Raw genomic sequence first — 60,948 nt, forward strand, 5'->3', positions numbered from 1 at the left:
AAAAGGGATAAAGAGAGGGAAGAAACAAAAAGAAAGACAAGGTCTTAGCACAGACATCTTAGGGGCTTTCCTACAATAAAGGTGTGTGAGACAGAAGGAAGAATCCATAATTAACCCACCTCCAAAAATATCTGAAGGAGTCTCAAAAGCCAGAAACTACCTTTCAGGGAGCTCCAGTTAGCAGCCTAGCACGATGTGGACACTGAGGTAAACAATGTGAACGATGGCTGAAACCCTTACTATATAAGTGAAAGAAAAGTCTAGGGATTTAAATGAGGGAACAACATGAGATGTGTGCTCTTTGACCCCAGGCAGCGTCAGGCGGCACCTCAGAGCCCACACACAGCAGACACTCCTGTACAGCCTGAAGAAGCATTGAGGAGAAAGTACTCCCTGACGCTTTCTGAAGCACAGGCTTGTCTGGAGAGGCAGGCTAAATGTTTTCAGCTGCAGCCGCCATTCTCGTGAAGGACCATTAGCCACCCATGACCGGTGTACATAGAACCTGCATGCGAGACATGATCTTAGCCTGCTCTGGTCTGCTCCAGGAAATAAGCACCGCAACAGCCTGGAACCCTGTGTCCCAGAGTTGTGAAGTTTGTTTCTTGGGCAGCAGACAATCCTGTGAGACGGTTTCTAAATGCAACTCGGTCCGCAGATAAACGTGTGCCTATGGATTCGCAGCAGCATCATGTATAATAGCCAGGAAGTGGAAACAAAGTCGAGAGTCCATACAAGGATGGACGAAGTCTTAAAATGGGGTCCATATCCTCAGCAGACAGGACATTACTCAGCTTTAAGGAGGAAATCACCACAGCAGTGTGGGTGAACCTGGAGGTGGCTACACTGAATGAAGTTATTCAGTGACAGGAAGCCAAAGCACGGGAGACTGGGTGGGCCACGTGTCTGCCACGCAAGCATGAGGACCTGGGCGCAGATCTCAAGCACCCAGATCAGAAGCAGGGCACCACGGTACACGCCCATAACCCCAGCACTGGGGGGGGGGGGGCAGAGACGGGTAGATCCCAAAAGATGCCAAAATGATGAAGACTCTATCTCAAGACTCGATCTCAAAACCAAGGATGGAAAATAATAAAGGAGGATTCCTGGGACATTCTGGCCCCAGCCTAGATCCTAACGAGCGGGAGCCCCTGCCTCAGTAAACAATGACGAGGCAGAAAGCACTTAGCAGGTGTGCATGTGCCTGAGTATACATGCTTGAGCATACATGGGCACATGTTACATACACGCACCATACTCTTGTATATATACTGCATACATACAATATACACATATACATATATAGTTGCATACACATACAAATATAAACATGTACATGCATATGTATACAATATACATATACACATATACATATATAAACATATACACATAGACATATATGCATGTATACATATATACACATATAAACATCATTCACTTGTATACATTATGGATATGCACATGTGTGTATATATGCAAACATATGTGTATTTGTATATATATTCATATAAGCATATATACATATATACATAGCACATATATTGTTGCTACTAATTCAATCTGGTTAATACTGCCAAGCCCAGGAGCACTCCTGAACACAATTTCTTCCTGAATTTCTTGCCCAAACCACCTAGGGCTTAAGGCTTTGCCTCAAAGACTGAGTCTCAGCTCTGGGGTTTCTGGTGGTCTCAAGCATTTAGGCAAAGACAAGGAGAAGACAGTTTCAGGCAGAGGGCCTTATGTGTATCCCAACTCGCTTTGGGTAGGCAGCTAGGCCTCTGCTCACCCACCATCCCAGGTACTTTGCTCCCTCCATTCCACCTTGCCTCCTGGTGATTAAACTTCATTACGTAGGAAATGGCCTAAAGTTCTGACATCACAGAATAATCATATGAACTCAGGCACTTGTAGTCATTGTGGGCACAGTGGTGTACATAATTTAACCCCAGCACTCAAGAAGCAGAGACAGGTGGATCTCGGAGAATTTGAAGCCAGCCTGATCTACATAGTGAGTTCTAGATCAGCTAGAGCTACACAGTGAGACCCTGATTCAATAAATAAATAAGGAAACATATACAGAGACAGACAGACAGACAGTGGATGGATGAGTGGATGGGTGGGTGGATGGATGGGTGGGTGGGTGGGTGGGTGGCCGGGTGGGTGGATGGATGGATGGATGGGTGGGCGGATGTTTGGATGGAGAGAATATGACAGAGGGACAGATCAGAGATCAGAGCCTTATGTCTGTAAAGCCAAGTGATAGCCTGCATTTTCAACAACCTCCAGCAGAGAAGAAGGGACCCAGACAAATTCTCCTGCAGAGCATTAATAGACTATGACCCTATCAGCATCATTATTTCAGATTCCCAGCCTCTGGGATGGAATACATTTCTACTCTTTCAAGACTCCTGTGCCTGGTTCTTCATTCTATCCCTGGAAACCAACAGGCTAACCTTTGCCTTCCACTTCAGGCTGAGCTCTTTCCTTCTCTAACTCCTCTCCCAGTGTCTCTCCCAGATGCCCACTCTTGTCTGTGTGTGGACACCCTCACTTCATGGAATATGTAAGGAAGTGTTGACATCCAGGTTTCATCAGAAGCCGTCCTGTTCCCCAGTAAGTATTGATGTCCGGGTTTTCATCAGAAGCCGTCCTGTTCCCTAGATTTGGTAGATTATTGCTTTTGTTTTCATCTGGTGATCATTATTTTCCCTACCGTGGTGGTCACGTGGTGGGAATGACAGACGACATTGAAGCTTTCTATTAATGTCTTTCAGGCTGAGGACCAATTCCTTGCCACTGGAATCAGAAGGCGGTCTTGTCCTGCAGGGTCATTGTGAGTCCTCAGTTGGGTCAATAATTGTGACCTCCTAATATTCTTTCTGTGGGACCACTGTCATTTCACTACCTGATTATTCAATTCCATATTCCTAAATCTCATTTCTTTCCAGCTCCTCTGAGTTAAACATTCTATTTTATTCCCGCTAAATCACCCTTGTAATAGGCCGGATCTTATTCTGTTCAAGATTTTGATGACTTCCCCGTTGAAGGCACATAAAACAGTGTCTAGCATATATACATTTTTACAGTTTAATTCCGAGTTCCCAAAAGATAAATTGAGAACCAAATGGGAAAAGAGACATGAATAAATAATACCAGCTGAACAGACTAAAATATGTAGGAAAAGTTAAGCCCCTCTCAGTAAATGTCAAGTATGAAATTGTTTTATATAATTTTATTCATTGGCCCTGTGCTGCTCCCACAAGAGTTCATTTGATTTTCAGAGATTGATACCATTAAGCTCCTGCATTTCGAATATGTGATCACAGCTTCCCCTGCACCACACTGTGTCTCTTGCACTGTGAGGCAGAACTCACACAGCAGTGGTGCATTCTCTGGAACAGAGGGATCCGTGTTGCTGTAATGCTCCCTGCAACCCTGGCCCCGTGGACTTGCACCTGTGGGTGGTCACTGAGCAGAGAGGGCAGAAGAGGATGTTCTCTGCTGTCATACTGATCAGAGCACGGGTGATTAGAGGACATGCTCAGGGCAAGGAGGCCAGGGTATGTAAGAAGTACCCACAGGCTCACGTGTTTCACCGCTTAGTCCACCACTGGCGATGCTGTTTGGGGAAGTTGTAGAACCTTTGGGAGGTAGTACCCAGCTAGAGGCAGTGGATTGCTAAGGAGCAGAACTGGGGGGTTGTCGTAGAATTGCTTCCTACCCAGTCTCTTTTCTTATCTGCCAAGATTTGGACAAGCAGCTTCACGTTCTTGCTGCCACAGCCATAAGCTGAACCTGTCTCCCTGCTCCCAACCCATGATGGACTCCAAAACTATGTGCCATTAAAAAGAACTCCTCCCTTAAGTTGCTTTCTGCCAGATATTTGGTCATGACTACAAGCTGAGGAACCAATACGGGTGTTATTGGGGGAGCCGAGGAAACTCATTGCCAGCATCTGATACCCCACTAGGGATGACTGGAGAGGGAACAGCAGCCAAACTCACATATAGGCTGATGCCACAGACATTGCTCCAAACAGGTTCTCTTTCCTTCCTCTACACAGCTACTGAGTGCCCCACCCTCCATGATGACGTGTAACCCTGCACTGAGTTCTAGTCACTGGAATGTGAGCTAAAGAAGTGGGGTCCTTGTTAAACAGCTTATCATGATAACTGTCAGAGACAATCTCTCTCCCTCTACTGCCATACTCCACCCTGCCTTTCAACAGCAGGTCCAGAACAAGCAAAAGCCAGCATCCTTTCTCCATCAAGGACTTGGTAGAAAGTGTTCGTCCTTGAGGGCTCTGCTGCCTCTGTTGTCAGCTCCGTCGCTGAGACAGGAAACAGGCCCAGAGGATGCATGCCGAGTAAGCATCAACACTGTTGCTGTTTATAAAACCAGCGTGGATTTGGCCCATGGATGGTGGGTTCTTGCCTTGGAGGAAATCACTCCTGGGAGGATCCTGGACTTCTGAACAACTCTGTCCCCTCCTCTGCGCTGACCTTTATGGGCAAGACATGATTCATAGATTGGCACAGTGTTTGCTCAGAAGAGTCACTCGGAGAGTCAGACTCCCCAAGTTGTCTGTGAGCATAAGTTTTCACAAATGACCTGCCTGTCATGTTTATACACAATGATGTGATCAATAGGTGGCAGTAAAAAATCACACCCCTGTATAAGGTATTTTTTGATTTATGGGTGTTTTTCCTGCATGTATGTGCATTCTGGTAGCTGAAGGCCAAAAGAGAGAGCTGGTTTCCTTGGCATAGACCATTGTGGGCTACCATGTAGGCCCTAGAAACCAAGCCTGGGTCCTCTGCAAGAGCCTCAAATGCTCTGAAGCACTCAGCTGTCTCCCCAGCACTCTTTTTAAAGCTCCTTTCTAAAAGTAGCATGAGCATTTCAATGTCAAGGCCTGAAGGCCTGGGTGCTGGTGCTGGCATGTAATCCCAGCTATTCCAGAGGCTGAGGCAGGAGGATGGCAAGTTCAAGTCCTGTTCTGCCTACCTAGTAAGACCTTGTCTTAAAACAAAAAGGAAAGGTGGGCGCTGGAGTCCTAGCCCTACACTGTGGAGGCAGCGGGCCCAGGAATGGTAGGGATTTCCTACAAAGTTAGGGTTCTCTGGGTAAACAGGACTGACTGGAGAGACAGCCAGCGAGGGAGGAATGGAAGCATCCCACAGCCATTTGTGTCGTCAGCATATCCCCCTTCCAGGATGTAAACTCTGCAGCCAATCTATGCTTTCTATGTGGTCCAGGGTCAACTGGTTCACACTTGGTATTTGGCCCACACTCCACTCAACATGCACATACACGTTAGTGCCTCAGTTCTCCAGCCACCATTACAATAAGCTAAGTTGGGTATGCAGTACTCACTCATGGTCCCAACACTGGAGCAGATGAGACAGGAGCATTACAAACCTGGATGTAAAGATGTGTGGACAAAAGGGAACACTGTGGGACCACACGCTATGAACAAGTATACACAGTTGTGCTGGGACACACTGCAGCTTCCACAGTGAGGCTGGGTTTTGTTGTGGATGGTGATGTCCTTCTTCTTTTATTATTAATGTTTTCTTTTGAGAAGGTCGCAAGGTCAGAGGGAAAATACAAAAGGACTGGGAGCTGAGTGGGATTACAGTCCATGATGTGAAATTGTCAAAGAATCAATAAAAGTTTTAAAGAATCCAGGCAATATTGGTGACAAACGCTGGTGTGGGATATGCTGAAGAGGCAGAGGCAGGAGGATCACAAGTTTGAGGTTAGCATGGGCTACCCCTTTTCCTTCATAGCTTAAGAGATAGTTCAGCAGTTAGGAACACTTGCTGCTCTCGCAGAGGACTCAGTGACCAGCACTTATGTGGCCCTCACAACCATCTGGTATTCCAGTTCCAGAGCCTATGGTGCCCCCTTCTGACCTCTGAGGCATGCAAGCTTGTGGTGCACATATATGTAGACAAAACATTCATACACATAAAATAAAATAAGTCAGATGTTATATTACTTAATCATTATTTTATTATTATCATTATTCAATCCTTAGGATTATTAGGATATTCAGTCCTAGGATTAAAAAATGTTTTGTCTAACAAAAACAAGCAGGGCTGGGCATGCATTTAGAAGGTGGAAGCCGAAGAATTGCCCTGAGTTCCAGGCCAAATGAGCTCTATAATGAGTAACGAGCCAACGAGGGTTATGTAGCAAGACCCTGTCTCCAAACAAAGAAGGGGGGGAAGCTAACGGAAAAATAACCTGCATTCTCCAGGATCCCCGCATGGGAAGTTGATTGAAATGTGGAGAGGGCAGGCTTTTCTTTGAGATTAATTCTGCTCCAGATCCCTCCCGCACTCCTTGGAGCTGGGTCACTGCTAACTTAAGAAAGCTTGAGAAGCCTGATGTCTATAATTCTTAATTACAATTGCTTTGCTGGTTTTATGTGAGTCTCTGCTCACTTAAGCTCAATGCTGACTGACAAATTGTGCTGTCCGCCTGTTCGTCAGTAATTTAGTCAGGCAACCTGCAGCTCGCGCCAGATTGATGAGCAGCTGTTAGGTCTGTTCTGGGGAATGTATTGTTGTTTTCTGGGGGTGGGCTCCTTTGTGCTGCCACACAGATGAATGCTTAGTATATCTTCCCCAGTGACATTGTGGACATTCTGAAGGGCCACGCCTGTAACTGCACAGGCACACTAAAAAAAAAATCATCACGCAGTCACAGACCCAGCATCTGACAGAAGGGCATGATGGGTTGGCTCACAAGATGAAGTTCATTGCAGTCTCTCAGACTCTCCATGATTCAGGTGAACTAAAAATGTGGCTGTCCTAAACCTTCCAGCCAAAGCCTGTTGAGTTGTCACATCTGAGGGCTTCTCTCCAAGCACTGAAGGCTAGTGAATGTGGCCTGTGAGTACAATTGCCTTGCACACAGCTCTGGGGACTTGGGAGATTCTGAGTCACTGTTCTTGGTCACACATTCTTCCAGGACGCATCCTGTGGCCCTCCGCTTCCCAACCCCAGAGCGTTTCTAAGGTAATTATCCAAATCTCTTCCCCGGGGGTTTAGCTCCCAACTCCTTCCTCCAACAGCTTGAATTTCATTATTATTGCAGCTCAAGGTTTTCTGTTCCCTCCGGCCTGGATACAGAGGCAAGGAAAATATGCCTAGGGTATAAGCAGCTACTTTATTGAGATTTAATGCCCGTACCAGGCAATTCACCCATTTACAGCACACAATCCAATGATTTGGGGCACATTATTAAAGTTGTGATAAAATGCATAAAATATAAAAATTGTCATTCTGACCGATTTTGTCTGTCTGTGTGAGGCAGCCCAACTCAGAACTGAGCCTATATCATCCTCCTGCCTCAGCCTCCTGAGCAGGGTTAGTCATGTGAGCCATCCCATATTAACCATTTTAAGTGTCTAATTAGTGACATTCCTTATAGTCACAACACTATATAGAATTTTCAAACCATTGTTTCCAAATAGGAATTCCATAGGCACTAAGCATAAATGTATCAATCTCCTGCCTCAGCCCCGAACACACCAATTCCCCTCTGCCAGCCCCAAACACATCAATCCCCTGCCTCAGCCCCAGAGAAGCTTCTTTTTTAATTTTTAATTTTTAGTAAACTAATAAAATTTATTTTAAAATATAAAACTCAGTATTGACGTTTTAAGTCATCAAAATAATTTATAATAGTTAAATCCCCTTAAATATACATGATATCTTCTGAAGCTAAAAGTAATATGCACTCAAGCATTTTTAAAATCTATTTGGAACATTAAACATGATAGAAGTAGAAAAAAATCTCTTATGAAATCCTCTATGAAAGGAAATTGTGACAAGTTCATTTTAGACAGACACCGGTCCATCTCCAAAGGAGAATACTCAGTGCTAACTGTGGCTTCATAGAACAAATTGGGTAGTGTTCCTTATGTTCCTATTTTGTGGAATAGTTTGAAGAGTATTGGTATTAGGTCTTCTTTGAAGGTCTGATAGAATTCTGCACTAAACCCATCTGGTCCTGTGCTTTTTTTTTTTTGGTTGGAGGATCTACTTCTTTAGGGGTTATGGGACTGTTTAGATGGTATATCTGATCCTGATTTAACTTTGGTATTTGATATCTGTCTAGAAAATTGCCCATTTCATCCAGATTTTTCCAGTTGTGTTGAGTATAGGCTTTTGTAGTAGGATCTGATATTTTGAATTTTCTCTGATTCCGTTATTATGTCTCCCTTTTCATTTCTGATTTTGTTAATTTAGATACTGTCTCTGTGCCCTCTGGTTAGTCTGGCTAAGGGTTTATCTATTTTGTTGATTTTCTCAAAGAACCAGCTCCTGGTTTTATTGATTCTTTTTATAGTTATTTTTGTTTCTACTTGGTTGATTTCAGCTCTGAATTTGATTTCCTGCCATCAACTCTTCTTGGGTGTATTTGCTTCTTTTTGTTCTAGAGCTTTCAGGTATGCTGTTAAACTGCTAGAGTATGATCTCTCCAGTGACGTTTTGGAGGCACTCAGAGCTATGAGTTTTCCTCTTAGCACTGCTTTCATTGTGTCCCATAGGTTTGGGTTTGTTGTGCCTTCATTTTCATTAAATTCTAAAAAGGTTTTAATTTCGTTATTTCTTCCTTGACCAAGTTATTGAGTAGAGAATTGTTCAGCTTCCATGTGTATGTGGGCTTTCTGTTGTTTTGTTGCTATTGAAGAACAGCCTTAGTCTCTGGTGATCTGATAGAATGCATGGGATTATTCAAATCTTGTATCTGTTGAGGACTGTTTTGTGACAAATTATATGGTCAATTTTGGGGAAGGTACCATGAGGTGCTGAGAAGAAGGTATATTCTTTTGTTTTAGGATGAAATTTTCTATAGATATATATTAAATGCATTTGGTCCATAACTTCTGTTAGTTTCAATGTGTCTTTGTTTAGTTTGTGTTTCCATGACCTGTCCATTGATGAGAGTGAGGTGTTGAAGTCTCCCACTCTTATTGTGTAAGGTGCAATGTGTGCTTTGAGCTTTAGTAAAGTTTCTTTTATGAATGTGGGTGCTCTTGTATTTGGAACATAGATGTTCAGAATTGAGAGTTCTTCTTGGTTGATTTTTCCTTTGATAAGTATTAAGTGTCCTTCCTTATCCTTTTTGATAACTTTTGGTTGAAAGTTGATACTAGAATGGCTACTCCAGCTTGTTTGTTGAGTTCATTTGCTTGGAAAATTGTTTTCCAGCCCTTTACTCTGAGGTAGTGTTTATCTTTGACACTGAGGTGTGTTTCCTGTATGCAGCAAAATGCTGAGTCTTGTTTACATATCCAATCCATTAGTCTATATTTTTTATTGGGGAATTGAGTCCATTAATGTTAAGAGATATTAAGGAATAGTGATTCTTGCTTCCTGTTATTTTTTATGTTATTTTTATGTTTGTGTGGTTATCTTCTTTTATGTTTTTGAAAGAAGAATACTTTCTTGCTGTTTCTAGGGTGTAGTTGCCATCCTTGTGTTGGAGTTTTTCCATCTTTTATCCATTGTAGGGCTGGTTTGTAGGAAAATATTGTGTAAATTTGGTTTTGTCATGGAATATCTTGGTATCTCCATATATTGTAATTGAGAGTTTTGCTGGGTATAGTAGTCTGGGCTGGCATGTGTGTTCTCTTAGGGTCTGTATGAGATCTGCCCAGGATCTTTTATCTTTCATCGTCTCTGGTGAGAAGTCTGGTGTAATTCTGATAGGTCTGGCCTGCCTTTATAAGTTACTTGGCCTTTTTCTCTTACTGCTTTTAATATTCTTTCTTTGTTTTGTGCATTTGGTGATTTGACCATTATGTGAGGGGAGGAATTTCTTTTCTGGTCCAAACTGTTTGGTGATCTATAGGCTCATTGTATGTTTATGTGCATCTCTTTTTTTAGGTTAAGAAAGTTTTCTTCTATAATTTTGTTGAAGACATTTACTGGCCCTTTAAGTTGGGAATCTTCACTCTCTTCTATATCTATTATCCTTAGGTTTGGTCTTCTCATTGTGTCCTGGATTTCCTGGATATTTTGGGTTAGGAACTTTTTGCATTTTGCATTTTCTGTGACTGTTGTGTCAATGTTTTCTATGGTATCTTCTGCACCTGAGATTCTCACTTCTATCTCTTGTATTCTGTTGGTGATGCTTGCATCTATGACTCCTGATCTCTTTCCTAGGTTTTCTATATCCAGGGTTGTTTCTCTTCATGATTTCTTTATTGTTTCTTTTTCCATTTTTAGATCCTGGATGGTTTTGTTAAATTCCTTCATCTGTTTGCTTGTGTTTCCCTGTAATTCTTTAAGAGATTTTTTTTTTTGTGTGTTTCCTCTTTAAGGGCTTCTAGCTGTTTATCTGTTTTCTCCTGTGTCTTAGTCAGAGTTTCTATTACTGCACAAACATCATGACCAAAAAACAAGTTGGGGAGAAAAGGATTTACTCAGCTCACACTTCCACATTGCTGTTCATCACCAAAGAAAGTCAGGACTGGAACTCAAGCAGATCAGAAAGCAAGAGCTGATGCAGAGGCAATGGAGGGATGTTACTTACTGGGTGCTTTCCCTGGCTTGCTCATCTTGCTTTCTTATAAAACCCAAGACTACCAGCCCAAAGGTGGCACCACCCACAAGGGACCCTCCATCTTTGGTCACTAATTGAGAAAATGCCTTATAGCTGGATCTCATGGAGGCATTTCTTCAAAGGAGGTTTCTTTCTCTGTGATAACTCCAGTTTGTGTCAAGTTGACACAAAACCAGTCAGTACAATTGACCCCTGGTTAACTTGACACACAAACATATCACTATTAAGGGTTGACCCTTACTTTCTTATTCATCTACAAGATCTAAATAACTTTACAAGTCCCACAGTCTTTGAAAAAATCTTTTTTTTAACATTTATTTATTGTTATATCTAAGTACAGTGTAACTGTCTTCAGACACACCAGGAGAGGGCATCAGATTTCATTACAGATGGTTGTGAGCCACCATGTGGTTGCTGGGATTTGAACTCAGGACCTTCGGAAAAGCAGTCAGTGCTCTTAACCGCTGAGCCATCTCTTTTCTTTTTTTTTTATTCGATATAATTTATTTACATTTCAAATGATTTCCCCTTTTCTAGCCCCCCCACTCCCCGAAAGTCCCGTAAGCCCCCTTCTCTTCCCCTGTCCTCCCTCCCACCCCTTCCCACTTCCCCGTTCTGGTTTTGCCGAATACTGCTTCACTGAGTCTTTCCAGAACCAGGGGCCACTCCTCCTTTCTTCTTGTATCTCATTTGATGTGTGGATTATGTTTTGGGTATTCCAGTTTTCTAGGTTAATAACCACTTATTAGTGAGTGCATACCATGATTCACCTTTTGAGTCTGGGTTACCTCACTTAGGATGATGTTCTCTAGCTCCATCCATTTGCCTAAGAATTTCATGAATTCATTGTTTCTAATGGCTGAATAGTACTCCATTGTGTAGATATACCACATTTTTTGCATCCACTCTTCTGTTGAGGGATACCTGGGTTCTTTCCAGCATCTGGCAATTATAAATAGGGCTGCTATGAACATAGTAGAGCATGTATCCTTATTACATGGTGGGGAAGCCTCTGGATATATGCCCAGGAGTGGTATAGCAGGATCTTCTGGAAGTGAGGTGCCCAGTTTTCGGAGGAACCGCCAGACTGATTTCCAGAGTGGTTGTACCAATTTGCAATCCCACCAGCAGTGGAGGAGTGTTCCTCTTTCTCCACATCCTCTCCAACACCTGCTGTCTCCTGAATTTTTAATCTTAGCCATTCTGACTGGTGTAAGATGAAATCATGGATCAAGGACCTCCACATAAAGCCAGACACTCTGAAGCTAATAGAAAAGAAACTGGGGAAGACCCTTGAGGACATCGGTACAGGGAGAAAGTTTCTGAACAGAACACCAATAGCATATGCTCTAAGAGCAAGAATTGACAAATGGGACCTCATAAGGTTACAGAGTTTCTGTAAGGCAAAGGACACCATCAAGAGGACAGATCGGCAACCAACAAATTGGGAAAAGATCTTCACCAATCCTACATCAGATAGAGGGCTAATATCCAATATATATAAAGAACTCAAGAAGTTAGACTCCAGAAAACTGAACAACCCTATTAAAAAATGGGGTACAGAGTTAAACAAAGAATTCTCACCTGAAGAACTTCGGATGGCAGAGAAGCATCTTAAAAAATGCTCAACTTCATTAGTCATTAGGGAAATGCAAATCAAAACAACCCTAAGATTTCATCTTACACGAGCCATCTCTTTTCAATACCTTTAAAATATCCAATCTCTTTTAAAATTCAAAGTCTTTTTACAATTAAAAGTCTCTTAACTGTGGGCTCCACTGAAATACTTTATTTCTTCAAGAGGGAAAAATATCAGGGCACACACAGTCACAATCAAAAGCAAAATCAAACTCCAACTGTCCAATGTCTGAGATGCACTCATGATCTTCTGGCTCCTCCAAGGGCTTGGGTCACTTCTCCAGCCCTGTCCTTTGTAGCACACACCTTGTCTTCTAGGCTCCTGCTGACTGTACTCCACTGATGCTGCTGTTCTTGGTGGTCATCTCATGGTACTGACATCTCCAAAATCACTGCTGTCTTCTGCCGTAACTAGGCTTCACCAACAGCCTCTCATAGGCTCTCTTCATAGTGCTAAGCCTCAGCTCCTTTGCGTGACCCCTTCAGTCCTAGGCCATTAATTGCAACTGCGGTTGCACCTTCACCAATGTCCTTCCTCTGCCTCTCACAGTGCCGAGCCTCAACTGCTCTTTATGACCCCCTCATGCCTTCAAAACCAGTACCACCTGGGTGACTCTTATACATTACCAAGTCCACCACAGCACAAGGTACAATCTTGGCTATCTCTGGAACACAGCCTCTGTGTGCTCTTAGAAAACACTTCCCAGAGGATTTCACCTCAGTGATGATAGTCTCTTCTTAATCACACTAATTTCTTAGCTCCAGCTAACCAGCATCAACAGTCCCAGTAATGCAAAGGTTTTGATTTAGTCATTCTGGTGTCTTGTTAATCACGACTGATTCTTCAGCACCAGCTAACCAAAACCACAGAATCTTCACAATCAAAACATGCCCCTTTAATCTTCCCTCTAAAATTTCACAAGCCAGGCCTCCATCTTCTGTGCTTTTCTCAACATTATCTTCCAAGCTCCTACCCAACAACCCGCAGAGCTCTTAACATTGAATGGATCTTCTAACCCAAAGTTCCAAAGTCCTTCCACAGTCCTCCCCAAAACATGGTCAGGTTGTCACAGGAATACCCCACTATGCTGGTACCAATTGTCTTAGTCAGGGTTTCTATTCCTCCACTAACATCATGACCAAGAAGCAAGTTGGAGAGGAAAGTGTTTATTCAGCTTACACTTCCACACTAAATTGTGTGGAAATTCCTTTTTCATCACTAAAGGAAGTCAGTGAGTTCCAAGACTGGAACTCAAGCAAGTCAGTAAGAAACATCCCTCCATGGGCTCTGCGTCAGCTAGCTCCCGCTTGCTGGCCTGCATTCCTGTGAGACAGACCAGCTCTCTCCCAGCGGTATTTGGGTAAGGAGTGCTGTGACACAGGATCACCTCTGGGCGCAGACCCCAGAAAAGCTTTTTACCAACTATCTCTCTTTGTGACTTTACCTATTCTAGGTGTCTGTGTAAGTAGAATTCTGCAACGTTTGTTCTACAGTGACTTATTTTATTCACTATGTTTTCAAAATTCATCCATCGTTGTAGAACATTCTAGCTGTCCATTCATCGTTGGTGGACACTTGGGTTTTACCACCCAGGTCGTTGTGAATTGCACTGCAATGAACTCTGGAATACAAGTATTTGCGGTTTTGCTTATACAGGTTCCAGGTACCTACAGTAGAATAGCTGGCCCTGTGTTAACTCCAGGCTGTTTATTGTTGGCGGGAAGGTACAAGCAGCTTCCCCGGATTCTGCACAATTTGCCTTCCTGCTGGAGTGCGCAAGGCTCCCAATTTCTCAACCAAGAAGAAATCTTCTGCTTTCATGTTGTTTTGTTTGGGTTTTTAAGATTTTGTTTATTATTTTATGTGTACACATGTGGACCTGGGTATTGGATTAGTTCCATGTTGGTGCAGGAACCCTCAGACACCAGAAGAGGCCCTCCCATCCACTATAACTGGAGTCATGAGCCCCCCTTTATGGATATTGGGTACTGACACCTGGCCCCAGCAAGAGCAGCAAGTGCTCTTAACCACTGAGTCATTTATAGCCATTCTAGTACGTGTATTCAGAACCATGTTGTCCTCCAAGTCCAGAGCATTATTCTCACAGGCAACAACAGTGGAAATAAAGCAGGCAATTGGCCATTTGAAACTTGAAAACATACTCACCTTAAAGATCTTAACTTTAAGGCCAGGGATGTTGGTACACACCTTTAATCCCAGCATTCAGAAGGCAGAGGCAGGTAGATCTCTGTGAGTTCAAGGCCAGCCTGGTCTACAGAGATGGTTCCAGGACAGCCAAGGCTACACAGAGAAACACTGTCTTAAAAAACCAAAACAAACAAACAAGAATACCCTAACTTCAGATGTTTCCCACGCTCTCACTCCGTGTCCTGCAGCTTTCAGAGACAGTGCTGAGGACACCAGAGTCAGGGAAGGCCTTCTTGCTTGAACATGTGCTATTGGGTCCTGTTAAAGGACATCAGGTGTATGATATATAATACAGACACGTGAGGTTGGGGGAGTTGCGACCTCTAAACATGGAGCTAGTGAAAATCAACTGTGATTTTTTTTTTCAAAATTTCAACCCCATAGCAACCTGACATCAACTCCGCTGCCTGAGAACAAGCACCAGGTGTGTCTGTAGTCCCAGTAGCAGAGAGGCAGAGTCAGGAAGGTTCCTGCAGCAGCTCACTGCAGCGAGCCTTCCCTAAGGGTAGGGTGAGCATGAGTGCCAGGTCCCAGGTATAAACCCTGTCTCGAAAGACAAGGTGGATAACACCTAAGAAGTGATACTGAAGACATTGACCTCAGATCTGCACAGAGACAGAGACAGAGACAGAGAGCGCACACTATGGTGGAGGTGTAAGTGGAAGCTCTTCAGGAAAGACATTTAAGCAGACACTCAGGCAGCAGCAGAGCCCTGCCCCTGCTAACAGCAGCCAGAACCTTTCTGTGAGGTCTCTGTCATCTTGCTCCCATGTTCAGAGGGGAGAGAATGGTTCCAGCTGGCTGAGACACTTCTGGCAATTCATGAGTGACATCCTTCAATTCAAGTCACACTGAAGGTTGTCAGGTGTGTCGAAGACAACGACTGCATGCCGCTTACATTTGAACTTAAGATACGTGCCATTTTTATTGGTTGTTTCCCGTTTATTTGCAAATTATATTTATTCACATATCCCTGATGTCCTCAACAGAAGTATGTCTTTTGAATTTTGAGAAAAGGTACGGCCTCAAACTTACTGTATAGCAAAGGATAACTTTGAACTCCTGACCTCCTAAGTGCTGGGACTGTAGGCACTGTGACCACACCTTGTTTATGTTGTGCTGGAGATCAAACTCAGCACTTGCTTTGTGCTAGGCAATCACTCTACCTACTGAGATGAACCTCTAACTCTATGAATACATCTTAAATACTGTATAATTATTACACAAAAGATTTTTAAAGGATTTTATTCCATTTTAATTATGCATGTTTATTTTTGTGTATAGTTATAAGCATATAATACAGACACGATGGTGCGGGTGCCCTCGGAGATCAGACACATAGGATACCACAGAGCTGCAGTTGCAACAATTGTGATCTTCCCAACACGGACGATGGGAACACTAGAGCCCTCTACAAGAGCAGACACTTCTATGTGGCTCTCCTGAGTCTCTTGGCCCCTAAACATGGGGTGGGACCACAGTTCAAGCTTAGCCCTGCTCGGTGTACTTTACCCAGTTACAGTGCGCAGCCTCAACAGAGTATGGCAGACTCTTGCTTGGTGTTGACTTTGAGAGCACGCTTCTCTCTGTTTCCATGGCCTCTTTTCTTCAGGGTAGCCCGTGAATGTGAGGAATCCACCCTAGGTCCTGCCTCCTGGCCCTACCCCAGTCCATCTGTCCCTGTGCCTTGTTCAGACGACACTTACAGTGGAGAAGTCCTGTGTGCATCTCTAGCCCTCAGTGCTCAAGGCTGCTGAGCAGAACCGCTCCTTCTCTCTTTAGTGGACAGTCACTCGATCGCTTGAGCTTCAGGCTTCCAACCCTTACTTTGCCACACTAGGTATACAACCAGACTATTCAGCCATCAAAATATGTTCTGAATTTCACTTCTAAGCCCCAACCCAATTATCTGCTCAAGAGGTGCCGCCCCATGACTTGATCGGAGCCTCCCCATTGCTCACTTCCAGTCTCCAAACCCCTCCTGCTCACTTCCGGTCTCCAAACCCCTCCTGCATCACCTTTCAACATTCATCTCCTCGGCCACCAGGCCTCCGCCTTTATCATTTCTTGCCTGAACAATTATATCTGGATTTTCAAACTTCCATCCCGGAAGATCTCCAGTTCTTTCTTTTCTTTCTTTCTCGGCAGCTTTCCCTGTCGTGTGGTGTCCAGAGAAGCGTCAATTCCATACCTAACTCCCTTCCTCTAAGATCTTCATTGTTTCCACTAGATAAGAATTGTTTTATTTCAGGAATAAATTTACTTCCATCACTGAAGGAACCAAGGCCTATAGACATTATGAAAGTAAGCCGTCTATCTTCATTTAACTATAAGGTAAAATGACGATTGATGTCATTGGTTTGACAGAATCCAGAGAAGACAGACCTCTGAGCATGCCCTTGAGGAAGCTTCTAGACTGAGTTAGCTGAGGAGAACAAACCACCCTACATGTGAGTGGCGCCACGGGGCCTGCACTGAGTAAAAAGGCGGAAGTGAGCTGAGCACAGTCATCCACTGCTCTCTGCTTCCTGACTGCGCACTTCGTGTGAGGAGCTGCCTCAAGCTCCTGCGGCCATGCCTTCCCTCCATGTTAAACCCAACCTTCGTACTAGCCATCAAAATGAACCCTTCCTTTCTGAGACTGCTTCAGGTAGGTATTCACTCACAACAGAGAAAAAAGTAGTTGATTTTATATATGTGTGTGTGTGTACTATATATATATATATATATATATACACACACATATATATATACATACATATATATACACACACACATATATATACACATACATACATATATGTATATACATACAATATATACAACATATACAATATATATAGTATAATCTTTATATACAACCCACCCTTGCTTCCTTTGATAATGGTTAAAGGCCTAACCTCTCTGACCACTGGGAGACATTTTCAATCATTTTCCGCACCCAAAGGACCTTGCTCCCAAAGACAAGGTTAGAGTTCACTGAACTCCTCCTGTGACTGTTTGACCTCCGAATCCCCTTCCCTTTCCACAAGGACTCCCTGCCTAAATCACAGACGCCTGAGCACTAACTCATGATTTGACCTTATGTCAAATTTGTGTTCGCTCTAGGGCCATTCTCTTCATTTCTGACCTGGGGACAAAGTTACTTCCCGAAGTCGTGAGTCGGGACCTGTGCAAGCACCTAGCTCTACAGGGAATGAGCAGGGAACTCTTTAGTTCTCCAGGTACCCTGACCTTCAGGGAGCCCACAGTGCCTGGGCCTACAGCGGCCTTGGGATGGAACTTACTGCCAGTGCTTGCCTAGCATGCCACTGTAGCAGGAGGAGCACCGAGGCAGGAGGATCATCCCCAGCTGTGCAGCCAGTTTGCTGAAGTCAGTCTAGACACAGAAGACCCTGTCTCAAAAATAATTTTAAAAAGACTGGACTAAATATTCTGACAGAGGCCAGTGAGGTATCCTACCTGCAACTGAACAGTAAAATTGCCAGTCAAACCTCCGTGAACTCTAATGATTATTGATGGACTTCTACTGCTGTCGGTGAACGTATTCTTCTTACTTTGTTCACCAGTCATCTCCAGCTCTTCCTGTGTGACCCCCCCCCCCCAAGAAACGAGGACTCCTAGACACACAGCACCTGCCACTAAGTTCTGACAATGCACCACTGCAGTCAGTCTCCTTATGAGGGAAACACTTGCAAAGTTTCACTTGCAGCTTTGTAGCAAGAAGACAATGGTGGGTGTCAGATAAGACACAGGCAACTGCAGAGGAGCTGGGGTGACGTGGTGGGGTTCAGAGGAGGAGGTAAGGTACACTCCCTCGTGTGTATCAAGGCAGACTAACTACCTAACATCTCTGCATAGGGATCCGCCCACTCACTCTTTGCTACTTTGTATTCTGATTCCCAAGCACTGGTTCTGCTTACTCAGAATGAAAAGTCTCATCTGCTGATAAATCTCACACTCAAGTCCATAAAAGGTCCTATAGATCATCCAAGAGTGCTTCGTTTCTTCTCGTGATTCCCAACCCCAAAGCACACAGTGCAGTCCAGGAAAAAGACATCATCTGCTGTGAATGAAAACACAGACGACTTTCCACTTCTGGGCTCTAAACCCCGAGTCATCTGCATTACAGAACTCTTAGGAAAACACACAGCTTTAATTGTATGGTGTAACAGATTGCTCCGATTTTTTTACATCATTTTTTTTTCAGTGTTTGCTATGAGCTCAAGGAAGCTAATTATGTCCAGGTGGGGGCCAGGTGCAGCTATGTGCACTAACTCCAGAGGGCCTACTTAGATGGAGAATGGTTTTGCTGCAGAGTTCTAGCTTGGAAAACTCGCTCTCTTGGCCCTTTTTAATAACCGTTCATCTCTCTCTAAGCACTCCCTGTGTTCACGCTGACTAATGAGTAGCTAAGTTCTAAAGGAACAGAACCAGAGCTGATAAGGAAGAGAGCAAACCGTGCTCTGTCATTCTTTATAGCTCCTCAGGAAATGGATCCATGACGTGTGGGTTCCTACTTTAAACCCTGATCACTCTCTAATATGTGCAGATGACTTCCAGTCAGTTCAGGCTTTAAAAAGAACACTGTACTTGTTAAGGAAAAGTGTTTCCTGTTAGCAAAAGTAACTTAGGTGCTAAACCAGACACGGTGGTGCACACCTGTGATCCAGCACTCTCAAATGGTGTAGGACAAGAAGTTCAAGGTTATTCTCCACTACTTACTGACTTCTATTCATTGCTTGCCTGAGCCATATGACTGTCTCAGAAAAGAAAGAAAGAGAAAGAAAGAAAGAAAGAAAGAAAGAAAAAAGAAAGAAAGAAAGAAAGAAAGAAGAGAAGAAAGAAAGAAGGAAGGAAGGAAGGAAGGAAGGAAGGAAGGAAGGAAGGAAGGAAGGAAGGAAGGAAGGAAGGAAGGAAGGAAAGGAAGGACAGAAGAGAGAAAGGAAGGAAGGAAGGAAGAAAAGAAGAAAGAAAGAAAAAGGAAACGGGAAAAGGAAGGAAGGAAGAAAGGAAGGAGGGAAGAATTAGTTGTAAAATACAGTGGAAGAGTTTTGCTGCTGACTGGGTGATAGAAATTATTAGGGAGTATTTATTCATTCATTCATTCATTCATTCATCTTGAGACCTCACTATATAGTCCTGACTCTCAGTCTACCCTCCATGGGAATATTTATTCATTCATTCATTCATTCATCTTGAGACCTCACTATATAGTCCTGACTCTCAGTCTAGCCTCCATGGGCAGCTTCATTTCTTTTCATAGGTGCAATTAATTGCAATGTGTTTGTATAGGAGAATATCCTCATAGGAAAGCAAATAGTTCAGCAAGAAAGAGAGTGTGTGTGTTCATTCAGAGGTCAAGGCAAGACAAAGAAGGAAAATGCTAGTTATCATTGGTTCTGGGTGATAGATAAAAATGTATTAATCATATAGTTTTTCTAAAGCTTTTTAAATTTCTATTTTTTTATTCAATATATTTTTTATTTACATTTCAAATGATTTCCCCTTTTCTAGCCCCCCACTCCCCAAAAGTCCCATAAGCCCCCTTCTCTCCCCCTGTCCTCCCGCCTACCCCTTCCCACTTCCCTGTTCTGGTTTTGCCAAATACTGCTTCACTGAGTCTTTCCAGAACAAGGGGCCACTCCTCCTTTCTTCTTGTACCTCATTTGATGTGTGGATTATGTTTCGGGTATTCCAATTTTCTAGGTTAATATCCACTTATTAGTGAGTGCATACCATGATTCACCTTTTGAGTCTGGGTTACCTCACTTAGGATGATGTTCTCTAGTTCCATCCATTTGCCTAAGAATTTCATGAATTCATTGTTTCTAATGGCTGAATAGTACTCCATTGTGTAGATATACCACATTTTTTGCATCCACTTTTCTGTTGAGGGATACCTGGGTTCTTTCCAGCATCTGGAAATTATAAATAGGGCTGCTATGAACATAGAAGAGCATGTATCCTTATTTCATGGTGGGGAATCCTCTGGGTATATGCCCAGGAGTGGTATAGCAGGATCTTCTGGAAGTGAGGTGCCCAGTTTTCAGAGGAACCGCCAGACTGATTTCCAGAGTGGTTGTACCAATTTGCAACCCCACCAGCAGTGGAGGAGTGTTCCTCTTTCTCCACATCCTCGCCAACACCTACTGTCTCCTGAATTTTTAATCTTAGCCATTCTGACTGGTGTAAGGTGAAATCTCAGGGTTGTTTTGATTTGCATTTCCCTAATGACTAATGAAGTTGAGCATTTTTTAAGATGTTTCTCCACCATCCGAAGTTCTTCTGGTGAGAATTCTTTAACTCTGTACCCCATTTTTAATAGGGTAGTTTGGTTTTCTGGAGTCTAACTTCTTGAGTTCTTTATATATATTGGATATTAGCCCTCTATCTGATGTAGGATTGGTGAAGATCTTTTCCCAATTTGTTGGTTGCCAAATTGTCCTTTTGATGGTGTCCTTTGCCGTACAGAAACTTTGCAATTTTATGAGGTCCCATTTGTCAATTTTTGATCTTAGAGCATATGCTTTTGGTTTCTGTTCAGAAACTACACCCTGGAAAAAGCAGGATATTAAACTTCTTTCATCAAACCCAAAAGAAAATAACCACACAAGTATAAAATTAACATCAAAAATGATAGGCAGCAATAACCACTACTCCTTAATATCTCTTAACATCAATGGTCTCAATTCCCCAATAAAAAGACATAGACTAACAGACTGGTTACGTAAACAGGACCCTACATTTTGCTGCATACGGGAAACACACCTCATTGTCAAAGACAAACACTACCTTAGAGTAAAAGGCTGGAAGACAATTCCACAAGCAAATGGTCTCAGGGAACAAGCCGGAGTAGCCATTCTAATATCAGATAAAATTGACTTTCAACCTAATGTCATCAAAAGAGACATGGAAGGACACTTCTTGCTGGTCAAAGGAAAAATCCAACAAGAAGAAATCTCAATCCTGAACATCTATGCTCCAAATACAAGGGCACCCTCATTCATAAAAGAAACTTTACTAAAGCTCAAAGCATACATTGCACCTAACACAATAATTGTGGGTGACTTCAACACTCCACTCTCATCAATGAACTGATCAGGAAAACAGAAACTAAAAAGGGAGACAGTGAAGCATTGGACCAATTGGATTTAACAGATATATATAGAACTTTTCATCCCATAGCAAAAGAATATACCTTTTTCTCAGCACCTCATGGTACCTTCTCCAAAATCAATCATATAGTTGGTCACAAAACAGACCTCAATAAATATAAGAAGATTGAAATAATCCCATGCCTCCTATCAGATCACTATGGAGTAAAAGTGGTCTTTAATAACAATAAAAACAACAAAAAGCCCACGTATACATGGAAATTGAACAATACTCTACTCAGTGATACCTTGGTCAAGAAAGAAATAAAGAAAGAAATCAAAGATTTTTTAGAATTTAACGAAAATGAAGGCACATCATACCCAAATCTATGGGACACATGAAAGCAGTGCTAAGAGGAAAACTCATAGCTTTGAGTGCCTCCAAAAAGAAATTCGAGAGAGCATACACTAAAAGATTAATGAAACAACTGAAAGCCCTGGAACAAAAAGAAGCTAATTCACCCAGGAGGAGAAGAAGGCAGAAAATCATCAAACTCAGAGCTGAAATCAATCAAGTAGAAACTAAGAGAACAATACAAAGAATCAACAAAACCAGGAGCTGGTTCGTTGAAAAAAATCAACAAGATAGATAAACCCTTAGCCAGACTAAACAAAGGGCACAGAGACAGTATCCAAATTAACAAAATTAGAAATGAAAAGGGAGATATTACAACAGAAACTGATGAAATTCAAAAAATCATCAGATCCTACTACAAAAGCCTGTACTCAACACAACTGGAGAATGTGGAGGAAATGGACAATTTCTTAGACAGATACCAAATACCAAGATTAAATCAGGATCAAATGGATCATCAAAACAGACCCATAACCCCTAAAGAAATAGAAGAGGTCATAGATAGCCTTCTGACCAAAAAAAGCACAGGACCAGATGGTTTCAGTGCAGAATTCTATCAGACCTTCAAAGAAGACTTAACACCAGTACTCTTCACACTATTCCACCAAATAGAAACAGAAGGAACACTACTCAACTCCTTCTACAAAGCCACAATTACGCTGATACCAAAACCACACAAAGATCCAACTAAGAAAGAGAATTTCAGGCCAATTCCCCTTATGAATATCGATGCAAAAATACTCAATAAAATTCTTGCCCACCGAATCCAAGAACACATCATAACGATCATTCACCATGATCAAGTAGGCTTCATCCCAGGGATGCAGGGATGGTTCAATATATGGAAATCCATCAATGTTATCCACTACATAAACAAGCTCAAAGAAAAAACCATATGATCATTTCATTAGATGCTGAAAAAGCATTTGACAAAATTCAACATCCTTTCATGCTAAAAGTCTTGGAAAGGGCAGGAATTCAAGGCCCATATCTAAACATAGTAAAAGCAATATACTGCAAAGTGGTAGCCAACATCAAACTAAATAGAGAGAAACTTGAAGCAATCCCACTAAAATCAGGGACTAGACAAGGCTGCCCCCTCTCTCCATATCTTTTCAATATAGTTCTTGAAGTCCCAGCTAGAGTAATTAGACAACATAAGGAGGTCAAAGGGATACAAATCGGAAAGGAAGAAGTCAAATTATCACTATTTGCAGATGATATGATAGTATACTTAAGTGACACAAAAATCTCTACTAGAGAACTCCTACAGCTGATAAACAACTTCAGCAAAGTGGCTGGCTACAAAATCAACTCAAGCAAATCAGTAGCCTTTATATACTCAAAGGATAAGCAGACTAAGAAAGAAATTAGGGAAATGATACCCTTCACAATAGCCACAAACAGCATAAAGTATCTTGGTGTGACTCTAACCAAATAAGTGAAAGACCTATATGACAAAAACTTCAGATCTCTGAAGAAGGAAATCGAAGATCTCAGAAAATGGAAAAATCTTCCATGCTCATGGATTGGCAAAATTAATATAGTTAAAATGGCCATCTTGCCAAAGGCAATCTACAGATTCAATGCAATCCCCATCAAAATCCCAACTCAGTTCTTCATAGAGCTAGAAAGAGCAATTCTCAAATTCATCTGGAATAACAAAACACCCAGGATAGCTAAATCTATTCTCAGTATTGCTCTTTGCTACAGAGCAATAGTGATAAAAACTGCATGGTATTGGTACAATGTCAGGCAAGTGGACCAATGGAATAGGATTGAAGACCCAGAAATGAACCCACACACCTATGGTCACTTGATCTTCAACAAAGGAGCTGAAAGCATCCAGTGGAAAAAAGATAGCATTTTCAACAATGGTGCTGGTTCAATTGGAGGTCAGCGTGCAGAAGAATGCGAATTAATCCATTCTTATCTCCTTGTACTAAGCTCAACTTCAAATGGATCAAGGACCTCCACATAAAACCTGACACACTAAAACTAATAGAAAAGAAACTGGGGAAGACCCTTGAGGACATGGGCACAGGGGAAATTTTCCTGAATAGAACACCAATAGCTTATGCTCTAAGATCAAGAATAGACAAATGGGACCTCAAAAAACTACAAAGTTTCTGTAAGGCAAAGGACACTGTCAAAGAGACAAAACGTCAACCAACAGATTGGGAAAGGATCTTCACCAGACCTAAATTTGACAGAAGGCTAATATCTAATATATACAAAGAACTCAAGAAGGTAGAACCAAGAGAACCAAATAACCCCATTAAAAAATGAGGTACAGAGCTAAACAAAGAATTTTCACATGAAGAACTTCGGAGGGCTGAGAAGCACCTTAAGAAATGTTCAACATCATTAATCATTAGGGAAATGCAAATCAAAACAACCCTGAGATTTCACCTCACACCAGTCAGAATGACTAAGGTCAAAAACTCAGGAGACAGCAGGTATTGGCGAGGATGTGGAGAAAGAGGAACACTCCTCCACTGCTGGTGGGATTGCAAGATAGTGCAACCACTTTGGAAATCAGTCTGGCAGTTCCTCAGAAAACTGGGCATGACACTTCTGGAGGACCCTGCTATACCACTCCTGGGCATATACCCAGAGGATTCCCTGGCATGCAATAAGGACACATGCTCCACTATGTTCATAGCAGCCCTATTTGTAGTAGCCAGAACCTGGAAAGAACCCAGATGTCCCTCAGTGGAGAAATGGATACAAAAAATGTGGTATATTTACACAATGGAGTACTATTCAGCCATCAGAAACGATGAATTCATGAAATTCTTAGACAAATGGAGTTGGAGAACATCATACTAAGTGAGGTAACCCAGTCTCAAAAGATCAATCATGGTATGCACTCACTGATAAGTGGATATTAGCCTGGAAACTTTGAATACCCAAGACATAATCCACATATTAAATGATGTCCAAGAAGAACGGAGGAGTAACCCCTGGTTCCGGAAAGACTCAGTGCAGCAGTGTAGGGCAATTCCAGAACAGGGAAGTGGGAAGGGGTGGATGAGGGAACAGAGGGAGGAAAGGGGGCTTATGGGACTTTAGGGGAGTGGGGAGCCAGAAAAGGGGAAATCATTTGAAATATAAATAAAGAATACACCGAATTAAAAAATGTGTTTGAGGAAGAAACATCAACCAGAAGGATTAGCTTCAAACAAAGAACACGACTGTTCCTTATATGATAGAGGAGAAAGTTTATTGTAGATAAAAGGGAGAATGTAGCCAGAGTCAGAGACTGTGTGCCAAGAGAGGAGAGTGGGAAGGGGAAGGGAGGAGGGGACCAGGAGCGGAAGCCAGGAGTCCCAAATGAGAGTCGGGAAGAACCAGGTAACCAAAATGGTTGCCCTATAGATTATATAGGGAAGGACAGCTGGGAGAACCCAGGCTGGAGAGGTTCAGGGTAGGGCTAGGGTATGCCGGCCAGGAGGTCCCTGCAGAAGATGGAGGCTGGAGGATGCTGGGAGAACCTGGAGACCAGTGACAGCTTTGATATGTCAACACCACAGCTGGTCCCAGTCCCATGGTTTGAGACCTAATGGTCACCTAAAGAGAGGAGCCTGCAGAAAACCTGGTCTTGGCTTCTGGCTCTGGCATCCAGGGCGCTACAGCTCCCTGTTATTCAAGACTAAAATGTGGGTGTGATATTTTTGTTTAATGTATTTCCTTCTAAAACGTATCCCAGTATTGCAATCAGGCATTTCAAAGGCGTCCTGAGATTTACATTATAAACTCCATTCTATCTGGAATCTCCGTGTGTGTGTGTGTGTGTGTGTGTGTGTGTGTGTGTGTGTGTGTGTGTGTGTGTGTGGAGAGAGAGAGAGAGACAGAGACAGAGACAGAGAGAGAGAAACAGACAGAAAAACTGAGAGAGAGACAGAAAGACAAAGACCGAAAGACAAAGAGAGACAGAGCGCTCTCTTCTCCAAACCACCACACTCTTTCCCCAAATCCTCATTCCCTTCTCATGCAAAAGCTAAATTGAAAGCCTAGTAGCCCAGGAGCCCGGAGCCCACGGAGCCCAGCGGCTTCTGCCCTAAACAGGACAAAGTGGGGCTCCGGCTTCTGTTTGAGGTTCCCCCGCCCAGCTGCAGCCTCCTCACACACTTCTCCGGCGGCTCACCCTCTTTGAAGGTTTACTTTCAATTAAAAGAAAGGAAGAAAGGAGAGAAAGAAAGAAAAGAGCCAAACCAGCAGCTGTCAGGACACCGGTGAAATGTATTCAGGGTCAGAGGGGAGCGTGGCCGGCAGAGAGGGCCTGAAGGGAGCTGGGAAGGAAGCCACAGAGAGGAATTCCTCCTGGCAAGGTCAGCGGAGCTGGGCGCGTCCTTCTGGGGAGGCTGGATGTGCTCAAAGGGAAAAGGAGGATGCTCCAGGCACAGACCTGCAGGGTGGGGCCGAGGAGGCTGCGGCCAGGCCTGGGAAGCAGAGCTTATTAATCAGAGAAAGCTGGGCCTGAGGGATCAACCATGACTGATTTTTAAATTGCTTCCCCCATTCAAAAGCTGCTGTCGCCCACCTCCAAATGTGAAGAGGGGTGAGAGGCCAGCTCCCTGGCGATGGTGCCTGCCCCGAGCCCCGCCTTGAAGTGGGGCAGTGTGCAGGAGCTTGGCTATGCTGAGAAAAGTGGGTTCGGTGTGAACTCCAGCACAGTTCATTTCCTGCCTCAGTTCCTATGCGGCTTCAGAGACGCACCAGTGTGGAAACTGACGGCCAAGGACCTTCCAGGAGTTTCTGAACGTGAGCTTCAGGAGCGAGTGTTTTGGTCTTTTGCTTTAACTGCCCTTCTCTGGAGCGTGTTCCCTTTCTACCCGGTCTCAAAGCAGGGAAATTATAGAAGCTAGTCTGGGCGCTATGCCCAGTCTACATCCTCCAGCGGGCCATTTGCAATGGCTGACCCCTTCCTGTAGTCACCACAAAGGCCTGACTGAGTGTGCAGGACCCCACCTTCTTTGTTCCCATATTTTCTTCCCTCTGACACAAATATTTCTCTTTCCCAAGTTGCAAATCAAAACCTCGCAGAATGCCGATAAATGAAGCAGATATTGACGGAGACCAAACGAAGGTGATGTTGCTAACAGACTCTGGGGCGCTCCCTCTGAGTGTCTACACATGTAAAAAGTCTAGGAATAGGTGTTCACCTTGTGAATCAGGAAAAACACCCACGTCGTGCAGCAAATGTAGTAGGGCAAGTGTTGACATGGGTCAGTTTGCATCACAATGTCCAGGGTTTCCTCGCTACTGCCCATTACAATAAATACCTCATAGGCCCACAAGTTCTGGGACGGAGTGCCTACATTTAAATGCTATGGGAACTTTTTAATAGGAAAGACATTTGACGGGGTGCAAAGTATTTTATCTTCACTTATGGTAGAAGTAGAAGAACCACCGAGGTGCTTGGATATGATTCACAGTGAAAGAAAAGGCGCCTCAAGCCTCAAGCGCAGGCGCCACCGAGGGACCCACGTCCCACCCCTGCCCCCACCCCACGCCATACCCTCAACATCATGGTGTAAGATAGAGTTTAAATAAGTCTAAACTCGTGGCATGTGATGCAATGAGGCTAGAAAATTGTCGCGCTAAGAGCTGTTTCACTTCTTGTAAGTAGAGCTTAAACTATCGCTGACTGCGATACCGAGTTTAACCAGAAGGTGGCGCTTTAAAATCGTGGCAAATCTTTGAAAATCTTTGAAAATTCTGAGTCTAGGAAGGTGCTTGAAGTCTGAAGGTCCCGAGTTTACTGCGGTTCTGACTGTAAAGCTTTGAATGATGTGGCATGTGTGTTTTACCGTGACAGGCAGAGAGCTACTTTGAGAGATCACTGGAATGTAGGTGAAAGGGAGAAGACAAATGCTACTGCAAAGAATATTAAAAGACAAAGGATGAAAAAAATAAAAATTAAATTTAAAAAACCTAGCTGGGTGGTGGTGGCGCACAGTCCCAGCACTTGGGAGGCAGAGGCAGGCGGATTTCTGAGTTCGAGGCCAGCCTGGTCTACAGAGTGAGTTCCAGGACAGTCAGGGCTACACAGAGAAACCCTGTCTCGGAAGAAAAAAAAAAAAAGACGCCAGAGTCTGTAAAATAGAGAAATAGTCTTTGTCTTTGCAATTTTTCAAAAGAAAAACTTTTTAAAGGTCTTGGAGGCCCTGGAGTACGGTGAATTTTAGACCATTTCTCTCTAATACTGTTTTAAGGAAGTATAGCAAATGACACTAGTAAAACAGATATACAGACTTAGAATGCAAAGAGATGTTAAGGATTTCTTAGACGAGTATGCGCTTATGTCTGCAGGAATAGATGTGGGTGGTGTAGCAGATAAGTGTGGGCATGTAGTCCGTGTGTGTGTGTGTGTGTGTGTGTGTGTGCGCGCGCGCGCGCGCACGGTAAGTTTGTGTATGTAGGTGTGTGACATGTGATATGTATGTGTAGAGTATGTTTGTGTGTGGGGTGTGTGTGCAGTGAGTGTGGTGTGTGTGGTGTGGGAGGGTAGAGGTGGACAGCGTTGGTGGATATATGTGGACATGAGTGGTAGTGGGTTTGGAGAAAGCTAGCATGTGTGTGTGAAATGGATGTGTATAGGTGGGCATATAGAGGCACGAAGACTGTGTGTGCTAGGTGGGTGTGTGCGGGTGAGTGGGATAGCACTTGGTGGACACCCAGTGAATGGATTCTGGGTGTGAGGGAATGTGATTTGTGCTAGATTTGTGTGGATTGCATGTGGATGCTGACAGGACATAGGGGTATATGGAACAGGTAGGGTGAGAGTGATATGGGGTATTTGCGTGTGGATGTGTGCAATAGGTTTGTGTGTGTGGGCAGGCAGTGGACCTGTGTGTGAGGGAAGAGGTAGGTGCAGGGATCCTCTGTGTGCAACAGAATGTGTGCTTTTTATCTTAACCCTAGGGCAGCCCGATCTTCTTGACGTCTATGTCACCTTCTAGACTGAATGAAAACATGGAGATATGAGAAGCTGTTATTAGATGTCTTTAAATGTTAACAAAACTCTTACCGGTGTTGTCAGTGATTACACTGGCAGAAAAGAGAACAAGCATGTGTGCCTACTGCCATCTGGTGGACAACCTGGGGACTGCATATGAGGTGAGCCTTCAGATTAGGGATTTGTTGGCAAGGATAGGTTTTGTTTTATTTAGCCCACTTCTTGGTCACTACTTTCATAGTTGCCGCACATAGTCTTTTGACCCGTCCAGCAGGTCCAGTTATTCCTGGGTCCCGAAGAGGCACTACCTGAGGGTCAAAAATGGGGGGGAGAGAAAAGGGAAGCCAAGCATGCTAAGAAAGACAAGTCAGTCTGGGTTATGTCAAGGCTTCATTTAATGTCGGGGAGGTAAGTGGGTTTTAAGGCTTACAGAGAAGGAAATAACCTTCACACCAGACAAAGGAGGGAAGGGCAGAGACACCCCTAGGGGTTGAAGCAGGAAGCAAGCGAGGAGGTCATCTGGTCATCTGGAGAGGACACCCGGAGTTAATGCCGGCAGGTACATTCCATGGTTAGGGCAGGGACATCTTGTGGTATTCTCGGGATCTTTTCACACTGGGCAGGAACATCTTGTGGTATTCTCGGAATCTTCTCACACTGGGCAGGAACATCTCGTGGTATTCTCGGAATCTCCTCACACCGATAGCTCAAGGAGAGGCTCTAGTTAATTGCTCTTATATTTTAGCTGCCACCACCTTAGGGCCATGAGTAAGCATTAGTCCGAATAGCTCAGGATGGCTTCCCACATGTCCTCCTTTTTTCTTTCTTAAGTTGAGGGGTGGCTATGGAAAGAGGGTCGGTGGAGAGCCTGTTTTAGGCTATGTGGTTTTGCCCCCACGTCCAGCACCGCAGTAACTAGGCCTTTTTAGATCCTAGTAGGGCAGGGCCTCTGCCTTAGGCTATGTAAGTTGCACCCACTCCTGGCATCACATCCCACTCCAATGGCTTAATCAGGCCCTTGGTGGGTGTGATGGGCATCTAGGTAGAGGACTCACAATAATCCCGTCATGGAGTCACCCTGCAGCCAAGAGGCGGTGTGCATCTGGCTCGTGGCACCACAATATTTCCCGTCATTGGCTACTCCACAGCTTATGGCCCTCAGCCACTATTAGGAGCCGGAGGTCACCCTCCCTGGCATTTCTACTGCTTAGGGAACCAAGAAAGTTCTGTGCCTGCAGTAAGGGTGGAAAACTGAAGGCCGAAGGTTGCTACCTCCATGTCTGTCAAGGCAGAATCAATCTGTGATTTAACAAAACTGGTCAATCTGTTAAAAGCCCAGGGGCCAAATGACAAAAACAACAAAAGACCCAGGAGGGGCCCCAAAAGGCTGGAGAGCAAGGTGGAAAGCCAGGGTGAAATCTCAGCATCAGCATACTCTGGCAGCTAGCATGTTCCTTCAGCATCCTGTAGAAAGAACACAAGCATGCCTCTTCTCTACACTTAGAGTTCCCTGGCATTAAAATTTTTAAATTTTTGTGGTATATAGAGATGTAATTCTCCCTTCTTTTATTATAAATATATTGTTGTAAAGTTCTATGGGCTTGTTCCATAATATCTTGCCTCTACGAATTATGAGGAATCTCAGTAATATGACTAATATTAAATTATTAATATAACATTTCAAATGACTGACTATAATAATCAGTTATAATATTTGTCTTAATTTGATTTGGAACATTCAGTATAAAAAATAACATGTAAAAACAGTTATAACTAGAAAGCTTGAAAAGCTGTCAATGGTCATATGCATATTTTGATTAATTTTTTTGAATTGCATTTGTATTGTAAAAGTTAAGAATTAGTAGCATTAAAAAAGAAACAATTTCAAGCAATAGTAAGCCATGAGTTATATATATTATTAATAAATAAATCAAAAGTTTGATTTTTAACATTTTAAGAAGAACAGCTACAGCACCCAATTCAATTATCTGTGCTGAAGCAAGGGGACACTCAAAAGAATAAACATGTGATCTAATTATATGAGCTTTACTCCCATAGTAGATGCATTTTTATAGGATGCATGTATAAATCTATAACAATAAAAATATGTATAGAGGTATATTTTTTAACAATTTATCTTTTAGATAACAATTATTAATTTTGCCTAAAAATGGCTTGCCATGTAATAAATCAATCATCAATGTTTTGTAATAACCAATTTGATTGCTGTTTGTAACAAGGAACAAATGTTTTTTACCTTGAAAGCAGAGGTTTAGGTCTTCCACGGGCAAGCTTAAGATGAGGTTAATATAAGATAAAGCCAATTAATATATCCTAAATTCTTTAAAAATCATTTATGTAAAAATTCTAAAAGTTAGGAGAAAAGGCCTGTAATGAACATTCCATGAACATTATACACTGAAGAATTTAAGATCCTAGCTTCTTGTATTGAGATAGAGACAAAATATCTTTTCTCACTGAAGGTAAGGCTACTCGCCATTCCTTAAAGAAAAAACCTTCTAATGAAAGTGTTTTATTGCTTCTTTAAAGTTAGAAGCAAATGCTTTTATAATTGTCAGAATGTAAAGCAAAAAACACTCTATACATTTTGTATGGAGTAGACAGGCCAAATGTTAATGCCTTATTGAACTTTTATAGATTTTAACTGTATTTTAAACCACACCTGGATAAGGATGTAAGGAATGTCCTTTTAGCCAAACTTTCCCTAGTTGAGGCCTGTAAGGCAAAAATAGTTTTTCACAAGTTTCCACTGAGGCAGCCCCAAGCCTTGCATTAACTCAAATGTAAATTCCTCTTTTTTTTTTTTTTCCAAGGACCCCCCTTGGGTCCTAGGCTAGGACATTACATGCGCTTCCTCAAACTTAACCACCTTCTAATCTGAGCTTTTTATCTAAGACCAGACCCAAACCCGCCTGTCCAGTCCAGCAAGGACACCTTGAGGATTGAATAACCAAAGGAACCTGCAATTCCAGGATTCCGGGAAAGATCCTAGTTTCATAGTAGTCAAAGGAGCCTGTTTGATATCAAATAAATTTCCACTGAGATCTCCCTTTTAATTTTGGAGGGTTAAATTTTGCTTCTACCATTGTAGCCTATAAACTTGTGGAAAAGTAGCAATGGGCCTAAAAATGGCCACAGCAGTATCATTCTTAAAATTATCTTAATTACAAAATATGTTAAGAATCATGAGCCTTTAGCCAGGCGCAAACTGCAGCCAATGGCACAGTGGCAATTTTTATTGTAACTCAATTTTTCCTTGCAATATTAGAGCACAACTGCAACTTTGGAAGCAAGTCCCAATTTTAAACAATCTATTTCCTTTAAAATCAATGGCAAACGTATTATCTTTACAGCACAAGGTTTGTCTGCCTGTTCTTATGTTCAAGTGTATGACGGTGTAACTTATTAAAGAGGCATTATTTTAAATCATATTTCTTATAAGTCCAATCTCCAGGCCAAGATTCACACGAAACACCATGCCAATTTAGAAGCATCTTAGAGGCCTGTATTTCCTGGTTACGTCATGCCGCGTGTAGCTAGTTAAGATGGCTCTGACACTGAATCGCCAGTTTTAAACAAACCTTTTCTTAATAACACTATACCTTTTAAATCATAGCCAATTAATTTGTTACTCTATAGTAAAGATATGTAAAACCGTATACCATTAAGACCTAATTAAAAACAAGAATAAAGTGATTACACAAATTTTATGAGTTAAACCAGAGTTTTCCCAAACTGGAGGTTATTGGTTCTCTAAGAGAAAAGTTGAGCACGTTGCTGCTGCCGGGTCTACCGGCTTGTGGCCCGCAGAATTCCGGGGTCCCTCCAAGCTGGAGCAAGGCCAAGTAACTTTGAGGCGCTAGCACTCTGCCTCTGGCCGCTTGCCAGGGCCAATTGTACATGGCCTGCAGAGTTCAGGGCTTTCTCTGGCCGCTGTTATTGCCTGTGCCCTGCGCGCCGTGCGCGCTGCCCTGTGCTCTGCCTCCCAAGTGCTGGGATTAAAGGCGTGCGCCACCATTGTCTGCTGCTGCATATATATATATATTTTTTCTTTAGCTGTGTTTTACGCCTACTTATGAATGTGAGGCACCTCAAATTAGCCTCCTCTGTGTAAACTAGGCTGATAGGACTGCCAGCAAGATAAAGCTTTTTTACCATTTTTTTCTTTTTAACACAAAACATAAAAACGACCAATCATTCAGCCAAACAAAACAATAGACAACACAAATTGACACACATATAGACAAGTTTTGGTGCACCAAAAGACAAACAACAGACAACGAGGGGACTTGATGTCCCAAAAAGGTCCAAATATCTTAACCTGAACTAAAGAGATCTCCAGTAGGTTTCAGAGAGAAAACAGTACGTTTCCCGTTTTCCTGTCCTCAACAGGAGAGTTTTGAAATAGCTTCCAACCATTTTTTTTTATACCGAGTCCTACACATGGAAGAACTGCTTTTCTGAAACCTGCTTTTTCTCTTGTTTAAGATTTAACAAGGGGGAAGGAGGATGCCTAGTCGAACACACACACCTGTGGAGAGGGAAGAAGAGCCCAGGAATTTCTCTGCAGTCCCGTTCTTTGCTGCCCGTGAGAGGTTTTTCTCCATCCACCTCAGCAGCAGTCTCTGACTACTACCTGCATGGGTCTTCCCTGTCCATTTTTGCCTAGTCCCTGTCCAGGGAGACAGCCCTGGGAGAGCATTTGTTGAGCAATAACTTCATTGGGACCACACATAAGGACTTTCATTTAAGAGAGAATGTATCTTCCCCAGAGGTTAACAGGCAGACCAGGGACCACGAAGGGCTGAGTAGAGCCAGTATTTCCCTCACTATCCTCCCAAGTCAGCAACTGTGAGCTCTGGAGAGTATTTTTAGATTGTCCAATCCCCTGCAGATGGGTCAGAGAGGCTTGCAATGGCCAAGCAGGGAGCCAAGCACATTGCGAGATCACAGTAGAATCTAGGCATTTGACTTTGAAATAAATCTTGAAGTTAGAGTGACCATTTGTCCCTCGTAGCTCCTTTAAGAGGGCTACTTGCTCTCTGCAGCTTTTCTCCTCCAAGTTGGCTTTCTCCCCGAGGGGGTGGGGTGGGGGGGTGTCTCTTAACTTAATGGCATATCAGCAAGGGATGGGTCCCTCGGGAGCGGAGGATAAAGAGAAGTTACAGGAGCAGATGGCGGGCACTCAGACCTGTCTATAACGACTGAGGAAGGTTTTGGAGAGTTCTTTTTAGAGGAAAGCAAGGTCACAGAAGCTGCCCGCGACAAAGGGCAGAGGCAATATTCAGCAGGGTCCTCGTTCACACTCTGAATGAGCCCCCAGTAACTAAAGAATGTATCAGACATTGGTTCACCTGTACCTGTTTTCAAAATCTTATTAATTTCTTTACCAACCCTATTCCACGCTGGTGGGTAAATATCAGGTCCACTTAAAACCAACCAAGGACATTTATCATGACAAAACAAAAAGAACTTAATTAAATCTTTTTTCTTAACTCTTACTCCTCTCTCCCTGAATGATTGCTTGATTTCTCCTATAAATCAAGCCTCTTTAGCCTCTTTTCATAATTGTTTCCCCATGACAATCGGACGACAATTGTTCGGCCACTTATCTGCCCCTCCAGCGACGCACGAGCGATACGGTCTGTGGGGTCCTTCATTCCTTTTCCCGGGATTTCTCCTCCGTCGTCCAGTAGTTGACCGTACTTCGGGTCCCTGTTCAGGCGCCACTATGACCCGTCCAGCAGGTCCAGTTATTCCTGGGTCCCGAAGAGGCACTACCTGAGGGTCAAAAATGGGGGGGAGAGAAAAGGGAAGCCAAGCATGCTAAGAAAGACAAGTCAGTCTGGGTTATGTCAAGGCTTCATTTAATGTCGGGGAGGTAAGTGGGTTTTAAGGCTTACAGAGAAGGAAATAACCTTCACACCAGACAAAGGAGGGAAGGGCAGAGACACCCCTAGGGGTTGAAGCAGGAAGCAAGCGAGGAGGTCATCTGGTCATCTGGAGAGGACACCCGGAGTTAATGCCGGCAGGTACATTCCATGGTTAGGGCAGGGACATCTTGTGGTATTCTCGGGATCTTTTCACACTGGGCAGGAACATCTTGTGGTATTCTCGGAATCTTCTCACACTGGGCAGGAACATCTCGTGGTATTCTCGGAATCTCCTCACACCGATAGCTCAAGGAGAGGCTCTAGTTAATTGCTCTTATATTTTAGCAGCCACCACCTTAGGGCCATGAGTAAGCATTAGTCCGAATAGCTCAGGATGGCTTCCCACAGTCTTTGGCCGTGTAAACTGTATCCTCAGCGTGCTCATCATAGCCTTGTCTATGAGACTTCCAGGAAACTACTGGAAAGTCTTGTCACGAAATAGCACCTCTAATTGGCTGCCAGAAAAGATACAGGGCCACGCTGGGCCACACTGGAGCAGGATGGTCACAGAGGCGCTACGCCCTTGCAGCCCTCCAAGATCATTATTAAAGAAACGATGACCCACCTGGGCGCACACTCCTATTTACGCGCCTGTCGGCTCTGTGACAGACCATATATAAAGCTCTTTAAAGGCAAGGCCTCTGCGTACCATGCTGTCCAGGGATGACCCTCTCACGGCCTTTATCTCAATCCAGCACATTTCCCTCCATCCAGGAAGCAGTGTGAAAGTGTAGCTCACAAAATTCCAGACTATAAATGCCAGGGGAACAAAGCCCAGAAGTCACCAGCAAACTCAAACCAATTAAGGTCTGGAAATGAGAGGACAGGAAAGACAGAACATTCGATCAATCATGTAACCACCCCGTGGGCCACGACCTGGACGCCCTGAACCCAGGAAATGAAAGGATGCAACAATAACTTAAAAACTGTGTGTCATCTGAGTTGCAAGGAACAGCTTTCTGTAGAGGAAAATGTACATTTTTTTTCCATCTTTCTCTTGACTATTAGAAACTTTAGGTCAGGCTGTCCATCAGAAAAAAAAAAATGTTTCAACAACTGCCCTGAATTTTTTCTGCAGGAAGTCTTCGTTTATGTTCAAATGTTTTTGGTCTCTACACAGAACAGGGAACAGGCAATGACAAAATATAAAGTGAGAGATAAAGTAGGCTCTTCCCGAAAACGTGGTACCTCTTATTCCCAAGTAAACAGCCAAACGTATAAAGAAATGGCTACATGGACCGAAGAGATGTCTCTGTGGGTAGAAGCACTTGTCATACAAGGCTGGGAACCTGTGTTTGATCCCCAGAACCCACGAAAACAAGCTAGCTTCAGGAGTACACCTCCGGAACCCCAGCACTCCTAACGCTGAGATAGAAGGTCGGAGACTAGAAAATCAGCAGCTCTGGGCTATGCAGAGCAGCAGAAGCCCCGCTTCAGGAAAGCAGCTGGGAGTGGGTGTGAATGTCCTCTGAAATGCACCCTGACCACTGAGCCACGTGCACCAATCCGTAGGTAGAGCTGAGTAGAGGCGTTGGTGCGTGAGGTAACTGAGGGAGAGGGCTGTGTAGCTCCATGCTCCCCCTGATCCACCACAAAATGCATCTCCACTCCCACGAGCTTCCCAGCCCTCCTTACATTGTGCAGTTTATGGAATTCTGAAATCAATGGCCCTTGCTCCTGAATCATCGTGCAGTGGATACACTCCTGTAGAGAAATAGCCATGACCTTTCTGTGAAGCTTACAGTTGCATAATAATGTTTGTGTCCTCTCCTCTAGCACTCAACACGGAACTAAGTCCTGGCAGTCCTACCTATTGCTTCTACTGTCCAAAGCGCGGTTTTATGCGTAGTGGAATGGATGTTCTCCTGTCAGATAGCTATAGCTGAGTAGCCATCACTCCAAGAACGAGCCCTGGCAGTGTTAGGGAGCCTCTGGCCATCCCAGGCCAGCCTCCTGTTGCCTCAGATGTCCTTCCAGGGAGCTGCTGAGCCCACCAGAGACCGCTTGCTTCAAGGCACCCTTGATTAGCACAGCTTGATTCTGGTCCATGTGACCTCTCATCCTCCAGCAGCACAGCCTGCTGGGAAACTCAGGAGAGAACCGGTTTGTGCCAGCCTCTTGAGGACTAGGCTCAGAACTAGGTGTCCCGTTCACTGCCCAGTGGCAGCAGCGGACAGGACAGAGCAAATCACTGTCAGTGGGAAAGGCTACAACTTGTAAAAGGCAGAAGCTGCAAAGAGAGGCAGAAAGCCTGAGACATGAGAGCCCAGAGTGAAGCTGATGCGGAATTCAAGTCATGGCGATGCGTTTATTTGCACTTAGTGGGTGATGCATTATGGAGTCGCAATGAGCACGTTTAAGGAATACATCCATGCACCACTGGAAGGTGTTTCTTTTTCCAAATTCTGACAGCACTGCTGTTCTACTCCTGCTCATGTCCCAGCTCCTCAAGAATGGAAGAATGGTTGTGATTGTCAAAGTATCACATCACAGATAATTTGCAGTGTTTTCTGGTTTTTTGGGAGGTGTCAGCATCTTACAGCTCCTTAGGTAGAGTGGAATCCAGCATCCTTTATACATCCGTTATGTACACTTTAGAAAATGCATGCATGTGACTCTGCTTTCCCCAAGGCCCAGCTGAGAGAAGTGTTCACAGACCACTGCATTCCATAGACGGCTGAGCCCTCAGAAACCACATAAAATCTAAAATTACTAACTTAGTGTTAGAAAGGCAGCTGACATATAGAAACCTCAGGAGAGAGCTGTGCGCTTATGCTAGCTCACTGCTCAGGTATTTTAGAATGTATATTAACTATAACTAATATTAACTATAACTAATATTAACTAACCCTGACTTTCATAGGTGTGAACTTGTACAAAATTAGGTCTGGAACACTCATGTACTTTAAAAGTCTTCATGCTTTAGTGTTTGAATTGATCTGAGTTTTAAGTGGACCTAGTAGAGACAGCATGTAAGAGGCCATGTGTATAAAGACACCAGAAGGAAGCCTGGTATCTCAGACGCTAACCTAAAAAGTCAAATTAAAAGGCAAAAAGTTTAAAAGACCTAAGAAATATGAAAATTATTAAAATTGTACAAGAATTCTCAGAAGTCACAGAACAAATCCTGATATGGCTTTCTGGAGGGATAGAGTTAACAATGGTGAAATGAAATTTCATGACAACTTCAGCATAGAATTCTGAGAGAGGAAAAAAATGTTTATCTAAGTCCATCAGGGGTAATAGTTGTATCTATAATCCTAACACTTGAGAGCCAAGGCAGGTGGATTACAAGTTTGAGGCGATCATGGATTACTGTAATAATCAAAACAAGAAGGGATAATACATACCATAGAAATAATAACATAGGATCCTCAGGAAAGCTAAAGTACACTCAGCATACAGTAAAGGACACTCGCAGAGCCCTGACAACACAAAGCACTGGGCAGACAAGTCCATGACACACTAAATAAGCACAAGAATATTTTATTGTAAGCCCAGCATTTGGGCCTGGAGGTGTCTCGGCAGCTAGAAGCAGCCGCTGTGCCGGAGGATCCAAGGTCGTTTCCAGCACCCACGTGGTGACGCATGATCATCTGGGACTCCAGTTCCCAGGGCTCTGATCCCAGTCCTGGCCTCTACTGGCACTAGGTGCATGCATGTCACGCAATGCATGCACAGACACACAAGTAGACAAAATATCCATACACATATTTTTTTAAATTTGTAAGTGACTACCAACGTCCACTGGCTCAGAGATGTCAGGGTGTAGTTTGGCCACATGGTGCCATCCACGCCGGCTTCCTCTCACCCATATTCTCACCAAGATAAGTTGTAGGTGAGATAAAGAAGCCCGGAACGGGGGGGGGGGGGGGGGGGGGGAGGGACAAGAGAAGCTTTCAAATACGGGTGACTTCCCTGTCCCTCAAGCCATGCCTCCTTCCTACTGGGATCATGGGAGGAAGAGCTAGAAAAACCCATGAGCTAACCTGGGCTCACTTCTTGCCTAATATTTCTTTAAGGAATGATGTTTCAAACTAAACAAATTAACGTGACCAGAATGTGGAAAACAGAAAGTTGGAGCTAGAAAGGTTGCTCAGCAAGGAAGAGCACTGACTGCTCTTACAGAGGACCCAGGTTGTTACCAACACCCACGTTTTGTGGCTCAGAGCTACCTGTAACTCCAGCTCCACATGGTCTGTCACCCCCTTCTGGCCTCTGAAGCCATCTGTGTTGCGATCAAAAAAAGAGAAAGAGGTGAAAATATGTTCTAGGCGGTGTGGGGGAAGGGGTGCCTCAGCGGGCCCAGGCGGAGGCATCCATTCCCTCCCCCCCCCCCAAACCCGAGGGACCAGCCACACGATGGTATAGTACAGAATAGAGTTTATTCAGGGCACAGGGAGGGGAGTTAAGGGGGGAGTAGAGGCAGAGAAAGGCAGCGAGAAGGAGAGAGTAGAGAAGCAGAGGCCGCCATGACCACGTGGAGAAAGGGGGGAGGGGAGGAGGAGAGAGAGGAGCCCAGGAGGGGCAGAGAAGCTGAGAGTGAGAGAATACGCGATGTACGAGAAGGAGGAGGGGCAAACAGCCCCTTTTATAGCTGGACAGACCTACCTGGCTGTTGCCAGGTAACAGTGGGGCGGGGCATACTTGGCTGTTGCCAGGTAACTGGGGGGTGGAGCTTAGAATCCTAGCAATCTTCATGCACCTGCCTGTACACACACACACACACACACACACACACACACAGAAAAAGAAACTAACACTACTGGGGAAAACACTGAGTGCAGAAAGAATAGAGGGTAACACAGCTAGAGTTGTATCAAGAAAGAGAGAGCACGGAGGGAAGCAGTATTTTTGCAGCTCTCGGACTCTCACGGTCCCTACGCTGCTGTCGGCTCGTGCTCCACTGACTTGCACGTGGTGAGTCTTTATTACAGTTTTCAAACATTACATTTTGTGCATCGTTTGCTTGAGCGGACAGAACAAGATGGAAGCTCAGGTCCGGTTCAGAGGACAGAGACCGAAGCTGGTGCTCGTGAAGCCATTCTCCTCAAGAAGATACTGACTGGTTCTGTGACGGTGCTGGCTGCTTTGTCGCACAAAGTATCTTCCAGAAAGCCTTCTGGAAACGTCTGTGACACAAAGGGTACAGAAAGGGATTAACAAATGAATTGAACCACTGCAGCCAAAAGGCAATGCTGTACCAAACCGACTTGGGGCGCTCCCCTCTGTGGTAAGTCGAAAGGACGATTGTGAACAGACAGTATGGAGCCCAGCAAACGGCAAAGGCACTCAGGAGGATGGCCAGCGACCTGGCTAGCTTCCTGCCTCTGAGAAGCTCTACGTGCTCCCTTTGGTGAAGTGCCGAGCTCTCTGATCGTGAGACGGAACCTACTTTGAAGGCAATGATACTGCCCTTCATGGGAGTCCTGAAGGACGCCAGGAAACTGCTCTTTCTCCGTGGACTTTCTGAATGAAGGGACACAGCTGATTCCTTCGGCCCAGGAATACTCGTCCTGCAAGCCAAGCCAGCTCTGTGGAGGTGTCCAGAGTCACTGGAAGGGGTGGTGATGAATCCGGCCTGGCTAGGGCGCCTATTGAGACGCCTGCGCTTCCACAGGCTCCAGTAGATCTGTACATTGAAATAAGCCACCGAGATGACAGGGAGCAGGAATTCCAAGAGCGTCGTGATGGCGAGGATGTACCACTCAGTAACGAAGCCAGGCTCACATTCCTTTGTGTTCGTGCTGTTCCTCCAAGAATCCGATGCCAGAATCATCGGGCCATTTACCAAGAAAGCCAGTATCCAAACAGCCACCATTTGAGCAACAATCCTCACGACACTAGCGTATTGAGCCCTGTAAGACACCTACAAGAAACCAGACAACGTATTTGGTCTCATGAAAACACACAGCGTGCGTGGGGCACCCCACAGTCACTCAGAAGCTCCAGGGAGAGGGCTTATGGGACTTGCGGGGAGTGGGGACCCAGAAAAGGGGAAATCATTTGCAATGTAAATAAAAAATATAAATAAATAAAAATAAAAAATGGAAAAAAAAAAGCTTTTAAGCCTAAAAAGAACTTTTGACTTTAGCAATTCCACACTAAATTAAAACTGAGTGGAAAGGGTAGGGTGTTTTCTGAGTTTTAAACAAATATTTTATGGCATATGTATTGGATTCAAATTACTTTTACATGCTTAATGTTCAGAGGGTAAAAACTAAAGTAATGAGGTGTGGAATACTTGTAATATATTTTTAAAAAAGCTATGGGTAGGACCAAAGTGTGGATACTTTGATTCTTATTGGAAAGTGGATCAAAATACCCATGGCTCACAGCCAACCAACAGAGAGAACATAGGGTCCCTAATGGAGCAGCTAAAGAAAGGAACCAGGGAGCTGAAGAGATTTACAGCCCTGCAGGAGGAACAATAATATATACCCAAAGAGTACCCCCAGAGCTCCCAGGGACTAAACCACCAACCAAAGAGTACACATGGAGAGACCCATGGCTCCAGCTATATATGTAGCAGAGGATGACCATTTTAGAGATCAGTAAGAGGAGAGACCATTGGTGCTGTGAAGGTTCAATCCCCAGAATAGGGAAATACAAGTCAGGAAATAGGGGGAGGGGGGATGAGCAGGGGTAGGGGGTATGGGATAGGGGATTTTTGAAGGTGCAACTAGGAAAGGGGATACCATTTGAAATGTAAATAAAGATAATATCTAATAAAAAAAAAAGCTATGGCTAACTTAAAAAATAAAATAAAAAAGAAGCTCCAGGGATATGCAAGAGCTACATCAACTCACGCGATGTCGGCGCACACTTTCTCAGTAATTTTCAAGAGAAATCAGCAAACCATAAGGTGAAGATTTGAACACCATAGCAAGGCCACAGATACTATCTAAGATAAGAAAGCAGTTTTCTCAAAGCCTGGTGTGGCGGCATGAATTTGTAGCCTGGACAGGTGGATCCTTGAGGCCTTCTGTCTAGTCTAATTGGTGAGCTCCAGGCCAAAGAAAGACCCTGCCTCAAAGGTGTAGATGACACTAACATTGCCTTCTAGCCTCTACACACACTTGCATGTACACATGCACACACATGGCACCTGTTCACACATGAGTGAATGCATACACACGCATGAAAAAGGTAGATAGTACCTCAGGGATGGTACTTGTGACTAGCACATACATGCATGCACACATGTGTATTCTCATGCAGAAGGAAACAAGTAAACAATGAGGAAGGAAGGTATTTTTCCTGCCTCTAATCTGAACAGTTATTGGAACTGAAAGTGCTCTCCACAGTTCTCAACCTGCAGCCTAGAACATGGTAGTGTTCTGCAATGAAACACAAGTCAGTGTGAGAATTAATATAGATTAATGTGTAGAGAAAAGCATGTACCACATTACAGGGCAAAACCCATTCTGCACCATGGGCACAGTATTTAATGCATGCACAGTTTTAATGCATGCATAAAGCATGCATTATACCTGTAAAGCAAAGGTCACGGCTTATCTGATCCTGACACCCAGGAAGAATATACTCAGCTGTTTACACAGGAACCCCACGGTGAGGCCGACAACAGAGATAACTCTTGCACCACTCCCAAGAGACTGCACATAGGAAGGCATTCAGCCACGCTGGAGTGATGTTGTGTTTCTGAACACTCCCAGGACACTTCTAAGTGTTTCCATCACGGCCAAAACCGTGAAGAGAAGCCATGTTGAGAGACATGACTGCAGCAAGTGCCAGTGTACGTGTGTGTCTGTCTGTCTGTCTACCTGTGTGTCTGCCTGTGTGTCTCTGTGTCTCTATGTATCTGTTTGTGTGACTCTGTGTCTATGTGTATGTCTTTGTGTGTGTCTTAGTTTCTGTGTCTCTATATGTATGTCTGTGTGTGCCTATGTGTGTATATATGTTTATATGTATGTGTCTGCCTGTGTGTATATCTGTGTGTGTGTGTGTGTGTGTGTGTGTGTGTGTGTGTGCTGTCTGAGGGTGACAAAGTCAAACTTCCACAAGGACAAATGAAGTTAGGGTCTATGAGTGAGTGTTATCCTCTGTGATCTTTGTGTCAATTTTAAAACCATCTTTTAAAATCGAAAGGCACATAAAGACCAATTGCTCTGTATCTGGAATAAATATCTAATAAAATATCAAATCCAGGGCCCTGCCCATGCCAGGAAAATGATATACTCCTGAGCTACATCCTGGCCCTTCCTTTTCAAGGCAAGAACTCATTCTGTAACTCAGTGTGAGCTCAAATTCCTCAGACAGCCCCAACTGCCATTAAACTTGAGGTCCTCCTGGTTCTGACTCCTGGGAGTGCAAGCCTGTCACAGAACCAAGATGGGGTTTTTGGTTTGATGCTTATTTATGTTTATGTGTATGGGTGTTCTGCCTGCGTGTGTGTGTGTGTGGGGGGGGTGCTCCTAAAGGTCAGAGAGGACATCTGATCCCCAGGGACTGAAGGTATGTGACAGATAATTGTGGGCCACAGTATGGATGCCTGGAACCAAACCAGAGTCCTCTGCAAGAGCAGCAAGTACAAAAAGAGGCTGCCATTTTGCTTCCATCCTGTGGGCCGTCAATCTCTCTGACTTCTGTGCAATCCGCATGCTTCCTTCCATCTCAAATATTTCAGGTTTCTCCCATGGCCCCATCCACAAGAAAAGAGGTGCCAGCAACCTCCTCTCATTGGATCTTATTTTCTCTGTGAGTTTAAAATCCTCACTGGAGCATGTTTTCACATTTTTAACAAGAAGCAGGGAGGCCCTTTGGCTTACTGCACACGCATGCCAATGGTTGTCGGTAAGAGGGAAGTGGTTAATATTTTTTTTTAATTTTTTAACTATAAAGAAATATGGGCCCCCATCCCCCACACACACACATACACCAGACTGCTGGTGTTCCTGAGAATAAGTTCAGAAGTAAGACGGCCCACGATACTGATCACAGCTTCCACACACAGCCCTCTCTTCCACCTCCCACTTCTCATGACACTAATTAATCTGTCACTTGCACTAAGTCTAATGGTTGTAGAGACGGGGACAATACCCTGATGGTCATAAGCCTGCACTGAGTTTAATTGCTCTGTGGATCCTTTGTAATGATATGAAGCAGTATGCTGGAGATGCTTCTCTCTTTTATTTTGCATGAGGTCAGTGGAGCTCACGGACACCCCAGGGCCCTGGGCAGGGGGAGGCAGTCTCATTATGTCTTCATCTTTGGGGAGCATTCTCGACAGATGACTGTTCAAGTGCCGCTGGAATCCAGGCCCAGGTGACTGCAGCGGCCTCTCTGAAATCAGTCTCGCCTTCTACAAACCACGTACATTGCTCGTGGTTACTGCTTCCTGTCCCACTTCACTCCCTACCTCAGTAAACGACCAAAAGCTCAGTCAGTCCTGTTCCATCTGGGAGACAGGAAGGCCCTCTGGAACCTCCTGGTATTAATAATGAGGTAAGCTCTTACGGTCAACTGAATTGAGTCCCCAAAGGAGTTCTACCGCATCTTATCCAGAAGTACCTGTGAATGTGTCCTTACTTGGAAACATGGTGTTGACAGATGTAATTAAGATAGGATGGCATTGAGTTGGACTTGGGATCACCTTGACCCAGTAATGACTGGGGTCCTTATAAGAAGAGGGAAAAGAAAGAAAACCCACCAGTTCCCTCTGATTTCCGCCTGTGAGCCCCCAGCTGCAGCAGCGCGGCGGCCCCTGGGCAGCCGCCACCGTCCACTCATCCTCACGGGAGATTCTTGTCACGCAGCCCACACTGCACTAGGTGCCCAGCCTGGGCCAAGTTGTCAGCCTTCACCCTTGGCCACGTGTTAGCAAAGAAAGAGTTGTAGTGAAGCTTCTCCAAGCCGAAGATGGCCCACGAGAAAGCCAAGGACGCCCTCCCAGAGACCTCAGAGAGGGCAGGCCCCCAGTGTTGAACTTGTAGCCTTTTTTAGCCACACATACCATGGTGCTGCACTAGGGATTCCCAGCTGGTCCCCCAACACTCCATCATGGCTTAGATTTCATTGCAAAGTTTCTTCATCCGAAGGCAAAGGAAGAGTCTTTCTTCAGACTTTTACCCTGAGCACACTTTAACTCCTACTCTCTCTATGCCATCGCCGGCTTGGCAGCAGCCTGTTGTCCAGGTCTGTTCCCAGTCAGGTACATAGCCCGAGACCGAGACTGCATGTTTCCCCCATCGTCAATGCCTCTCTTACCAACACTGGTCTGCTTCTCCGGAGCTCCGAAATTTCTCTCTCAGTCCCCTCTGATAGCAGCTGCCAAACAGCTCCACACTCCCAAATTTCTACAGCTAGCTGGGGGAACACTTACACCCATCCATGCCACCATGGATAGCTTTCCCCTAGAGCTCAGTTAATTTGCTGCAACAGGGAAAACACCAGACGATCTTAGTTTAGAATCAACAGATGACACAACCACTGGGCGTGGAATCTATTGCCCTAAACTCATTAACTATTCTGTCAGAAATCTTCAGGAGGCAGATTCTGGTGGATTCTGCTACCAGATCTAACAGTTCCCAATCTCCAAGATGCTCCTCGCCACCCAAAAAAGGGCATTTCTCCTGTGTTCCCTCTTCCTCTCTTGGACCCAGAAGACCTGCTTTCTCCTTGCCCAGTGATTGGCTTCTTGTTGTCTTTATTATCCAATCAATTAGGGGGAAATTCCACTACACGTGGCCCATCTTCATCACCCTCCTCTATTTATAGCTTCGGGCACAACTGAGTTTCCCATGAACCCTGCTTGAGAGCTCTCAGGTGTCTTGGATTTATCCCAACAAAGTCCAAGTGCCTTCTTAACCACCCTGCCCCTCCATTTTTGATGCTATTTCACGCGTAGGATTTGCCCTGCACTCAACTCTGTTCCTAGGCATGGAGTCCTAAGAACTCTTAAGAAATTGGCAGCCTTCACTGCCAGAAAATTTCTTAAAACAAAACTAGGGTGAATACAACACACACACACACATACACACACACACACAGAGAGAGAGAGAGAGAGAGAGAGAGAGAGCACCGCCACTGCTGCCACCACTGCCACCATCACCATCACCATCACACCACCACCACACACTGCACAAATCATCTAGGTCTTCTGTGTTCAACTCTCAACAGCATAGCTGAAAATACCACAAGTACTACAAAAATAAAAATAAAAAATGATTACTGGGCCCTGGATAATAAATATTTGCTGTTTCCTAACCTTTAACATGCAGAGTCACCCTGTTAATGTCAGGGGCCAGGAGGTCCCAGGCTGATGTCCTGAAGTGGAACTGTCTACATTTTTCCAGAATATTCTGTGAAAGCAAAAGAACGTGTCTTTCTTAAACAACAGTATTTTAGAATCTCTTCATTGCAACAGTTTATCTTTTATCTAATTTAATTTCTTGTCCTCTTGGGTCAGGCAGGAGGATGCCAGTCCTCTCAACATTCCCATTTGGCCAGTAGAACTCGACACATATATCTCTGGGTACGCCTCCGTCTTTCTGTATCTTAGCACTTAGTAAAAGGGAGCATACAGTAGTCCTCCAAAGCTTTGAGACCCTAAGATCCAACAATAAATCCAACAGTAAAAAGTCAAAGGTGGAGAATAAGGTTTGGGGCGCTCACTCAGTGGAAAGCACTTGTCAGGCAAGCCTGGAAACCTGGGTCCAGAGCCCCAGAACCCATGAAAAGCCAGACTCCAGCAGTGTGCCCTTAGAACACCTGCACTCCTGAGGGGAGATTGGAGTTAGCCACACAAGAATGCCCTGAAGTTTACAGACAGCCTAGCCTGTTATACACAGTGGAAAAACAGCAAACCTCAAACAAGGTGAAAGATAAGAATCTCTGTTCCTCTCTGTCTCCCCCACCTTTCTCTCCCCCAGATCCACTCCTCTGTTTTTTTAAGGTCACAAATCACTGCATCGTATTTTTGTGGCTTCTTTCTACACACGCCCTATTTTCTTCTTTATCCTGTTGCTGAGAGGTTTGTCTTCAGAATTGCTGCTAGAGTGATCTCCCAGTAGCACTTTCACTTCTGAGTGAGGAGGTGAGATCTCTACCTTCTCTCTGGAGTGGAACAGCTAGGAGCACATAGGGCATATGATCAGTGGAGCAGTTGAGACAGGAGTCTTCTGGCCACCATTTGCACCAGGGAGCCAGGCAGCTCCACAGCTTTCTGTGCACAGACCCTGCCAGAAGAGAGCTGGTCTCTCAGGAGTATGAACATAGGCTTACAGGACCACAGGGGGGACAAACTCCAGCCAGAGACAGCAAGACCAACTTACACCAGAGACAACCAGATGGCAAAAGGCAAGCACAAGAACCCTACCAATAGTAACCAAGGCTACTTGGCAACATCAGAACCCAGTTCTCCCACCACATCAAGTCCCAGATACCTCAACACACCAGAAAAGCAAGAGTTGGATTTAAAATTGCATCTCATAATACTGATAGAGGACTTCAAGGACATAAATAACTCCTTTAAAGAAATATAGGAGAACATGGGTCAACAGGTAAAAGCCCTTAAAGAAGAGACACAAAAATCCCTTAAAGAAATACAGGAGAACATGGATTAACAGGTAGAAGCCCTTAAAGAGAAAACACAAAAATCCCTTAAAGAATTACAGGAAAACACAAACAAGTGAAGGAACTGAACAAAACCATCCAGGATCTAAAAATTGAAGTAGAAACAATGAAAAAAATCACAAATAGAGACAACCCTGAAGATAGAAAACCTTGGAAAGAGATCAGGAGTCATAAATGCAAGCATCAACAACAGAATACAAGAGATAGAAGAAAGAATTGCAGGTGCCAAAGATACCATAGAAAACATTGACCCTACAGTCAAAGAAAATGCAAAGGATTGTAACCCAAAACATCCAGGAAATCCAGGACACAATGAGAAGTCCAAACCTAAGGATTATAGGTATAGAAGAGAGTAAAGATTTACAACTTAAAGGGCCAGTAAATATCTTCAACAAAATTATAGAGGAAAACTTCCCTAACCTAGAGAAAGAGATGTCCATGAATATACAAGAAGCCTACAGAACTCCAAACAGACTGGACCAGACGAAAAACTCCTCCTAGAACACAATAATCAAAACACCAAATGCACTAAACAAGGAAAGAATATTAAAAGCAGCAAGGGAAAAAGGGCAAGTAACTTATAAAGGCAGACCTATCAGAATTGCCCCAGACTTCTTACCAGAGACAATGAAAGCTAGAAGATCCTGGGCAGATGTCATATAGACCCTAAGAGAATACAAATGCTAGCCCAGGCTACTTTTACCCAGCAAAACTCTTAATCACCATAGATAGAGAAACCAAGATATTCCATGATAAAAGCCAAATTTACATGGTTTATCTGTCCACAAATTCAGTCCTACAAAGGACAATAGATGGAAAATGAAAACACAAGGAGTGAAACTACACCCTAGAAAAAGCAAGAAAGTAATCTTCCAATAAACCCAAAAGAAGGTAACCACACAAACATAAAAATAACACCAAAAATAACAGGAAGCAACAATCACTATTCTTTAATATCTCTAAATATCAATGGACTCAACTCCCCAATAAAAAGGCATAGACTAACAGAAACATTTTTCATGTGAATTTTCTTATCAGAAAATGTTTATAATTCCACTTTCAATCAACTTAGAAATATTTTATGCCTACCATTTTATGTGTATATTTTTCCATGAAATCAATTTTATTGTGTTTTTCTATATATTTCTTCAATTTTATCAGAAATATTTTCCATGTAAATCTTCAATTTTATTATAAAATGTTTTTACTTCCTTTTTCAATAAAAAAGAAAGAAAGCTGCTGCTAACTCACTGCTGAGGCTGTTCCAGATTTTGTCTAAGTCCTGCTTTCTTGCCGTGCATCCTAAGCTGGCCCTACTATATTACCATCTTCTCTTTGGGGGGTTCAGAATCGATTTTCTCACACATTCACTAAGGGATTCTTTCTAGTTGCCCACAGAGTTCTATCTTGAGAGAAATATTGAGGTTGCACCTTAGCCATGGGATAGAGATTGGAATCTCACAGAAAGCCAAGCTACCGGAGACTCAGTTGCACTCCTCATGTTGAACCCTGAATTTTCTTTGGAACTTTCTTTCCCATTTCAAACACTGATCGAGTTAACCGGATCATACAGAATAAAAGTCAGTGAAGTTCATCCCTGGGATTCATCCCCAATATTCCCAGTACAGATTTAGGCACAATACAGGCTTAGGGACCCAGAATTTACAACTGCTGTCTTCTAAGAAAAATGAATAAATGTTGTGACTTACAGCATTTGAAACTGACTGGTAGCGATCGTAGCTAATGAGGACAATATTGTAGACCGATGCTGTGCACAAAAGATAGTCAGTAATGAGCCAAAACATGCAGATTCCACTTCCGAAATCCCAGTTAAACAATGTGTGAGGGATGTACAGAGGGATGGAGATCATACCTGCACAAGGAGGAAATGAATTAAAAAAACAATATTGGACCAGCAAGATGACTCAGTGACTATAGATGCTTGCCACCAAACTTACAAATCCCTGAAATCCACACGGCACAGGAGAGACCTAACTCCTGCATATTGGGCTCTAACTTACACATGCATAACATGGCATGCTATGGTACCACTGTGCCCATGTACATGCATGCACACACACATATGCGTACATGCACATATACATGCACACACATGTGCATGCACGCACATACACACACATATAATCAGCTTTTTAAATATTTAAAAACCATACACATCATTGACTACAAAAAAAGATATTTTCTAATGGATACACCATAGAATGACGTGTCCAAATCCCCTGAATATAGCTCACTTATTGTTACTGTTTGGATAATTCTCCTTCAGAAGTGCTTATGGAAAAGTTTAATCTTCAGCATGGCAGGACCAGTAGGAGTTGTGGACCTGTAAAGGTGGAGTCAAGTATGAGGCTGTTAGCTCACTGGAGCATGTGCGGAACAAAAATGCAGAGTCCAGGTTCCGCTTCCCCACTCTAGATGTAGTGCTCACTCACACACGTGCTCCCAACTATCCACCAACATCAGGAGCCAAAGCAATAGGCCACCCAAACTTGGATTCAAACTGCTGAATGCTGACCTAAATGGTTTCTTTCTTTCTTTTCTTTTTTTAAGTTTTTTATTAGACATTTTCTTTATTTACATTTCAAATGTTTCCCCTCCGAAAAGTTCCTATCCCATGCCCCCTCCCCCTGCTCACTAACCCACCGGCTCCAGCTTCCCTGCCCTGGCATTCCCCGACACTGGGGCAACAAGCCTTCACAGTTCCAAGGTTCTCTCCTCTCACTGATGTCTGACAAGGCCATCCTCTGCTATCCATCCGGCTGGAACCATGCGTCCCTCCATGTGTACTGTCTGGTTGGTGGTTAAGTCCCTGGAAGTTCTTGTTTCTTTCTAAGTTATCTGTCTCAGACATTTTGTCGTAGTAATAGCATGCCAACAATGTTAGATATAAACATTGTGGGTATCTTGCCAAGCTCTATACGACTAATATCCCCTATGCATTCTTTAAATGTTATTTTTAAAATAGTTGTCATGAGCAAGCTACCGGCGGGTGCTCCTTATCACTTCCCAAATAAATTAGGGGTCCTGACCTTATCTCCAGCCACTTCCATCACAATGCATCCAAATGTTCTCTGTGGTTCAACCTAAACATGGCGGTTGGCCGCCCTCCCGCAGCAGCTCTGATTTTTGCATCCCCTTCTCTTTGAAACATTGTTCCTCCTAGAATGTCTTCCTTCTTCGTGTTTTTCTGCTGGAGATCTGGTCTCGGCCTATACTAGGCACGTGATGCTCCCTCCTCACCGCCTTTCTCTATGAAAAAGAGGAACCATGAGGAACCGCTTACCTCTGCCTGGTTCCTCACCGTCATCCTTGGAAGCTCTCTGGGTGCTGTGATCCCTGTGACACTTACACTCTCAGAAACTTTGTTTTTTTTTTTTTTTTTTTTTGTATTTTTGTGCATATAAAATGTATGAAACAAAGGGTTGCACCATGGCATTATCATGCATGAAGATATTTTTATTGTGTTATCTCCTTCATTGCTGCCTCTTGTCCTCCTCCCACAGGACCATTCACATCCCAGTCAGTCCCCCCCCCCCCATCCCCTCTCTATCTCTCTACTGGGAGCAGCCCCATCCCCTGCCCTGCCAGTATCTGGGATTACAGGCCTGTATCACCAAACCTGTCTTCCATTCCCATATGTAGTTCAAATAGTCTGCTAGGTGTGTTTCAGTTATGGGGTACAGTCGGTTTATTGAGACAGGGTCTTCTTATCTAGCCCAGGCTGCCCTTGAAAGCACTGTAGCTTGGACTGTCCTCGAACCCATGATCCTCCTGCCTTGGCCTTCTTCTGGGCCTTGGGCTGAGATTACAGGTGAATGCTACCAATTGTTCTTTGGATGATCAATAAGAGTCCCTGTGGTGACTTTCATATCATCAGTTGGGGCAAGGGCAGGAGGGACAACTATGGCACAAAGTAGAGCTCCAAGATTGCCTGAGGTAAATCAAAGCACCTCGAACTGAGACGTTCACACTTTGACTATCATGTGACTTTCAATGCTCCCGGCATGCATCCTTTCCACCTCTGTACTCATTTCTTCCACAGAAGTGAGTAATGGCTAGATGCTACTGACTTCAAGATTAAAGAGAGAAGCTGGGCGGTGGTGGCACACGCCTGAAATCCCAGCACTCTGGGAGGCAGAGGCAGCGGATTTCTGAGTTCAAGGCCAGCCTCATCTACAGAGTGAGTTCCAGGACAGCCAGGGCTACACAGAGAAACCCTGTCTCGAAAAACCAAATCAAAAGAAAGAAAGAAAGAAAGAAAGAAAGAAAGAAAGAAAGAAAGAAAGAAAGAAAGAAAGAAAGAAAGAAAGAAAGACTAAAGAGAGAGATCTGAGTTAAACTCTTTTCCGTACTTTCTGAATTCTATGAAAGAGGAAAGATGTGCTAAGGTTTCTAGAAACTGCTAAATAATAGCTGGCCTAGAACACGCTATTCTGTTGTTCTCTGTGTGTGTGTGTGTGTGTGTGTGTGTTCCCGTGTGCGCGCATGTGTGCACATGTGTATGTATGTGTGCGTGTGCTTATGTGTGTGTGTCACATGCTTCCTTGCTTTCGTGCAAGCCTTTCACTGAACCCACAGCTCAGTAATCTGGCTAGGCAGCCAGGCCTGCAGACTGGGGATTGAACCCTTGGTTTTGGTAAGCCCTGCTGTCTCCATGGTGTTCTGATGTAGATGGCCTACTCTCAGTTCCGCTATCAATGGAACAATGGAGATGCCTGTGGATAATTCCAAACAGTTTCCAAAAAGTAGATCTGGAATATCTCCCTGACTCTGGAAGTTTGCAAGGCCTTTTCCGTGGCTAGAGCAATAAGCCTCTGGCATGTGTGTGTAAAAAAGCGAGGGAAGTCGAATAGGCTGTATTACAAAGAGCATGGCAAAGGGAGATGGGGGAGGAGGGGGCAGAGAGGAGAATGAAGCCGAGGGGGAGCCCCGGAGATGGGCGGTGCCCCCTGCCAGCTGCCCCTTACCTCCTCACTGCAGCCTCTGACTCACTTCCTTGGAACTGCATTTCTCTTGTCATATTCTTCCCAGACAGCAGCCCCTTCTGTTTGTTTAGATGTCTTTCTCAGTGAGTCCTGGCTCTCAAGTTTTAAACTGACAGTTCATACCCCACTCCTTCCCTCCATCTCTTTCTTTCCCTCCCTCTCTCCCACTCTCATCCTGCTGAATTTTTCTGAAGCAATTATCACCTCTAAAGGTGCTATACTTTTACTTATTTTTGATGTATATTACATCTCCCCAGTGCCCTGCCCACATTGGTAGAAAGCATACATATATACATACACATACATACATACATACATACATACATACATACATATACATACACATACATATGCACATCAGGAGGGCAAGAGGTCTTGCCAGTCTATTTGCTTGTTTGAAGCATGTAATTGTTACATGAATAAACTAGAGATGGTGTGGAAACCTGGTTTGCTTTAAAATCAACACCATTGTGCTATTGCCCTCTGTGCAAGCTAAAACACTGCTACTGCCTCCTTAAGCCAACAGCAAGCAAAGGGTGAGAGGAGTAGAGAGAGACGCTGGATGACTGAGTGCAGAGAGGCCACACTGTGTGCTCCCTGTTCTGTACGCTGAAGCTCTGACATTCTCAAAGCAGCTCCATTGAGAGACAGAACCTAAAGGAAAGACTCGGGGTAAACGTGCCACAAGGGTGGAGCCCCGATTCAATACACTGATAGCCACATAAAAGGAGACAAGACAGAGTTTGCCTTTCTTCACACGTACCTGGCCAGCCCATGTGAAGATGCAGAGAAAAGGCCACAGGGAAGGGAGACTTTACTAGGAACCAAATTGGTAGAATCCTGACCTGAGATATCTCAGCTTGTAAGATGTGTAAAAACACAAATTCCTATTGTTTAAACTTCCCAGCCTCTGGTACTTTGTTACAGTAGTCTGAGCATATACAAAAGACAAGAGAGAAATCCTGAACTGAACTGGTATGTAAAGATATAGATATGGATACATATAGATATACATATATAGATGTAATGCAAAACAAACAAAAACTTCCCACCCTATAAAAAATTGTTCCAGGCTTTGTTGACATCAACTATATTTTGCCTCTGAAGAGACTTTTATGACTGTCCACCGTATGGCTGATTATAAATACCCATGGATGAAAACATTGGTCACACAATACCAATTTAATAGGCATTTCCTTATATATCTATATGCATAGTGTACTAGTCACTTTTCATATTATTCTGATCAAATACTGGTCAAGAATGAATGTAAGAGTGGTTGGATTCATTTTGTCTCACAGTTTAAAGGGGTACAGAGGTCACAGGCAAATAGGACGGTGTCAACAGTCAGGAATCAGAGTCCATAGGAAGTGAGATTGGGATATCTAACCTCAAGGCCTGCCCCCAATGACATACTTCCTCAGGAAGTCCCCACCTCCTAAAGGTTCTATAACGTTTCCAAACAGCACCTCCAGCCAAGGGCAATGTGTTCAAACACATGAGGCTGTGAGGGATAGTTCACCTTCAAGCCACAAGTGATGGCGTTCAGATGAGAGCACACCATGCGAGGCCCTTCTGTGTCTCACTGGCACGGTGTCCAGCACAGCAGGCTCACAGGCTCTTCTACGTCTTTACTTCTCTATAACAAATTCAGTGTAGGGAGCTAGCTACATGGCTACCACAAATTTAGAGTCTCTACAGGGTCTGGTTCCAAAAACCTCAAAAAGTACACAGAGCCAAGGAGGGACCACAGTCCCAAAGGTGTCTGAGGACCCAAGCTGTTTGTCATTGCTCCACAGCTCTAGAGCCTGGTCTAACCACGAAGATGGCTAGCCTAGTAATTTGGGGGTTGGATGAATGCAAGATGGCTGGCAAGCCTGGACTCGTGCTGGACAGAGCAGATTCCTGAGGTTCTCCTCCAGTCACTACATGCTTGCCAAGGCGTGGTATTCACTCACACACTAAAATCAATAAATCCAAAATAAAATTAGTAGTAGTAATGACAATAATAATAATAATAATAAGTGTCTGGCTTCCAGCTACAGAAAACCTCTCCTTCATGCGTCCCCCTAGACTCAGAGTTCACCCTTGAGAGGATAGCAAGGGAGGGCACACTGACAGAAAACTCAGACCTTCTTACACAAAGCTCTCAGGGACTGTCCCATTTCTTGTCCCATGGTGAGTGCTGTGCTAAAGGGAATCTCCAGAAGAAGGTGTCAGGGCAGAGGAAACGTGAAGGACAAGACTGCCACACGCCACAGGGCTCTTGGGCTCAGTTGGTAAAGTGGTTTTCTTCCAAGTAGACAGTGTATCCTAATTGGTAAGTTCCGGGCCAATGAGAAACCTTGCCGCGAAGGAAGTGACTACTACTCCCAAGGATGACACATGAGGTTGTCTTCTGGCTTTACATGTACATATACACATCCATTTTCATGCACACACATATGCACATGTGCAGGCACACACACAAGAAGGAGCTTGTACAAACACAGACACATCTACACAACTGTTGGCTTGTCTTGTTTGAGACAGGGTCTCACTATGTAGCCCTTACTGGCCTTAAACTCAGAAATCTGCCTGGTTTTGCCTCCTGGGAGATAGGAATAAAGGCATGGACCACTTCACTCAGTCTGCATGAAAACATTAAAAAAAAAAAAAAAGCTTGTTTAGCCTGCCCACAACTTCTGTCAGCAGAAACAAAGCTGTTCCTTGTCCATTCTCATGCAGGGGGAGGAGCAGCAAGTCTAGGAAACAACCACATCCACACAGCTGTTTCTCGGCGACAGGCCACGTCTCCTGGCTATGGTGCTCAAGTCTCCGATGGAAGTGTGTCCTTGATGCCTCTCTTGAACTAGGACAGAGAGACACTGGTTCTGCTCTGAAGCTGTCTTGGTTTGATAGTTCCCAGTCCCAGGCTCTCTTACCCCTCCTCACCTCACCCCTCCTCACCTCACCCCTCCTCACCTCACCCCTCCTCACCTCACCCCTTCCTACTGACAGGCTCCTCAGGGTCCCCTCTCGCTGTGCCAAAGTGTAGCTAACATCTCTTTTAAGTGCTGAGTGTTATTAAAGGCTGTAAAATCTTGTGAGGGAAAGGGAGATCTGTGCCCTTACAGCAGACTGCTCTCTGTGCTTACACACACTTGTACATTTACACATGTGATGTGAGCGCAGAGAACAATCTAGAAGGACCTGTAACTGCAGATCTCTGTTAGCTGGAAAGACAGAATTAAAGCAAGGAGTGGGAAAATTGTTGATTTAATTAAAGCACACACACACATAAACATATTTATACATACACATATAAACATATGTACATATATATTTATACATACATATACACACATTAGATATGTATACATATGTATGTATATATAATATATATATATATGTATATCGCCAATGTAACTTCTCCTATTAATGATGAGACCCCTGGGTTTAGTTTCTACCACTGTCAGCAAAAATAAATAAATAAGTAAGTAAGTAAATAATTGGCGAGCTGCATTTTCCTGTGGCCTGCCATTTCTGCTTGGTGCACTCCACTAGGTCCTGACGTTACTGTGTGACAGGCTCGCATCCAGCTTCAGCCCTAGCTCCCTCCATCCAGCCATTGTACAGCAGCCAGCCTGCAGCACACACTCATCAATCGCTACCTGTGCCACGGCTGATTCTTGGCACCCTCTTCCCCATCTTCAGCTCTGGGGATGGCACAGTCCTATAACCAAGTGTGCCTCCCTCTCCCCTCAGTGTCCATGGAACACAGTGGATCATCAAGGGGCCTCCCATCTCACCCAAAGGTTCTGTGAAATTATCTTACACTCTGTGCCACTGAAGAAAGAGACAAACCCACTCCTATGGATTTTCTGGTTACCTAATAGTACTGGAGTGCCCAACTCTCTCAACACTCACTGTGCATGATAGAAACATTGGTGAACTCAATCCAAGTCAAAACATTTCAGCCAAGAAATCAAAGGAGAAGGGGACTAACATTTGTTGAGTGACCACTGTGTTTTGGGCAATGAACAAAATGCACTCTGAATTGTGTTTTATCATAAGCACAAGCTTTAAGTAGCATGAAGAAAAGTCATGTGACTATAGCAAGAGACAGTCTCCTAGGAGCTCCTATGAGATGCATCGGTCCTCTGAAGTATTGTAGTGCCCTATCTGACCATCATGAAGAGAGGGAAGCAGAATACCCAGCAGGCAGAGCACCCGTCTCACAGAAGAGATAACAATAAGGGAGCAAAAATGATTTTTTAAAAATGTTTTCAAAGAAAGAGGAACCTGGTTTCTATGAACTCTTGCGATCACATGATGCTCTAGTACTCTGTCATATGTAGCGCAGCTGATTGTTGACTGTGTCCATGCTATACAGTACACTGACCACTCTGTCCCTGTCCCCGGCCCTGTCCCCATCCCTGTTCCTGTCCCCATCCCTGTCCCTGTCCCTGTCCCCAGCCCTGACCCCGGCCCCGGCCCGCTGCACATACCACTTCTTGGTCATGCTGGCTTCCAGCAGACACATGATTCTTATGACTTCAATACTGGATACAAAGGAAACCATACTTACTACAGAAAGAGTACTTATAATTCTAAACAAATTAAAAATATCTCTGAAAATAACCTAACTGTGACACTAAAATAATTTTGGAACTATTCTGAATTCATTTATTCTAAAAACAAAACAAAACAAAAAAACTGTTTTCAGATAAAACTTCCCCTAATAGCCATACGTGTAGCATTTCTTTTAAAGTGCCACCCATATCCTTCCCAGAGATCTAACATTTTAACTTTTCTTCTTGGCCCCTCCAATCCACACAGTCCCTGGAATTACAAGACTTTAAGTTTGATAATTTTAAGTAAAGATAAATAACTTACCCACGAAGAAGTCAGAAATAGCCAAATTAAGAAAAAAATAATTACTTCGATGTCTAAGGTTTCTGTCCACCACAAAGGCCAAAATGACCACAGCATTGCCTATCATTATAGCCAAGGCAAATAGGGACATTAAAAATGTCAAAGAAACTTGAGCAGCTCGTGACAAGTTGCCAGTACTGTTAGACCCCAGCATCACAGCAAATGGTGGGCCAATGCAGCAGATCCACTCGGCCAGGTAGTTTTAGCAAGACACCTCTTATATACAGTCCCTACTCAAAACAACATGTTCAAACCTACTGCTGATTTCACACTACTTCCTGGTTATTGATAACCATCACCTTGTGGTGGCAAGTTCCCTTTAACTGACACTGAAAAATCTTTCCACAAAACAGAGAAATATTTTGTCTTAAGCATTGCAAAATATTCATCCATCTCCCAGGTAGTGAGTGATAATATATAATATCTATAAAACGTAGTTTGTCCATCTTATGGGCCATAAGCTGGGATTGGGTGAAATTCATTTTTTTAAATAAGAAAGATCCAACTAAGAATTCTCTTCTGACCATTAAAGGGAACTAGGGGTTAAATTTCACTCTGTCTCTAAAACAACATATAAAGGGAGAGGGGAGCGGGACGGTGGTAGCACACGCCTGTAATCCCAGTACTCTGGGAGGCAGAGGCAGGCGGATTTCTGAGTTCGAGGCTAACCTGGTCTACAGAGTGAGTTCCAGGACAGCCAGGGCTACACAGAGAAACCCTGTCTCGGGGAGGGGGGGAAGGAGAGGGGGACAAAGGGCTTCCTGGGAGACAGACACTTATAAGATGTGTGCAGGAGTCTTCAGAGCTGGTCAGAGAAGGGAAATAAAGACAAGAAGTCTAACGGAGCCTCTGAGCGGAGGGGATGCAGCTGGGAACCGCAGGACCAGAGAAGGATGTAAACTTGAGAGAAGCCAGAGGAGATGGCAGGGATCAAGTCCCGAGAGTATGGAGGAAGTGTGTGGGCAGTACACGGGAGTATTTGAGAAGGTGAGAGGGAGTCGTGCCTACCCAGTGATAACAGAAGGCTGCACTGTGCCTGCTCCCCTTGGCGAGACGAAAGTGCCAACCACTGCTCAGCGCGTTCAAAAAAGCCTCCTCAGCCCCAAACTGAGCATGTCTTCGTTCAGCAATTCCTAACATCAAAACCTATGGGGACCAAATTGTTTTCAAATAAGCTCAATGCAACCCAAAATGCAATTCAAGGGTATACGGAGGCGGTGCATGAACTTCAGCCCAGCACTGAGGAGACTGAGGCAGGAGGATGGATGAGAGGAGGCCAGATCAGGCTACGTACTGAACCCCAGGCTAGCCTGTACCACAAAGTTAGAAGGTACCTCAAAAAAATAGAAGAGACGAGTATTTATAGACCATAAAATAATCCAACCCAAAGAGGTAAAACTTACAACTAATACTAGGCATTTCAAGAAACAAGCTAGGAACTGGGCAGTGGTGGCACATGCCTTTAATCCCAGCACTTGGGGGGCAAAGGCAGGCAGATTTCTGATTTCGAGGCCAACCTGGTCTACAGAGTGAGTTCCAGGACAGCCAGGGCTATCCAGAGAAACCCTGTCTGGAAAAAACAAAAAGAAACAAGCTAAAAAACCAACTCATAATAAATAAACAAATCAGTCCACTGAAATCAATGTAACCATATATATATATATTTGATTAGATTCTTTATTTACATTTCAAATGTTATCTCCTTTCCTCATTACCCCTCCAAAAACCCCCTATTCCATCCCCCCTCCCCCTGCTTACCAAACTCCCCCCTCCCACTTTCCTGACCTGGCATTCCCCTACACAGGACCAATGGCCTCTCCTCTCACTGATGTCTGAAAAGCCCATCCTCTGCTACATGTGTAGCTGGAACTATGGGTCCCTCCATGTGTACTCTTTGGTTGTTAGTTTAGTCCCTGGGAGCTCTGAGGGTACTGGTTGGTACATATTATTGTTCCTCCTGCAGGGCAGCAAACCTCTTCAGCTCCTTGGGTCCTTTCTCTAGCTCCTCCATTGGGGACCCTATGCTCAGCCCATTGGTTGGCTGTGAGCCATAGGTATTTTGATCCCCCTTCTAATAAGGACTAAAGTATCCACACTTTGGTCTTCCTTCTTGAGCTTCATGTGGTCTGTGAATTGTATCTTGGATATTCTGAGCTTTGGGGCTAATATCCACTTATCAGCAAGTGCATAGCATGTGTGTTCTTTTGTGATTGGGTTACCTCACTCAGGATGATGTTTTCTAGTTCCATCTATTTGCCTAAGAATTTCATGAATTCATGGTTTTTAATAGCTGAGTAGTATGCCGTTGTGTAAAGGTACCACATTTTCTGTATCCATTCCTCTGTTGACGGACATCTGAGTTCTTTCCAGCTTCTGGCTATTATAAATAAGGCTGCTATGAACATAGTGGAGCATGTGTCCTTATTACATGTTGGAGAATCTTCTGGGTATATGCCCAGCAGTGGTATAGCTGGGTCCTCAGGTAGTACTATGTCCAATTTTCTGAGGAACCACCAAACTGATTTTCATAATAGTTTTACCAGCTTGCAATCCCACCAGCAATGGAGGAATGTTCCTCTTTCTTCACATCCTCTCCAGCATCTTCTGTCCCCTGAGTTTTTGATCTTAGCCATTCTGACTGGTGTAAAGTGGAATCTCAGGGTTGTTTTGATTTGCATTTCCCTGATGACTAAGGATGTTAAACATTTCTTTAGGTGTTTCTCAAACATACAGTATTCCTCAGTTAAGAATTCTTTGTTTAGCTCTGAACCCCATTTTTAATAGGGTTATTTGATTCTCTGGAGTCTAACTTCTTGAGTTTTTTGTATATATTGGATATTAGCCTTCTGTCAGATGTAGGATTGGTAAAGATCTTTTCTCAACCTGTTGGTTAACATTTTGTCCTAGTGACAGTGTCCTTTGCCTTATAGAAGCTTTGCAATTTTATGAGGTCCCATTTTAAAACCCTTGTTTTAAAAAGCTAGACATGACCCCCTGGCAATGGGCAAAGAAACACATTATCGGTGGTGGTGTTCTTACATCAGGCAGGGACAGAGCAGGTGGCAGAACTTTGTTCATCCTCGTTTGATGCTGGTTTGATGGTCAAAGTTGTCCTATGCCTAGGACTCAAATCTATCAAATTCAATCAAATCAAATCCAGGCAGCACAGCTAGGGAGGGGGAAGACAGAGACCTGTGGTCCGCCATGCCATCTACAGACCTGCTCACCAATGCACAGCACAGATGGGCCAGAGACACCCACCTGCCGTCACACCATGTAGTATGGATGGAGGATGCAGTCACCCAGGGTTCTGCCAGCCACATGCCCAGCCTACAGCAGGAACCACCACAATATGCAAGTATGTGGTGGTCAGATGGGTGAGAAAATGCAGCCTGAGCATTATGAATAGAGATGGAGCTGTAGACTGGAGGGTGGAGAGGAGTGGCCTATTGTGAGTGAGTGGCCTGTCCCACCAACTGGGACCATAGTGAAGTTCCAACCTGAGATGTCTGGGTACACGGCTATGTAGTAGCAGGATCCTGTGTTGATGTCCATGGCTCATCTTAC

The 60,948-nt window shown here is 44.0% G+C and overlaps 1 protein-coding gene and 1 non-coding gene across 2 annotated transcripts; one reads left to right on the top strand and one right to left on the bottom strand.

The window, feature by feature from the left end:
* Window positions 1-38,756: 38,756 nt before the first annotated feature.
* On the bottom strand, window positions 38,757-57,592 carry Hrh4 (histamine receptor H4). The gene is made up of 3 exons (XM_052155510.1): window positions 57,343-57,592; window positions 49,168-49,331; window positions 38,757-40,733 (listed from the first exon to the last, which is right to left on the bottom strand). Exons 1-3 carry the CDS (start codon window positions 57,533-57,535, stop codon window positions 39,915-39,917), a joined length of 1,176 nt encoding a protein of 391 aa, XP_052011470.1. The 5' UTR covers window positions 57,536-57,592; the 3' UTR covers window positions 38,757-39,914.
* Window positions 57,593-60,370: 2,778 nt separating this feature from the next.
* Window positions 60,371-60,513, top strand: LOC127664249 (small nucleolar RNA SNORA48). The gene has a single exon (XR_007973115.1). It is a non-coding gene; the product is annotated as a small nucleolar RNA SNORA48 (small nucleolar RNA).
* Window positions 60,514-60,948: the final 435 nt, after the last annotated feature.

The sequence above is a fragment of the Apodemus sylvaticus genome, chromosome 13, assembly GCF_947179515.1.
Source record: "Apodemus sylvaticus chromosome 13, mApoSyl1.1, whole genome shotgun sequence".
NCBI classification, from domain to species: Eukaryota; Metazoa; Chordata; class Mammalia; order Rodentia; family Muridae; genus Apodemus; species Apodemus sylvaticus.

Coding starts and splice junctions, on each gene's coding strand:
- Hrh4 (XM_052155510.1), bottom strand. CDS start 57,535: ATGCTGGGGTCTAACAGTACTGGCAACTTGTCACGAGCTGCTCAAGTT. Junction 49,332..57,342: donor TATTTCTGACTTCTTCGTGG/GTAAGTTATTTA, acceptor CTCCTTGTGCAG/GTATGATCTCCATCCCTCTG. Junction 40,734..49,167: donor ACCAGTCAGTTTCAAATGCT/GTAAGTCACAAC, acceptor GGTTTCTTGTAG/GTGTCTTACAGGGCTCAATA.